The 72,089-nt window shown below is 37.1% G+C and overlaps 2 protein-coding genes across 2 annotated transcripts; both read left to right on the top strand.

The window, feature by feature from the left end:
- Positions 1 to 15,226: 15,226 nt before the first annotated feature.
- On the top strand, positions 15,227 to 47,595 carry LOC145778688 (VWFA and cache domain-containing protein 1-like). Its single transcript, XM_082590243.1, has 15 exons — positions 15,227 to 15,282; positions 15,428 to 15,639; positions 16,388 to 16,627; positions 17,256 to 17,447; positions 17,935 to 18,182; positions 18,599 to 18,826; positions 20,660 to 20,991; positions 23,104 to 23,267; positions 28,122 to 28,274; positions 28,830 to 29,133; positions 29,626 to 29,896; positions 34,126 to 34,297; positions 36,395 to 36,522; positions 37,060 to 37,310; positions 43,475 to 47,595. Exons 2-15 carry the CDS (start codon positions 15,443 to 15,445, stop codon positions 43,673 to 43,675), a joined length of 3,081 nt encoding a protein of 1,026 aa, XP_082446369.1. The 5' UTR covers positions 15,227 to 15,282; positions 15,428 to 15,442; the 3' UTR covers positions 43,676 to 47,595.
- A 1,249-nt stretch (positions 47,596 to 48,844) lies between these two features.
- On the top strand, positions 48,845 to 70,915 carry LOC145774025 (fibulin-7-like). The gene is made up of 9 exons (XM_082585161.1): positions 48,845 to 48,977; positions 49,110 to 49,365; positions 49,537 to 49,627; positions 55,695 to 55,777; positions 58,595 to 58,717; positions 59,984 to 60,106; positions 60,261 to 60,399; positions 69,040 to 69,216; positions 70,189 to 70,915. Exons 1-9 carry the CDS (start codon positions 48,852 to 48,854, stop codon positions 70,367 to 70,369), a joined length of 1,299 nt encoding a protein of 432 aa, XP_082441287.1. The 5' UTR covers positions 48,845 to 48,851; the 3' UTR covers positions 70,370 to 70,915.
- Positions 70,916 to 72,089: the final 1,174 nt, after the last annotated feature.

Genomic DNA, 72,089 nt, shown 5'->3' with positions numbered 1-72,089 from the left:
TGAATTGCTAAAAATTGGTACAAAATAGTAAAGTTTAAGTTAGCGCTACATAAATGTAGTGCCTACTTTAGACTGGCAATTAATCCATTCGGGTAGATGAGGCATCATGCTTTCCAACGATAGAAAAATTGTTAAAATCCGAGCAGAAATGAGAAAGCTACAGCATATTTGGTGGAGGCACTATTCACCGATCACAGCAAACGGGTGGCGGCTTATGATGAACAATGATCGAATCGCCTTGGCAATTAACTCATTCGGGTAGATGAAGCATCGTGCTTTCCAACGATCTAAGCAGAAATGAGACAGCTGGAGGCACTATAAGCAGAAATGAGAAAGCTGGAGGCACTATTCCCTACAAATATTTAAAAATCAATAGCCATTCCGCTTTTTCTTCTGTTCCGCGTTTTTGCACCCTTCTTAAAAGTAGTTGCGTTTTTTTGCCAGACGTCATACATTTTCATGACGTCACTGACCAAGGCGGCCGATGCTTAACCAGCACCAAATAGCCTACCCTAAAGCCAGTCGACCTGATTGTCTGCAAAAAATAATGAAAGCTTTGCCTTTAAATGGAATAATGTTCCTGAAAACTGAAACCTTTCACCCAACAGCAAAAACATAAAAAAAATTGAACACTTGCAACCCTTGCAAGCAGGGGTGCATTCCTAAACATTTTTTTGGGGGGGCTCTAACACTTAGCTGTGTTGTTATAGACAAAGTATGTATAAGTAATCGGTGTAGGTTAGCCAGCAATGTTTACCTTTTTTAAAAGGAAACACTGTTCAGTTTGTTTTTACTTCTGAACATCATGTCGAAAAACAACCCATGCTAAAACATAGCTTAAAGTACAGAAAAAGGTAGAAGCAACAAACCGTGAAAACGTGGTTGAATCCGATATAAAATTATAAGTTTGAAATTTGGCTTGGTTGCTACACTGCAATCTCCTTTGCTTTTTTTTACTGCGTTGGCCTACACTTGAAACTCGATTTGCATGAGCTAATTCCAATCTCTTAACTCAATTGTAAACTTATGAGTATGAGCCAATCCTAAGCACACTTGCAAAAACATTGACTGCAATAGGAAAGTAAGGAAATGCCATTCTTGAAATGAGCGCTTGTGGTTGCAGATTTGCTATATAAGAACCAATAAGCTGCCAATGTGACAGTTACACTAAAATCTCATTTAGTTATTAACGAACAGTTTAAAAAACTTCAATTACCGTACAGCAAAAGCATATTCCAAGTTGGTGCAAACGAGATTACACAAAACAAATAGCCGGTCTGCCAGGTCTTTGGTTTTATGGGCTAAATTATAAGCACCACGACAGTCCTTGATTTTAGCCAGCAAACAGTTTTTGCAGAGATCTGAGTTCATTCAATGTGGCCAGCTTAGAATGCTTAACTTGAATATCCACAGCCGACCGATGAGTCTGCAACACTTCTGAGTTGCCGCAGTGCCATTCCATAAATGAGGAGGTGATCCATTGATGCTGATGAACAACAATGCTGAAACAAGTGACATGGTCAGCCGTGATCGTAGCGGTGTGATGACCAAGTTCATTTGTGAAAATCCACGTTCGGCTTCAGCACTTATAGCAATCATGTTTAGTAGGCTACTACGTTCTTGAGCAACTTTATCGTATCTGGTTAATAACAAGGATTGTCAACATACAGTCGAAAATCAGAAATAGGAGTGATGACATGAAATCTCTCCTCTATTTTTCGTAATCTCTGCTCCCCTTCTTGCCATGGAACTTCGACTGCAGCAGGCTATAACTCTGGTACAATAATTTCCAAGCTCTTCACAGAATTTTCATTGTTGGTGTCCATCATCCTGCTTCCAATGTTGTCAACCAAAGCTTGAATAATTCGATTACGATCAAAAGAAGGGTAGTCTCTACGTGAGGTTTGAACTGGTCCAATGTTGTGCCTTTAAAGGAGTAGTTTTTTGTACTTCCGGGACTCAAGTTAACAACTTCATCAAACGAATACTTTCCTTCTTGAATAGCTTTTTTTATTTGAAGTAGAGAATTAACAGTTCATTTGACATGACGATTAGCTACTACGAAGTTGATATTCCCAGTCTGGAGAGTTTCTGACAAAAGTGATAATTGGCGATTGCTATCAACTTATGTTCGTGTTTTTTTGCAGTTCTGTTGTGAGAAAGCTGTTAAAGTGTTACTTGTTCAGTCGAGAAGTTGTTGTTCAGCCAGAAAAGCTGAAAAATGGAAGCTTGAACGAGCCCCCCCTACATCAAGCCTTTTCGTTTTTCGGGGGGCTCAGCCCCCCCGAGCCCCCCCAGGAATGCAACCCTGCTTGCAAGTTGCAAACTTTGCAATTCAAAATTAAATTCAACAGAATGGTAGAAATAGCAGCCTTGTCAAATAAGACAACAAATCTTAACAATGGTGCTGCCAGATGGGCACGAGTGATTTTTAAAAGTTTTGTTTATGTTCCCATTTTTTTTCTGTGCTTTACTCGCGCGGCGCGGTAGGCAGCACTGGAGGAAATTAATATTCGTATCCGCTTCGACTAACGGACGAAAATTCAGGTTTCGGCTCCGCTCCGGTTGAAAACAGCCGGAGTGCGGCTGTTGCGGCTGTGGACTCATAAAAAAAAATTAAGGCCTGGAGAAAAGCTAATTATAAAAGAAACAAGAAGAAAATTTGATTGTAGTCATATCAGCACCAAAATAATCAAAATCAACCAGGAAGTTGCAGAGATAATTAAACTTGAAAACACCTTCAGTTAGGCTAACTAACAAGTCAGCAGTCATTGTTTGTTTTGCATTTACGAAGATAAATCACTGCTGCCAGTGAAATCACCAAGTTTAGAAGACAAAGCATTAAAGCAAAGTAAGTTAAAAGGACTCAGTTTGACATTCTTTACATTTTCTCAATCGAGCCATTATTTTTCACCCAACCGTAAGTAGGCCTAACATTCAACCCAACCAAGACCAATTTCAGCACAAGCTCAACCATCAACACCAAAGAAGTTCATTTATTGGAAACAAATCAAATTTCAGAAGAAAAGAAAAAATATCAAATCTGGACAGTTAATTATTGTACGTTACCACTCCATTTTTTGTTTAATTTTAGTTTGTTATTCTATTAATTTGTAGTTCTGCACAATTTTGAAGTAACCAGCTAGGTCAAGACTGCCGAATATTTTTTTTTCTAAGTTTCATACTTTGTGACGTAATAATAATATTTTTGAAATCTTTACCTATTCCGACATTGATCGATATCATAAACCGACTAAATTAGGCTACGTCTACGTAATCCTCGCCAGGCTTAATTCTGTTTTTGAGCTGCATATTTTTAATCAGGTATCATTTTAACTCAATTCATTCGATTTTATATCACTGCTTGACGCAATTTTGCCTTGAGTTACCTTTCATCAACTAAAATAAGTATCGTAATTTAATTTAGTTCCTAGTTTCAAATTTAAATTATTACTTGCAGTGCCTAGTCAATTTCCAAAATCCTTGCTAAATTAAATATTTCATAACTCAATAATAGTGTTTTGTTTATTTTCCAAAGTATTTCTCGCATGCTCACACCACTTAAACCAGACCTGTTTTTTGTTCTTTTTCGACGCTTATTGGCCGCCGTCCTATTTCGTTACACAAAAGTGGATTCTTTGATTATCTTGACTACAAGTTATAAATGCAGGTGTTGGTGATTTTTCTTTTTATCTGTTTTGTTGCAAAGTCATTTTGTAACCTTTCGTGTCCTGCGTTATTGGTTGTGTATTCATCTGTTGGTCATACTTTGTTTGTTGCAATGTCTGCGGATTGTAAAAACTTGTATTCAAAAAACTCCTTCTCTTTAACTAACAATATTAATAGGAACCAGCTATCGATTTTACATGTAAACATGAGAAGCCTAGTTGGCAACTTTGAAAAATTAGAATCACTACTTGTCGAAATGCAAGAAGCACCGGACCTTATTGCTGTGTCAGAAACCTGGCTGAATGAAAATCGATTGCAATTTGTTAGTTTGCAAGGCTATAATTTTGCCCACTTTAATAACAAACGAACTGATGCTAAAATACAAGCAGGCGGTGTCGGGCTATACGTAAGCAGTTCAATAAAGTATAATCAAATTAATAATTTAAGTTTAAACTTACAGGAATGTGAAGATCTCTGGGTGGATATTACTTTATCAAACAGTAGACAATGCACAGTTGGTGTAGTATACAGGCATCCCCAAAATAAGCTAATTGAGTTTCAAAACAAATTCTGTGAGTGCATTGATTCGTTAAACAATTTCAAAAAGGAATATTACATATGTGGTGATTTCAATATTGATATTCTAGCCAAGACAAAAAATTCTGCTGTAAGAAATTACTGTGATGCATTTCTCTCTTTAGGCTGCAATCAATTAGTACAATCCCCAACCCGTGTAACTTCCACAAGTTCAACTTTAATCGATCATGTATACAGCAATGACCAAACTAATAAAATTCAATGCCATGTTCTGATACATGATGTTTCTGATCACTTTCCGATTGTAGTTGTGATAAACTCTATAAAACCAAAACAAGAAAAGTACACACAAAAAATAAGGAATATGAAAAACTTTGTTGCTGATGAATTCGTTTGTGACCTGGAAAATAGCTTGACCAACCAATACACAGAAAGGAATGATTCAGTTCATAACAAATTCAATCATTTCATCGACACTTTTAATGAAACTTTAAACAAGCATGCACCTTTACGATTGTTGTCTCGAAGAGAAAGAAAACTCATGACCAAACCATGGCTAACAAAAGGAATTTTGAACTCCATCAAAACTAAAAACAGACTATATCACTTAAAAATTAAAGACCCAGCAAACACTTCTGCACAAGCAACATACAAAAAGTACAGAAATGTACTTACTCATACCAAAGAGCAAGCAAAAAAAATGCATTACAGTTTTCTTATTACGCAAAGCAAGCACAACACTGGAAAAATATGGAAAACCATAAATGACATCATCAGGTACAAACATAAGCACACAGCTCACATACCAGAAAAAATAATTAGCACTGACAATGAAAAAATATCTGACCCTGCACAAATAAGTAACTGTTTTAATGATTATTTCACAGACATTGGACCTTCCATGGCATCTAAAATCCCTCTGCCGTCTCCTGGCTCATTACTGAAATTGCAAAGTGTTCCATTCTCCTTTTTCCTAAAACCTGTCACTCAAGAAGAAGTATTAAAACATCTTAATAATCTTTCTGTCTCTAAAAGTACAGGACACGATGGAATACCTATAAAATTTGTCAAACTATCCTCACCAATAATCGCCCCTTTCCTCACCAACTTATTCAATGAGTGTATCGATAAAGGTGTATATCCTGATGTACTAAAGGTAGCTCAAGTTACCCCAATCTTCAAAAGTGGTTCCAGGAAAAATTGTTCCAACTACAGGCCCATATCACTATTGTCCCCTTTCACCAAAATATTCGAAAAATGCCTGTATGAACAAATGTACAATTATCTAACAAAAAAAGACCTGATCACACCACATCAGTATGGATTTAGACCACAATATTCCACTTCGTTAGCTGTGTCAAACGTTTGTGATAACATCTTAACTAACCTAGATAATAAAAATACAACTTGCTCTGTGTTTCTTGATTTAGCTAAAGCCTTCGACACAGTTGATCACACTATTCTCATACAGAAACTGCAAACATATGGTTTTCGAGGCCTTCCATTACAATTGTTAAAAAGCTATATCAGCAATCGTCTACAGCACACGGTCGTCAATGGAATCTCTTCAAACTCAAGACAGGTTACCTGCGGTGTGCCCCAAGGATCGACATTGGGACCCCTTCTTTTCTTACTTTATATAAATGACTTACCAAATTCAACAAACATGAATGTTAAACTATTTGCTGACGACACCAATCTTACCATGAGCGACAAATGTGAAATAAATTTGCAGAACAATGTGAATGCCGAAATGCAAAAAGTTTACAACTGGTTGAAGCTTAATAGATTATCGTTAAATTTCTCAAAAACTGAATACATGCTAATAACAAATAAAAAACACATAAAAAATTTTAACATTAACATTGGTAACACAAGCATTCAACAAAAAGACCAAATAAAATACCTTGGCGTTTACATAGATAACAAATTAACATGGAAATATCACATAGATAAAATTTGTGGAAAAGTAGCAAAAGGTTCATGGGCGTTGCTTAAACTCAGAAATTATGTCAACACAGACACTTTAAAAGATGTGTATCACGCTTTGATTTACTGTCATTTGCAATATTGTATTTCAAGTTGGGGAAAGGCCTGTGACAGTGCACTGGATCCATTAATAAAATTACAAAAAAAGGTTATAAGAATAATTACGAAACAAAATTACTATGCTCACACTAATTTTTTATTTTTCAAAATGAACATCTTGAAACTAAAAGACATACATAATATTGAAATAAAAAAACATATGTACAAAGTTCATATGAATCAGTATCCGTCTACGTATTGTGATTTATTTACAAATGCTTCATCTATTCATCAGCATAACACAAGATATCAAACAAGCAACAACTATTTTATAAATAGATCTAACACAGAATATGGCAAAAAGTCCATGCAGGTATTGGGACCAATGCTCTGGTCAGAGGTTCCAAGTAGGCTAAAAAACTTATCATTTCATTGTTTCAAAAAAGAGATCAAAACGTTAATTTTACAAAGCTACAGTGCATCGTAAGTGATATGTTATGGAAACCAACTTGTCAGTTTCTTCGGAAACTTGATTATTCTCTGCTTGCTTCATGGAATTTTGTGTTTAGGCCTACGTTATCATCAATATGTTTTTTTTTTCTACGTATGTTGTTTTTGAAGCGCGGGAACGTTTCAACGTTTTATTTTTTCTCTTGTAAGCTTACTTTAAATGGCAAAATCGTAATTTCCGTAGGGTGGCAATTGACAAGTAGACCGTATGGTCGTCTCGTTGTCTCCCTGTCGGTATGGGAACTTGTGTAACTTTTGTATTGTGTATATTGCATATTTCAAACATGTACCTATGTTCCTGTTACTGACAAATAAAACATTGATTGATTGATTGATTGATTGCTCATCTCTATCGTCTTGAATCTTGATCGTCTGCAACTGTCAGAGTTGCCAGTTTTGCGGTGGAATTGGGCTAGTTTTGTACTGGAGTCGTGGAAAAAGTTTTAGCAGTCGTGGGAAAATTTGGTAGCGGCGTTTTTGGTATAGTTTTGCTCTATTTTGATTATATTTTGCACAGATTTGTCATGGTTTGGGCTACTTTTGGGCTTATTTTATCACTTGTGAAATATACTTATAAAAAAGTTTTGCATACACGTTTTTTTTTTCTTATGCTACTTTTGTAGGGCATGACATTTATTGATATCATATTTGAATAAAACCACTGGATTTCACTTGACTATCGCAGCAATAAAAAACTTTTTGTTTTCATTATTACTGAACATAAGCCCTATCTTGTTTCAACGTAATGCCGATACTTTATTGTCACATTAAAAACACGGAAAGCAGCTGACTCGATGACTAATATAGCCTAGTCTTTCGCTGCTTCCTAAATTGTTATGGTGTTAATTTATTTGCATTGTTTGAATAGTATATAATTGCACCATATAGGCACCATATTCTCGCAACACAAGAAATAAAAAACTTCTCTCTTACCTGTGACAATTGCGCTACATTTCAGTAGCAATTGAACCGGAAATATTAAAAACATCTGGCAACTTTTGTCAGAAACTATCTGAGAAATTGCGAAAATGTCTCATACTATATAATACTCCTAATACTCAAGTCGGACAAGTTTCAATTTGTTGCAGAGAAAAACTGCTACTTGGGAAATCTTGAGGTTCCGAAAAGAAAGATGTTGACACCTAGATTGGAGAACTTAAAAGGTAGGCTACGTGACATAGAAGTACTTGAGATATCTCATAACTTTGTATGCAACAAAGTTAGCTGGAGAGTAGCAGGTTCACCATACAATGTTATAAGAACTACATTTTATAAAAAATGCCTTTTTAGCCGGCAAAACCCGAAAAGAAACGTAAGAGTGCAAATTAAAATTAAACAGATGGTATTGTTTGATTTGTTAAAATTAGAATGACTGATGATTTACTCTTGAAGGACACGTCAATTGACGCATTCTCTGCTGTTGTGCTTTTGAACTGTAAGCAGAATGGCCATGATATTTCTCTAGTTTTCTGAATTATTATTTTAGGCTATATGTACGGTACATACTCTGTGAATTTCAACTGTTTAGTTCAGGGGTCACCAACTGGCGGCCTGCCATGCTGTTATGTGCGGCCCGCGGAAGGTATCAGCGTACAAGTATAACCAAAAATACTTTTGTTGAGGAGTTAAAAAGCATGAAGGCAAAAAATACTTTCTGGGAAGCATATTTTCGCTTTGCATACGATTCCACTGACCTACCAATCAGATTGTAGTTCTAGGTGGGGGTGGCTTAAAGTTATTCCAATGCGATGTCCAACCACACTGTCCCAGTGGTTGATTGAAATGTTTGTTTTCGAACTTCGAAATTGTCTGTGAGCATAGGGTTGCTTATATTAAGTTTGTAAATGTCATGTAAACACTAGTGTGCGTTTCACTGTTATTGTGTTTCACAAGCAGTGTTCCCTTTATGCAAGTTTTTGTTGGCAAAATAGGTCTGTGTGCCACTGTGCCAACTCAATTTATAATAAATTGGCAAAATATTATGTATAAATTTAAAGACTTTTCTGGTTGTATGAAAATATTTAGCTTAGTACTGAAAAATGTTGTTAATCAACAATTCTTGCCATGCTGATAAGCACCGCAAGTGACAGTTGTCTAATAATCAAAGAAAGACAGTTTTATAGACTCTCACAAAAAAGATGAAAAACCAACTCATTGCTTTTTTAGAGGGAAGACTGTTCATGATTTACGATAGAAACGTTTTTTCGTTGATTTCTACAAGCATTGGTTTCATGGTGCCTGGTTTCTTTTTCCCTGTTATTGGAGCTTGTTTTTTGCTGATATGTTTGCAGGCCACTATTTTTTCCTGTATTGCGATGTGTCAAACATTTCCTTGTTTACTGAAACTGTTAATTGCAAGATATCTTTTGCGAAGCAAAGTGACAACACCACTCTTGCTTGGCGATGAATATTTTTTGCTATCAATTACGGTTTATTAAATTATATCAGAATAGGCCTGGTGCATTAGTATCACAAAAGAAACAGCTGTAAAATGTTACCGTATGTGTAATAAAAATGTGAGCTAATCTCAGTTGAAATGAACTCCAGCTGAATAATTTTGAAGGATTGTAATTTGGAAAAAAATTAGACGTTATCATTCATTTAACAAATTAGATCAGATTATCGCATTGGTCACATCACAAAAGGAACAGCTGTAAACATGTTATGTGTGATAGGATATGTAGGGATTGTAGACAATTACAAAAATACAAATGAGTCAAGTGAGATTTGAAAAAAGTTTCATCTTTGAATATTACCAACACAACTACCTCAAAGTTGAAATTTTAGCCAACTACCACTGAAAAGCATTGCCGGATAAAGCAGCTTCACTCACAGAAGCCATGACTAACAACAAATAAATGCATTCGTATTCAGTGATGGGCATTATCGGCGATAATTTACCGGCGATAATTATCGGCGATAAATTTTTATCGCTTATTGTTATCGCTCAATTATTTTTCGATTATCGTTATCGCCAAAGGCAATATTTCATTATCGCCGATAAATTTTATTTCGGATCAACACACAAGTAGAAAGACCATGAAAAGTAATATTTTTACTAGCCACCTAGTTAAAGAAACTAAAATTGAAACCAATTCTTCTTCAGTGCCTGAAGTGTGTGTGCACAGTGCCTGAAGTGTGTGTGCACAGGGGCACGCCCCCCCTGCAGCGACGGCCCTGACAACACAATAATTTTTAGAGTTGCAAATTGCAATGCAATGAAATGCATGCAACAATTCAAAGTAATACAACATCACTGAAACAAGTCATTGCGGAATATGATAGTGCTTGAAGCATTTGACATGCAGACCGACATCACATTTTTTGCATCTTGTACAGTAGTAGTTTTTGCATGACATTAGGCGCATCGAGTTGCGTGGTAAAATTATGCTAAATACAGTACAGTATAACCTTTCTCATTTACCTATGTGACATAGCCTACCTCAATCAAATATTTTTATTCCCACTAATACAGTGCCTATATTGTAATTCTTATCTCAACAACTCAGCGTTCTGCCATTGCTTTAATGATAGTGTTCACAAAGAACACAAAAAAAATATCTGAAATTATCAGTAAATTACGATAATTAAAACAAACACGACTAATTTGACAAGCTTGATGGATTTCACAGTATGCACATTTTTACTACCAATAACGCTTAAGATTACTGATAAATTTTCAAGCATTTTGTATTTTTTGGAATTTTTTCAATTGTTGCTGACTTTGCTGTAAACAGCCCTTTAAGCAGAAAGCAAAATACAAAGTTTTGAATTTTTTATGGTATTTTCATTTGATTTAATTATTTTGCCTACTGCACGTAAGCAGCAGTGTAACTCAATTGATAAAAGCATCCAACTGGTATCTGAAGGTATAATTATAAGCAGGGCCGTTGACAGGATTTCTCGGGCTCGGTACCAATTTATTTTCCCCCTTCATCCACAATGTTATCAATATATTAAAGGTTGTGTACAAACTTTTATTGATGTGAAGATGATATATGCAGTTCAAAGTAGAAAATTAAGAGGAATATTATTTATATATATATTATTATATTCTCAAAGATTTGTTGTATCCATGAATTTCCCCAACTGCGCAATTACGGATTAGAGATTTTTCTGTAAACCGCGAAATCCTTGCTCTCAATCACGATCTTTGTCGGTATGTTTAAAATTGTTGGAGTTTGGTTTTGGTTTGAATGTTTATCCTCGGACTGACAAAGCCTTGATAAGTTATTCCTGGTAGTTTCGCATACTTGTAGAGGCTCTAGAGCAGTGGTTCCCAACCTTTTTGTTGTCACGGACCCCTTTAGACAAATTATTAATTCTGCGGACCCCTACCTAAATTTTGCTACCTAACTATAGATCCAACTTTACTGTACTGACAGGTATCAAAATACATTCCAATATGTTTTCTTTTAGATGGTTTAAATGGCTAGTGGAAGCTACTCCGCTATGGTTAGCGAATCAAAATTGCTCGCTGTACTAGTGAGTGCTCACTACTCAGCCTTGTGCTGATAGTCAGCAAGATCGCTCCCTTCTTCACTATGCTTTCTTTTCTTGTCGAATATCGCTGTCAAAATTTTTTTCCCATTGGGCATTTAATGTGTTCAAAAGAAAAAAGCTGCTACAGATCTCAGTGCTCAAAAAATTTAATTTATAATAAATTAAAATTTGTCTCAGTACCGTAGATATCTTATTTAACTTGTGTCTTCTTTATCACTACAAAAAGCTGCCTCAGTCAAGACAATAGTTCCTGTAGTAAAATGCTAATGTTAATACAGACGAAATCGGTTAAACCGCTTAAACGTATCAATCGATTATTTGAATCAAAACCTGAAATCCCAAACCAAATCCAATCTAATGTTAAGTAAAAACATTGGTTAAACGCATACCGCTTAAAAGAATAAGTCGGATAAAAGCATCATGATTTGCTTCTAGTTTGCCTACTTCATTCATTTAATTGTATTTGTACCCGTAAGCGAAAAGAGAATGTCTCTTTTTTGCTTCGCATAATTGTCTGCAATGTTCAAAGGTGAGACCAACGAGACAGACGCATGCGATCAAAACAAAGACAAGTGTCTGTAATCCCAGGCCATAATCTTATGTGCTAGACAGCGCACTACAAACAACCAATTTTTGCACAGCTGGGCTTTATTAAAACAAAAGAGCAGACTAAAGGAATAATCACACTTCCCAATAAAGAAGTTTAAATGCTTTTGATGTCATCCGTCGGCGACTGACCTTCCAAGGAATGGACGCGGACAAATTACTTTGGCTTGAGAGGGAAGTGTTGAAAAGCATGTCCAAAAGTTTAAACCAGAAAACTTTGGAGAATTTTTTTAAAATTGCTGAAAAAAAAGTAGCTTACTGTTGTGAAACGCAGTGCGTAATTTCATTTGTGCAGTTTCGCTCAGTTGAAGAACATTGTAAATTAATTATTTTACCAGACAGCGCAAAAGACATGAAAAACAATCTTTGCGATTTCAAAACAAACAATGAGTGTGAGACATGTTTTTCTACCATACCACTATTTTCGTAGGCCACGTTCCATACTCAAAACTACACAGCTGGTACGAGCTAAAAATAGCACGCTTCAATCAAAAACATCAACCGTCAAAGTTCGCGTTGTGACGTCACAGAGATCGGTGAGATTAAAAGAGGTCCGATTGCCGCAGTTTGCAGAAAAATGCTTTGATCGTACAATATACTCTCCCAGTCAGCAAAGCTGGTCTTTTTTCACATGTTTCATCACATGTTTGCTTTATCCTTTCGGCTTGACTGTTAACGCATCTTCAAATGTCTGGTGCAATACCAGCAAGCAGGTAAAGTTTGTTGGTATTTGTAGGCTTCAGACATCCATTCATAAGGCGACAAAAATGGTTGAATGCAGAGTTGAGTTTTGTTGAATGACAGGACCTGTTTCAAACACTCAGGGTATGCATATTCTGCCGTGGAGTAGCACAGAGCCAATACGGCAGGGGTTCTTAAACTTTCTTTAACGCGGACCTCGTAAACAAAATTTTGGTTTGCGTGGACCCCCTTTGTGGCCTAGTCTGAGAAACTTTTTTGATCGGCATGAATTGGACATAACGCAATAAAATTATAATGAATTAATTGATAACAAAATTTATTATATGTTTTATTAAATTTAGGACATAGCGAATTCAGATTGTTTTTCAATATCTTTGATTTAATTTCATAATGTGCTGTTTGTGTTTGTCTTCATAGAGAACATAAATTGTGGCTTCGTGTTTGATAGGGCTGATAGGATAGTTGTTTGAACTTAATCTTTTTTCTTTTGAAAAATTTATTCCATTTTTGAAATTATACACTAAGATTTCCATTGGGCCTTCATGGACCCCGTAAAACTAGTCCGCGTACCCCTTGGGGGTCCACGGACCCCAGTTTAAGAACCCCTGCAATACGGTCATTCTGAGGTTTGTGGGCCCACCCAGAGTTGGTACGCTTCCTCAAGATATTGTTTCTGGTGTTAACCTTAGCCTTTGTGTTTTCAACGTACTTTTTACTGAGAGTACGGTCCAGTGTCATTCCAAGGCAAACGGGGTTAAGGCAGAGGTGTGCAACGTGCGGCCCGCGGGCCAAATGTGGCCCGCGAAGATGTGCCAATTTTGAATTGTGTGCGGCCCGCGAAACGTGTTTATAATTTATTTTTGTCTGGTACGTGTGAATAATTCATTGTGGAGTGGATTATTGTAGACTTCACACCTTCTGTTAACCATTTTAGAAATCTCCCACTGACCACCGCTAATCCATTGTATTTAATTATTTGGAACGTAAAATTGTATGGTCACATAAAAGGCATTATGAACAGATTACGACATTTGAAAGCTCCCGTACAGACAGGAAATCTTTTCACTTTCCAACTTTGAGAGACTATGGAATGCATCCTGAGTAGAAAACTGAATTTGCAGACCAACTTGAAAAATTGTTGTATGAATTTTTGGCTCGTTTCAAGGACTTCAAATCTCATGAACATTTGTGTGGTATATTCGCTTCGCCATTCCACACAGACATTGACAAAGCACCAGCTGAAATAATTGGAACTGATTGATCTTCAAGAGAAAACGGATTTGAAAGCAAAGTATTTGAAAATGAATCTTGGGGATTATTTCCGAAAACATCTCAACCAAGATGACTTTCCACATTTGAAAAAATCCATGGCTTCAAAAATGGCTCTTTTTGACTCAGCGCATTTGTGCAAACATTTTTTTTCTAAAAGGGCGTCATGAAATCTCACTATGGATTGGTTCTTACAAACGAACACTTGGAAAATGGACTTCGAATTGCGAGCACTTCCATTAAAGTAAATTCGGAAAAAGTCGTTGGGAATAGAAGCCAGCTGCAGACCTCTCACTGAACTTCTTTAAAGTCGTTGTGACAATAAATTTGAATAGCAGTTTTCTTCAGAAATTTATGCGTCTTAACTTATTATTTCTGCAAGGAGATAGCCCCAAATAATGCCATAAGAATAACATAAATAACAAAAAAAATACATTTTTGTACCTGCAACTACTAGAAATCATATGTTAAATAAACGTGCGGCCCGCGGTTTCACGCAGTTATTTCTATCTGGCCCTCCTGTAATAAAGGTTGCACACCCCTGGGTTAAGGGAATGCTCCACCTCTGTTCCTGATCAGGAGATTTTGAGGGTCCTTGCAGCTTCTCTATTTTTGAAGTGGAAATAACATACTTGTGTCTTTGAAGGTCTGGCTTTGAGATGATTGTTTGTGTAATATTGTGTTAGCTCCTTGAGCTTGAATCTGTTAGATATAAAGTTTATTTTTAAAATTTCAATTATTTTCAATTCTTGCATACTAGTAGCCTACGGAATTATTAAAAACATATTGAAGAGCTTCTTGCATAATTGTTTATATTTTGTATAATTATGCTATAACGTTTTATTCGTTGTAGACGATGAGATTTCGACATAGCCCTGGTGTAAACGTGTTCGCTGCTCACAGCTTACATCTTGGCCTAGGAAATACAATTTTTTGTTGTTAATATTATGTGAATGTGATTGTTAATCTTCTCTATCAGCGATTTAAATTTATATACATTATTTTTACAGATTTTTACTTGATACAAAATATGTTTTGGAATATTTGTTGTTTGGCACGTACACAATGAATATAGCACAAGCTTTCATAATACATTTTTGTTTACTGCCTTTATGTATGTTTCCTTCATCCTTCAGCATTCAAATCAATGGAGGGGAAATCTTGAACTTACGTGCAGCTTTATTAAAACTCCGAGACAATGTATTGGGCGTATCAAAATTTCAAGACCATGTTAATAATGCTGTAAAGCTGGATTCTCTGCACTTAAATACTCATAATATTGTCCAAGACGTATCACGAGCTTTGAGTCTAAAATTCAAGGAAAGAATTGATGCGGTAAATCGTTTACATAAGGCTGCCATGGATACTTATGCAGAACAAGTTAAATCTGAGGCATGGAAAACTTGTTGCGATATTCGAACAGAAACATTAAAATTTGACAGAAAATATGGATCAAAGGTGACTGCGGTTTGAGTACATAAACAAATTTATTTGGTTTTTGATCATACAAGTTTGAGTTTTTTTACTTTTTTTGTAGCCTATAGCACTGACAATTTGTTTACTATAAAGATTAGGTAAATCTTACCAGTATATATAAATTCAGGTAAATCTTACCAGTATGTGCAACATAGAAGCTCCAACAGCAACAGAAACTCTTAACATGCCTGATGAAGCATTCTTAGATGCAGCAACGGAAAATTTACGCTTACATCCTGGAATGAAATGGCAATACTTTGGAAGTGATACTGGAATTCTTACTCAATTTCCGGCTACCCATTCTTGTCCAACTGCATATGATAACAGATTTCGCCCATGGTTAGTTGGTTTGTTCATAGTATGTACATATAATATAAATAAAATTGCTTTTCACAAAATATCAGAATTAACAATGAAAATTAATACAACTTTTGTGACAGAAGTAAATTTGCGGTACCGTACCAAAAAAAAACCTGTAATAAAATATTTTGCTTGAGCAGTAGTGTTCAAATTAGATGCTGAAAAGTTTAAATGTGTATTGAGATGGCATGCTTGCCCAGCATCAGCTGCAGTGTTCACTGTTCATCAACAAAAAAAGATATTAAAAGTAGAAACGTACAAATTATTTTTATCAATTTGATGTTTCACTCACCATAACAATACATATAACTTTTTGTGTTCAATAAAGCACTATGTCATTATCAGGAAAGTAGTCCATAACATTTGAAGTAAAAACAAGTGGATATCATCAGAATGAGTATAATATGCTGTTGCGTGAATTCACACCTTAACCAAACACATCAACGAAACTACTCATGCATGCGCCTAAGGTCCTTCTAAGTAAGCTGTCACAATAGCTTTGTTTGCCAAAATGTCGTTGCAAAGTAGGCAGAGGTGGGCATCGCTACTTTAAAAGTAGTACACTGCCACTACTTCTCCCGCTACTTTTGTCTTAAACTGACATATCACTTCATTGTGAAGTCAAAATGACCTTAAAAACGAATGATATCATTCGTTTACCATTTCAACGTCGTTATAGTATATTATTTTTCAACGGCTTGATAGTAATATTTTTTGACGTTATTAGGTATGTTCAGGCGAGCGCTCCGAAACCTAAAGATGTTGTACTTGTGATTGATCGTTCAAAATCGATGGAGAAATTTGGTCGAATTGAAGCAGCGAGGGAATCAGCCATTACTGTTCTTGAAACTTTAACACCTGATGACAGAGTAGGTGTGGTTGCATTTTCAACAGATGCTTATGCTCTTGGCACAAAAAAGTCACAAGAGTACACTTCAGTGTCGAAATACCAAGGAAACTCAATTGTGTAAGTCAGGAGTTTTGCTTGAGTTGTGTGAATAAATGTAGAACTAGTATGCTATGACTTGATTGCACGTTAATGATTTTAAAATCATAAAAAACAAAATTCCGTTTAAACATCCATTTTAAAATGTGTATGCATAGACTCCTTAAGTAAAGGAGTCTATATGTGGTGCACGGTCGATTGGTCGACAGACATTTGGTCGACAGGACAATTGATCGACAAGACAGTTGGTCGACAGGACGTTAGGTCGACAGGTTAGGGTTAAGTGCGTAGGGTTAGGGTTAGAGTTAAGGTTAGTTAACTAACCCTAACCCTAAAATGAATCGTTCTGTCGACCTAACGTCCTGTCGACCAACTGTCTTGTCGACCAATTGTCTGTCGACCAATTGTCCTGTCGACCAACTGACCGGGTACCCTATATGTGTACTATGTCTATGTGGAGTCTATGTCTATGTTGTCTATGAGGAGTCTATGTGTGTACAGTGTATGTCATAACGAAACTGATTTTATTTTAGATTGAACTGAAATTGCTTAGTCATTTTGTAACTATTTGCTAGTTTTATTGTTTTCAAGTAGTAAGTGACCTTCCACGATGAAATCAAAATTTTGTATGGGAATGTGTATTTTGCAGTGAGACTCCTGCTTCAGCATGTTACAACCATACTATGGCGAACGCTAACCCTGCAAACGTTGAACATTTGGCGAGTGTTATCCGGATGATGGTACCAAGCGGTGAAACCTACTATGGGAAAGCTCTTAAAATCGCTTTTGATTTCTTACAGGAAGCGTATGATAGGGACATGAGACAAAGACGATCAAACGAGTGAGGGCTGTTTTGTGGGTTCCGTAAAATTTTGATGGACCAAAGTTTTTTTTTCTAAAAAATGTCAACCATTACTGATTTCTAAAAGCTGTCTAGCAACTAAACAGCATTGCTCGCACTTCATCTGGCGGTAGACTTGGCATGCCAAAATGTGCTGATTTATTCATGTTTTTCATACATGTAGGCTTAATTTTTCCAGACGAAAATTTGTTCTTCATTTGTCTCGCTTGAACCAGACATCGACGACCTTATTCGAGTAGGTGTTTCATGTTTTTGTCTTGATAAAAAATATACTGCAACGTGTCAGTTGAGAGCGTATGAATGCAAGTCGGAATATTTTTTCATCAAATACTGGTAAAAGGTCACTTTTTGCATTGTGTTACACTTACAAGTGTTAAAAAATGTTGTGACACATATACTTGTGCAATTTATAAATATCTTGATGAGGAACGAAGCTATTTTCTTGTAATTTTTGGTTGTATTTCAGTACCGATGATGTGACAGACTCCCGTGACAGAGTGATTCTTTTTCTGTCAGATGGTGTGCCATCTGATCGACCGTTTGACATCTTTAAGCTTATTCAAAACCGAAACAAGTTGCTGAGAAACAGTGTTGTATTTCTTTGTTTTGCTCTTGGAAACTCATCGTTTGGAAAAGCATTAGAAGATATGGAAACACAAAGGTTTCGTTTTCACGATCGATCAATGGACGAAATGGTGCAATGTCAGATTGATGGTGATTCAATTTAATTTCTTCTTATGGAAATACAAAATGTCACACGTTATTAAATGTTTTTACCAATTTTATTTTGCTATTTTGTTTGAGATTACGTTTAATCCCTTTCACGATCACTTGTGAAAAAACGTTAAAGTAATGGCAGTTTCATTGTGTTGTGTGTATGATCGCTCATTTGAATAAAATGTCATTAAATTCGGCCAATTCACTTTAAGCAATTGGTGATGTTGGAGATTTCTCATTTTAAGTCAATGCATTTAGTTTTTTCTGCTGGATAGTGGATTGAAAGGTTGCCAAATATAAAAGTTTATCATGTTACTGGTGAACGTTGTTTGTGGTTAACTTTCTAAAACAAATATACGTCTGCTGATCGAACTAACGTGTTGTGTACTTTTAAGTTAAATTTTTGATTTTAGTGGACTGCGGTGTTCCCTTACCTACACCAGGGCGGTTGTTTCATGTTCGAGACATCAGAAACCTTCGCTCCCGGATGGGTTTGTATTATAGCTATCTTTCACGCTATCATAGTGAGAGGAAGGACCGGCCTAAAGATTGGGATGCGCGAGTTGTGTGGAGTGTTCCTTACTTCGACGCATGGGGTTTGGGAATGGTAATCACCGCAGCTGCTCCGATTGTTATAACTGGTACGTCACGCACGATACCAATAAGACAACGTTTCTTTGAAGTTTTCTAACACGCAAATCCTTTGTTTCAATCTCCAATCTGTTACGTAGGCTAAAGCAGTGCTTCTTAAACAGGTGAATGGTTCACCCCAGGATGAATAAAATTTTTGCAGGGGTGAACCAACCAAAATGGGTGAATAAGGGTGAACCGTCAGAAAAGGATGATAGCTTGCCAGCAGGGGCGCAGGGCGGATATTCCGGGTGTTCAACCTGTTTAGTGAACAGGTGAGAATTTTCAAAAACAAAATCAATTCTAAGTTTTTCATTTTTTAATCAAAACTAATTGTTTTTTATAAATTTCAATATTTTTTTTTTTTATAAATATCAAATAAAAATATTTTGTTATAATATAGACGAGATAGTTTTATCATATCATGAGACAAGGGTGAATGAAATCTGGAGATAGATGCTAGGGGTGAACAAAACTAAAAAAGTTTAAGAAGCACTGGGCTAGAGTCTAAATGTGAAGTTGACATTAATCTATCCAAGATATCCCTATTTCGAAATGGGGTCCTGGATAGATTCGACAAACGAATATTTAATTGGCGATTGGGCAAGTTTTTCCAACGCTAGTCAGTCATCAGGGTTGTAGTGGGTACCCGGGCAGCTACCCAGGTGGGCTGTGTTTTTTTTAACTTGTTTTTTTTTAAAGGATGTGGGGCTAGATCTACAAAATTAGTGTTGTAAGATGAAGAATTCTGCTACAATTTGAGAAAAATTCAAAGCTGTTCAAAATTTGTGATCACACCTGTGACGAAACAAAGCTTTTTCTCAAAACTTTCAAAACTTCAATTTTCAACAACTAATCATATAAGTCCAGAAGCACATAATCAAATAAATACTGCAAAGTTTAAGTGTTCATCGGGATTGTTAAATTTTTTCAAAACTCAAAACATCATCTTCATCCCTTCTCAAAACATGGCCATACCACCTCACTCCATTCGCTTTCGCCAACTTATCAACATTCTTATTTAACCCAAGCAAGTTCATAAGTTCTTTGACATTCCTTTTGTCAATCAGCTTCACACCACACATCGTTCTCTCAGTTCTTCTTAATATCGCCAATTCGTTTTCCCGTAAGCACCATGTCTCACTTCCGTACAGCATTGCAGATTTCACACAACTAGTATAACTTCTTCCTCTCATTTTCAACGGAAATCTCTACCACATAACAACTCTCGACACTCTCTGAACTTTACCCAACCAAACTTTACTTAATCTTGCAGTCACTGCCGCTTCACAACCACCACTGGCATTCAATCTATCTCCTAGATAGCAAAAGGCATTCACTGAATCAACTTCGTCATTCATCTTTTCAACAGGACCAACCATTCCTTCAATCTTCTTGCATCTATCACATTCAAAACCATCTCCGGATCTGCATGTCACTCTCTTCATCTTTGCACATCTTTCATGCACCGTCTTCCTGCATTTTGTACACATAACAGAATTTGTCATCACTCTTCTTCCACGTAGGCCACATGGGTCAATTTTGCTCATTGTGATTTTCCCTTCCTTTCCACTTATTACAACCTATGTCTTTTTGATGTTAGCACGCATACCTTTGCATTGAAGCCACTCCAATGTAAAGTGAACTTAGATTATCTAACGAAAAGATATTATGTACTTTTTCTTTCCAAAGATTGACGTAGAAGCAGTTCAGGTGAATTTTTAGATCTTCTCAAAAAATGGATAAGTTTATGACATAAATGTTTATTTCCTATTTGTTTTTATAACTTGCTTTGAAATGTGTTTCATTTTATAACCAAGTGTCCAATTAGAAATTGTTTTCAGATGATTTAATCGGCGTAGTTGGAGTGGACTTGGCAATGCACGAGCTCATGGCTGACGTGACGTACTTCCATGAAGCTGGCTATCTGACTTATGCTTTTGTTGTGGATTTTATTGGCAGAGTGTTGATCCATCCATTGTTGCCTGAACCTCTAGCCATCAATGATGCTCCTGTGATTGCAGACATCACTGCGTTTGAACGTAATGCAGAGATTCGAGCGTTTATTAAAGATAGTTTGTACTACGCATCAACAAAGATCGGCCCATCTGGAGAACCTATTACGGTTGATCATGTATTTTCTGATGTATTCAGCACCACCAAAGTTTATCCAACGGTAAGTTACATTACCTTTCTTTCTTAGCTGTAAGTTCTTGCAGCCAACAAATTGTTATGCTGTAAAGTGTAAATGAACGAATAATTATATCTACGTACGCGTATTTGTAAAACTTATTTCAGCTCGGCACCACAAATCCGAATAGACTAATCACAAAGCAGGAATTGCTCCACACTACTTGTACGAGGAAATTTCTCCCGAGGAAAACAATCCGACAAAGAATGCTGGAAATAGAGTTGCGAGTTTCATGATTTATGAGAGAAGTTGGGCGAGGTTTTTCAGTAGAATTGCAACTGATGTTATGCAATTGGATGATGTGGAAGTAGCATAAGTTTATAATAATTATTATTTTGATGGGAACCTTTTTTTTGCCTTCCATTGGCTCTCATTCAACCGTAAAAGTTTAACAACTTTCGTTTAAGTTTTAAATTTCAAAATGTTACTTTATGCTAACATTTGTAATATTTTAATAACTTCATTTAAAGCAGTGGTTCTTATCCCTTTTTTATGACACTCCTCCCTTTGGCAATGATTACATGCTTTGTTCCCCCCCCTCCGAATTTTGCGCAAGTATGACACCACGGTGACACCAAAAGCAATTTGGTTTTGTGCACTGTATTTATAGATCACGTAGGCCTACAGTTTAGTGAGATAGCGTACTTTGCCTCTCAGCAACTACATTTTTAATGAAAGGTTTAACTTTAAAAATTGCGCAACGTTGCTTAAGATGTTAACTTTCAGCCTGTCCTTGGTCTTAACAACTCCAGTAGAAAATTGAGCTTCACAGAAATATGTGGATCTGAGCAATATTGGTTTACTGAAGGCAAAGTTTTGGACGCTAAAGCTTCGCGATAAATAATGCAATGACTACTAGCACTAAATCGATTTTATCCTTTTTACATAAGCTATACTTTGAAGAAGCCAGATTGTAGAGCAAGGGCCGCAATAACTTCGTCTGCCTACAAATCTACCAGTGATTCCCAGTTGCCAAATACAATTATGTGAACTGCAAAACATAGTAGAAGACATTGAAATCATTGCGCATTCTAAAAAGCCTGAGAAGTTGTTGACGCTCCCCTCGCCAGTTAAGAATCACTGATTTAAATTGTTGTCTGCTGTTGAAACGTACAAGCATTTTGGGTTACAAGGTTTTAAAACAAGCCTATAGCCTAGTGGTAGATGCAATGTAGCCAACAGCCTAGTTTAGAATTTCATATTTGCATAAGGTTTGAAAGTACAGTCAACTGTAGTGCTTACCGATCAAAAGTCATTTCAAACTGCAGCTTACAGCTGGAATATAGGCTTAATCTATCACATTCTACCAAGAAGGTTTTACTAACGAAATGTTTAGGCTTACACAGGTGATAGCCGGTGGTGAGTTTTGGTAGAGGCGAACGACGCAGTTGCCTCCGACCCCCCTTTGTAGTCAGTTTACGCACCTTGAATTTTACAATCTGATCAGAATCAGATGCAATTCAGATGAGAATCAGATGCATTCAGGTTATTTGTAATGTTGGAACAACTTCCGGTTCCGGCTCCGGCCAAACTCCGACCATTTTTTTCAACTCCGGCCTAGAGAAGGAGGTGTGTGTGTGCAAGCTCACCACCAAGAGAATTTTGCTTGCATTGAATTTGGATAATACTTCATCGTTAGTGATCTTTTGTTTCCATGAAATTTTTAACTTTGATTGATTAAAACAATTTTCGTTTTTCCAAATATAGTTCTTGCAATTTCTATCCGTCTTAGAATTTCATGTTCACACCTCCCATCTTCAGTTATTAAATGTCCAAGATAAGAAAAAGATTTTATTTTTGTATATTTTCATTGTCAATTACAATTTGGAGTACTGGAGTGTCTGGTGATTTTGAGATTATTGATTTGGTCTTTTTAGCGTTAATTTTCATATTAAATTCATTACCTCATCCTTGTTGAACTAATTGAATTTCTCACTAGAGGGTAATTTATGTTGCAGTATAGTTTTTCTGTAGTTGACACAATAATAATACGTTTTTCTTGACACAATAATAATATAATATTGAACCCATTGTGTTTTTGACGGAAGCTTTGATACCACCACTTGCATTGTGTATTGGTAAATTCATTCATTTTAGGTGCATGAAGGTGTTTTAGTTCACGATACAAGGTCTCGTTACTCCTGTGCTGCTATACAATGGACTGATTTTATGCTTTGCGTCGTCGTGGAAGCAGATGTTGATTCTGCGTCTGTGCTTGGATCTCAGCAGAATCCCCCTGATTTTAAATTCCTGTATCACAGGTGCGGTTGTGTTCACAAAATATCAAGTAATACAAATTATGCCAAAACGTTTCGATGTTATCAAACCACGTGATTCTTTTCTTTGAAACGTCATAGTACTGTGCAAGTATTTTGCTCAAAGTAAACTACTGTAAGGTGGCAAAAGAGTAGATTCTTGGCTGGCTCCAGAGCAGGGATTCATAGAATTACGGGATGACCAACTCGGCTGCGATATCTGACAAGTAGATGTAAAAGTGTTGCCAGATATTTGTTAAATTTTTAAAAGATATATTTTAGCATTTTTAAAGTAGTGGTCGCCCAAAACTTGTCTGTTTATTACACAAGATTAAGTTTAAGCAATTTGTAGTTGTGTTACTTTGCAATAAGAATGTGACTTGTTGTGCAAAACTTAAATTGAATAAAGCTTACAGGTTTTAAAAAAAAATATTACTAAGTATATAAGAACAAATAAAAAACTTGAAAACTTAGAATACACCTCAGGAATATAAAGCTTCATGTTTTAAATGTTTAAGCCGGTAATTAATTTTTAGATATTATATTTTATGCGTAAAGTAAAGGCCCCATTCTCAGGTACTGAGCTTTGGGGAATTAGAAGATAAGGTTCTTATTATACTAAGCTTTCGGCATTAAGGAGAGTAGGGTGGCCAGTTCCTTTCTCTCGGCCGCCTTTACTTCAGCAACTACGCCCACCCAATTTATTACACCCTGGGTAGAGGTGAGCGGTGTTTTTCAACAACCAGCTGAAGCCGGGAGTCGAACCAGGTTTGCATAATTGGAAAGCCAACGCCTTATCCGTTGCGCCATCCCACCACCATTTTATGCGTAGGAGAGGTTAAATTTGCAAACATTGTGATGGTCTGATCAGTAAATAGTAAAATTGCTTTAGATTAGCTTTACAATAGTACTTTACGGGCAAGTTTTGGGCGACGACTACTTTAAAAATGACAAAAGAATTTTTTTTTAAATATAAAAAATATCTGGCACACTTTTGGCTCTACTTGTCAGATATCGCCACCGCGTTGGCGATCCCCTACTTCTATGAATCCCTGCTTCAGAGGCTCAAACGAAGTCGAGACGATGACGATATGAAGTAGGCTATTGATTTATTTTTTCTTTATTTTTCGACGTAACGTATCCTTAATAACAAGTGAATGAATGCATACTTATTGTTGTTTTTAACCATACAATTAACGTGATAAGCCAAACATGTGCAGCCCATCACCGGCCACGTATTTTCATATGCCTGCTTGATACTCAGCTTATAATAAAAGTCTCTGTCATAATTAGAGCTATAATCTGCCAGGGAAGCAAACAATACCTTGCAAAGACGTTTAGATAACTGATGTAGTAATACATCCATTTTTCATGTACATATTAAAGCGAATATACATTTTTTAATATTATTTTCATTTATTTGTTGCGCTTAAGTCTGACATAGCACCTTGAACTGAAGCCAACCAGTTGTCAATTATAACAGGTCATGGTGTCATAATAACGCAAGTCAAAAGCATAATCTAAGGATGTAGGTATAATATAAGATGTCTTGTTACTCACGCAACAACAGTTTACCGTCTTCATTTTTTATCTTCAGAAATCGATTCTGTCATACTGTTATAGCATCGTCAGTCTAACAATCTGACTTGCCTGAGCCTCACAGTCGTGATTTTCACCTTTCAGAAACGAAGCGAACTCCTCGGAAAGAATCTTGATTTTAAACTTTTTAATGAGTCCAAAGACTTCAACACTTTCTTCATCCTTTTTATGTGACTGTCAGTGTCAGTCCTTTTCCGTGTGACTTTCCAAAAGAGAATTTGTTGAGAATACCATTTTTTGTCTTCCGAGTTTTGTATCTAAATTGGTAAGCCTATTAATCAAGGTAACTGGGAAACTTTGAATATTTGAATGATTGAATCAGTTCCACATTTCTCCTTTCTTGCAAAAGTATCTCCAATTTCCCTGGCAGATCCCGACTGATCTTTTTTCACAAGTCTTTCAGCTTATTTAGGGTGAGCCTTACTACTTTTTCAGCCAGATGAAGGTCAGCATTATCTTTGCAAAGTGTATTCGACTGTCATTTAAATATCACTAAGTGCTCCGCAAAGCTCTTTAATCGTTTTATATTTATCGTTGGAAAACTCAAATCTTCGAACAAGCCTCCTCTTCGAACTGCCGTCTGCCACCATTACTTCTTTATGTAGCTCGTAGACACGGCTTTATTCTTGCAGGCATGCTACCTGCTAAGCTTCGCTGAGAGTCATTATACACCTGGCTCACTGAACTCAGCGTCCCACCTCAGGAATCTTCCTGATGATTAAAGTCAGGACCAAAGGCGGAGCAAGCGCCCCTAAAATGTTTGGGCAGCGCCGAATGATCCTAACCGCTGTGCTGCGACTATGCGAATATATTCATTAAATTAAACAACTTTTAAAAGACCTCAACCAACAAGCTAAACCAAGCCAATTCTGCTGTCGGCGCCACTCTACAAAGCTTTTTTAATCGTGATCTGCCTTCTACTCGCTGTGATAAGAGCTACCAACAACACGGTGAAAGATGGAGTAGTAATTTCGCTTTACTCATTAAAGAATCAAAACAAAATAAAATCTGTCATTACTGGAGTTATTGCGTAACAATTCACCTTTCATTGCTCTTCGCTTCTACTGTACTTTAGGCGGTGTACACAGACGAGTTGGTGAGCAGCAGCTAGCAAGTAATTTAGTTGTTTAATTTTTTTATCGTTTCCAACGCTGAAGCGTGCTTTGTGATGTCCAAAAGAAGGTAAAAGAGCGGAGCTAGTAAATGAAAGGCAGCAAAAGATGCCGAGAAGGAACTTGAGAAAAATCCAAAGTTGTCAATGTATTTTGCGCTGCAATCCAAAGTACAGGCACATGAAACGAACAGTGCTCGGAGCAGGCGCGAAAGAAGCGCTTTGCGTAATTATGGAATACATGTACATTGTACAGTACTACACACTGTCACTGTAGACCTATGCATACACAGTGGTGGGCGTAACTAACGTAAAAGTTAGCTTTCAACAAAGAAATCAGCGGATTTCCAATAAATTTTCTTGCGCTAACGAGTCCGCTAAAATTTCTAAATATTAGCGAAAATGCTAATCCGCTAACCAAAGCGTTAGCTTCGCTAATTAGCAGTTAGCGGAATTGTGCCCTCTACTGTGTATACATAATATGAATCCTGCATGTTAAAATAAATACCGCATTCTAGTTTCTGCGTTGTAAGAAGCGCCGGACTTATGTTCGGAGGGGGCAACGTTATTTGTTGCTACCGCCCTGGTCAGGACACCCCTTTGTACCAGCTTCCCTTGAATTATTACAACCATTCAGTGATCATACCACCAGTGCAGCACCTTACATAGTAAGACTCTTGGAACACGGCATGGTGTACCACCGATACTAAACTCCATGGTTTTATACCTCAATCGGTGAAGCGCCCACTTGGTATGGACCTGCCTCGGCCGACTTGGGTCAAACTCAATAGAATCTGAACAGGAGTAGGTCGCTTCCATGCCAACATGCACAAGTAGGATTCCCCTCTCTCATCGGCCTGCAAATGCGGCTCGGTGGAAGAAGCTCCTGACTGTATCGATCTTGAAAGTCTCACTTACAAGGCGCCAAATGGAATGTATAGCATAGCAGAATTGGACGAAGCTACACTCACCTGGCTTTCCATCAGCTGGCCTGAAATCTGAACAATCCTGTTTCACACGAAAAAAGAAGTAGAAACTTCAAAGCATCTTGAAGAAGCTATTTCTCTTAGTCTTGCAATTAAGGAAGAGAGTTTTTTTTTTTCGTAGGAGACAATATTCTGAGGATGTAAATTGTCATCATTGAGCACTGCAGATGTTCTAAATAGCTTCATTGCCTTGCGGACTTTGGCAACGATTGTCTTAATTTCAGGAGCTAATTAATAAAGTATAACCCTAACAACTGCGTGACCTACTATATATTTTAAACTCTCTACAGTCGTATCGTAAAATTGGTCCAACGTGATTCTGCTTTGCGGGGGCAGCAGGAGACAATGCTGTATGTTGCAATATAACAAAATGCGATAAATGAGTACAAAACAGGATGAACACTGAACAGTATAAATAGCGTATGGTACTTGATCGAATCATGTAACTTTTTTAGACAAAAATCTTTCAGATTATGTCTGAAAACCAGGGTTCCCTGATTTCAAAACCTAATTTTTTTGTAGCAAAAAAATAGCCAATAAAACTCCCGGGTTTTTGGTTTGGGTAAACCCGGGTTGGAAGCACTAACAATAGGCTTTGATTAACAAGCTTGACTAGTTTTACTTTTCTTAGCTTTTTTCCATGAATTTAGTTTAAATAAGTTGTCTTAGTCTACATATGTGTGACTTGGACTGCGGACTGCATTGAATATGTTTCTGACTATAAAAATCAATTATCTTCACATGATAATGATTTTGCATTAGTCCTGAAAAATTAATTCGGACCACTTCCAAATTTAATATTTTGTGCTTCGCGTACAGTACAAAAGGTTGCACATTCCTGTTATAGGCATATGACTCATCTTTACTAAGAACTAAAATATAGCCCACAGGTGATGGTTGTGATTGATGAAGTGTGATTGTTGATGAGCTCGCCGTTTCATCAAAATGTCAAGGTCATAATTTGAAACGGAATTTTCTGTAAGCAAAGAAATAACTGCAGCAGTGACATTTCCCGTTGATTCTCCTCCATATCAATTCACTAAAAATCTTGCTTCGGTAATTTTTTTGGGAAATCCAATTTTGATGAACCGTCGAACCGTTTGTTCAATAAGCTTTTGCTCGGTATAGTTTGGGATACGAATATTGATTTTTTACTTTTGTTAGGTTTGATCTTTACCCTCCACCAGGACAGTTGATATGCAGAAATCAGGACCACGCTATTGCACCAAATACATCTGCTATAGCTTTTTCGCCTTCAGCATTTGTGGACAGTGGCAAGTATTCAGAAACGGAAGAAACGGGAAGCATGGTTAGCAAGTATGCAACTTTTCGAGCCAAAATGATAAAAAATTGCAACGAGATAATAGTGGTTGCACTTTGCTAATTTATAAGTTGCATTAAGAATATTGTTTGCTGAGCTGTTGTGCAAACTGTGTGCTTAATGTGACTTACACTAAACGTTTGTACAGTGAATTACATGGCATTGTTTTTAGTTTACGTACCGAAGCGGTTCAGTTGGGCAAAGGTAAGTTTTTTTATTGAAGTTATACAAACAACTTTCACTGTCGTGCCAGAGAAGCATTTGCATTAAGATTACGAAGTTCAATGCATCATTACATTATTAGTAGTCTAGTGTAGTCAATAGGCCTACGTGTTGGTTAATTCGGAACCCAGAAATATGTGAAAATACAAGTATGCGAAACTGCCAGGAATAATCTATCAGAGGCTTTCTCAGTCCGAGGATAAAAATTCAAACCAACCAACCAACAGTTGATCAGTTATCAGTTGATCTTAATAGCCAGTTTACCAATTACCCTTATGTTTTTTACTGCTTCATTTTCGACCAATACTTGAGTCAGCCATTTTGTGCAGGTACATTCGTTACATGACAACTGGAAGTTATGACAGAAACACTTCTACGATTTTTAAAAGCAGGATTCGCAACTCAGTGTTAGCTTCTTGGAAGCTAGAGCAGATTTGGTCCTCATCAAGTATGTCCATGTCCGATAAGAAAATGTTAGAGCACGTTGTTTGGCGATACTTCGGCTCAGAAGATGGCATGTTTCGTATCTTCCCTGGCGTCACCATGCCAAAACTGTACAATCCAGTTCGTAGACCATGGTATGAAATGGCCCATGCCTTGATGCTTGAGTACTTTACTCATCATATACCTGAGGTTAGTATCATGGTTATCTCCTGAGAGGTTTGAAAAGCATTCCAAGTGTGATATAGTAAGTGCACAACGTCTAACTTTTAATGTTTGAATAAAGTGGGGTTTTTGTAGTTTTGAAAAAGAATTCTTTAGGGAATAGCTTTCTCTCATTGCAAATATTATTCTATATATGGGTGCTTAGCCTAAACGCAACGTAAATTTTATAACTTGAATCGGTAAAAAATATCAATTAAAAAAAAAGTTTTCAAATCTTAAAAACGTAATGTGATGAGCAAAAACTAACACCAGATTCGGATTCAGCGCCTCCAAATTACCCTAAATCTATTGAAAAACTCCATGCAAAAGTTGTGTTGATCATTCCCTATTTTTGCTATTGATAAGTAGCTTACATTCTATCTTAACAGTAAACTAAATGCGAAATACGTTTATTTTTGTTAGATTGAAAAAAATGGTTAGTTTTACAATTTCCATTTGCCTCCATTTTTGGTTTTGCAGCAAGGCAACATCCCATTACGTAGGAAAGAAATCGTTTCTGTATCTCCTCCATATTTGGACGCAAATGGTGCTGGACTGGTGATCACTCTAAGCGCTGCTATAGTCGAGCCAGAAACCGAAGCTGCTGTTGATCACGAGCATGAAAGACCGCCTCATGTGTTGGGAGTTTTGGGAGCCGATATTCATCTTCAGTATTTTGAAACGTTACTAAAAGAACAAGTTTTGGAATGTAATAACACATTCACCAAGTGTATAATAATAGACACGTCAGGTAAGAAAAGTGCAGCACTCTGTAAAATTTCTTTTGATAAGGTCTCTTGAATTTATTGCAGAGAAGTCGTTTAATTTTATCTCCAACTAAAGTAATTCTTGATGTCAAAGAAGTGTGAAGTTTTCATTTTCTTTTCTTCTGTTCCTTACCCAAGCAGCGTTGACCCAACTAGCCTACATTGAAAAGTATCCAAAGCTAAACACACCCCTTTTGATCTCATCATCATTGACAGGCCATGATATTGCTGTTGCTGTTGTTGTGGTTTAGGCTGCTTCCCAGGACTAGCGCTGAGAACACCTTTGAATTGCAACCAACTTCCGGGTTCCGGAGGAGCCCTGCTTAATGCTTATTAGACAAACGCATTTCTTTTAACCTGTAGGGGAGCGGGTTTACCCCCGAGAGCACAGTGCTGAGCGATTGCGAACGAAAGAGAAGTTGTCACCCACCCGAGGCTGCAGAATCAGTTTTACGAGAGGAACGCATGGATTGGGAGTTTAACTGGCAGATGTGATATGTTGCACATGCCAGCCTTTTGCCACACCTGATGTTGTACTAACACGGTGCTTGTGGACAGTGGAGCTGCCGTTCTCTGAAAAGATTGGTTTCTGCGTTGAACTCTCCACTACGGTTCGTTTTCGACAGTTCAGTTCGGTGTCGAGGTTTGTTTTCGACAGTTCTTCTGTCAATCTTCCGTCGTTTTTCTGTCAAGACGACGGCGACGACGAGTTCTGTTGTAGAGCAAACTACTTGACTACGAATAATGTTGCAGCTAATATAAATGCTTTCCGTAGAGACGGTGTAATTTGGAAGCCTGTAGAGTCGGAGTCGATAAAGAACTTGCTTCTTACTCAGGCTTGGTATAAAATGTGGTAGAGCAAAAATAATTTTGTTTGTTTTTCATTTGTTTTTGTTAAATTATATTTACCGTTGGAAATTTAAACCCATGACCATGAGTGTAAGCAGAGGAAGAACGGTTTTTGGAGGTTCGAAAGAATTTTAATCCCATAAGAATAGGTCATAACTGCAAAATTTTGCTACAAATTGTACAGTATAAATCCACTAAAGCTTTGTAAGTAGTCCCTGTTTATTAAGCCCACGGTTAATAGGCCAACCCGCCTATTAAGTTCAATGTGGTCCGCTCCGGAATTTACTCCCATTTCTGGAATTATTCCACTACAAAACACGGCTCGTTACTGACACAACTTGCAAAAGACGAAATATTCAGGAAGACGCGATGGTTGTGTACAATTGTTAACAGACTTAACAACTTTTAGGAATGGTACAATGAGCCATTAGTGAAGTATGCATATAGGAGTAGCAAAAATTTGTCCCCCTCTTTATAGCCCCGCACCCGCTCAATGAACCCAAAATCATTCGGTCCCGAAGTGCGCTTTATAAGTGGGGACTACTGTAATACTAAATGGGTGTTTTCTTTTGAAAGCCAACTTCAACATTAAAATATAGGAAGTGAAAGAGTACTTGAATTTGCTGTTGTATACGAACTGGTTGTAAGGAACTCCGTATTCAAGAAGGACCACAGAAATCTGGTCACTTACCAATCTGGAGAAATTTTGATACAAATCGACTAGCCTACATCTTATATAGGCACAGGTTAAGAAAGTAGTAGTCCAGTTTTAATGTGGTCCCCGTTACAAAGGGTGGCCAGATCCACCCCCACGTACCGCAATCGTCTTTACACCCTGCCTCCACATCGATCTGTCTGAAGCGTTCTCTCTTGTCAAGCCGACCTTGCTGCTTTCCTCTTCAACACGCCTTTTCTACGTTTTCTTGGGTCTTCCTTATTTCCTGCGACCCTCCACTTGCAACTCCAGCGCTCTTCTCAAACCAACCAACACATCACGAATGTAAAAGTCATCTTAAGTGAAGAATGCGCTTCCCAGCACAAACTCATTTTGTCTGACATGACGGTACAAGCTCCACGCAAGCACATGCGACAATTAAAGCCCGCATCAAACTCTTGGAACTTCTTTTGTATGATACAGAATTGTTCAAATTACAGGGCAGGTTCAGGTGGTAGAAAGCCAGGTGAGTGCAGCTTTGTCTAGTACTGCTATACCATGCATTCCATTTGGTGCCTTGTAAATGGCGCATTCAAGAATGACATGGTTAGCAGTTTGTTCCTCCGCGGCGCATTTGCTGACCGATGGAGCCAAACCTCACTTGTACATGTTGGAATGGAAGCGGCCGACTTCTGTTAAGCTTAACCCAAGTCGGTTGGGGCAGGTTTATACCAGGGGGGCACTAGATCCAGACACAAAAAGTTTGTTAAACTTTTTGCCTCCAAGATTGAAGGAGTTTAGGCAAACACTCTAGAGAAGTAATGGAAAATTCTGAAGGAAGGAGTTACCGAAGCTGCCCAAGAAATCGGTGATTTTTCATCTAGGCACCAATGGAGAAAACAAATATGGTGGTAGAATGACACAGTAGAGCAGGGGTCATCAACCTTTTTCTAAAGCCAAACTTCACATGGTCTTGGCGAGCCGTCGCCTACGAATACCAGTTTTGATAGATTCAGACTCACGACTTCAAGGCGTTGACGCAATGCCTTCAGAATATCGGTTCCTGTAGTGTAGTAATACCCTTGACAGGAAAGACCTTGAACAAATTTTCAATATCAAAATTTTCGTTTACTCCACACACAAACACTGCCAGCTCAGGTATAGGTCTATCTGTCGTGTCTGTACTCTCATCTATCGCCATTGAGAAGAACTACAGTATAGATCTATAATAACTTTTTCCTAGATTTTACGTTTTCAGATATCTCTTTTTTTCGATCAGGTCAGGTCTGAAGACAAAATCCAGTTAAAAACTTTTCTTTTATCTAGGATCAAAATAAGAGACAATGTTGAAGTCCTCCAATTGGGCAGACTGACATGGTTTAGACATGTTGAGCGCAATTCCGCCTGGATCTCACAGGTCGGATTCGTTAACATTGCCGCACATCGGGGTCAAGGCAGATCAAAGCTTTCTTGGGAGAAACTCGTAAAGCGTGACCTTGTATAGGGACAGCACATTACGGACGACATTGTACCACAACATTGCAACTCCGCTGTTCCAGCAACATAAGAAGGGCCAGTTGCCAATTTGACACATTCTTTACGCCTTGTTACTAGCTTGTTTTCAACTAAAAACCTTAAGTTACTTCAAACTAACTTCACTTCTCTTATATAATCCACAAAAAGTACATTATTTTGTAAAGCAGAAGAAAACGTGGCCCTTCTAGTGTTGCGGATAAGCCAAAAGCGGATGTTGTTTCGCGTCTCCATGACCTACAATCCCTACCTTGTAGCCCTAAACATGGACTCCGCCAATCCAATGCACCACGAGGTGTGGAGAGGAAGACTTCGCTCTCGACAAACAGACAGGCTACGCTTTCGACATGAGGATTAATTCATGGCCTGTATAATCAAAATTGTTTTGATGACGTTGAGCTTCAACACCAGAATGGGACCTCAGATGTATCATGCTAAATTGAGTTACAGGACTAGGCGGTGATTTAAATCGTTAACTACTAAAACAAAAATGCATCACATTTTAATGTTCTAATTAAACTCCGGACACATGTTAAAAAGAAAAGCAAACTTAACTAACTTAGCCTGGCCGGCTTCAAAATTAGATTAAACAAATTGGCATTTGTATTGCTATGTTGTCTCACCTCTTCTTCTTTACGACAAGTTGCAAGTTCTGCTAACTTTGTTGCTACCATTGTTTTAAGTACTTGAAGCTGTACAAAGATATTTTTTGAATAACAGTGTTCTCTGAATAGCTTATCAGATTTTTGTTGCAACAACAGCACTGATGAGGCCCAGCCTCATATCAAGTTTAGATCCACACTGATCCGATGGTGCCCAGCGTATATGAGCTCATTGAAATATTAAACTTTGTTTGCAAACTTCTTCTTTCGTATGAGAGGTTGGTTTTTTAGACTACATTTCATTGGGGTCAAATGTCGGGGCATTCTTCGAGCAGCCACTTGATTGTAGACTCCTCCAGCGTCGGGCTGGGGTAGAGGATGTGATCTGCTGTCTGTTCCTCTGCACCACAGTTGCATGCCGCAGATGTTGATAGGCCCGTTTGTGCATCAAGGAAGCGAAGCGCCCAAGACCCGTGCGGAGGTGATTCTGCCAGTCGACGAATAAGGGCAACGCGTGATGTTACTTTCTTGCGAAGTGATTTGCAAACTGATATTGTTTTATGACATGTTACAGGATACGTTATATATGACGAATTCTTGATGAACAACGACAGAAGAGCTGTTCATCTGGCAAGCTTATCGAACTATCACATCATCCACTCTCATCCTGATGTAGCTCATACGCTCATCAACAACAAAGTACTGGTTCGAAACAAATGCATAGATGTTGGATCAGTATCTTTTAAGTAGGTGCTGGGTATTTTACTTAATTTGCTTTTTACAACTCTTCCTGCATAAATCGTTATCTTAAAAAAAACTGTGTTAACTCTGACCTATAGAACAGGAATGTTGAAAATATAATAATTTGTGTGGAAAAAATGGACAAAACTTTAGTGCAAAGCTCACTTTGTTGTACCACAACATACAAAACAAAAATGTAGTTTAATAGTTTTAACATACGTTATTTTTATTACACAAATATTAGCTATTCAAATTTGCGTGCTTTAAAACCATTTTTTGTCTCAATTACGTTGTGTAAGTGTTTTTCTATTCATAGAAAACATAATGCTGGTCAATATTTCATTTGCGGGCACTGTATTTTTTCGCTATGACAGTCAGAAATAAAAACAACTGATCTGAACGTGCTGACGATGTAAATGCTTGTTATTCTCGCATTAAACATTACTTTAAAACTAGCTGAAGGGAACAACTGACTACTTTTGTAGTAACTGTATTACTGTATACTTTTAGAGTACTGTTTTTCAGGGCTTCGTCTGTTGCTTAAAAATATATATATTTGAGATAATAGTTTTAGCTTGTCAATATTTTAATCAGGTTGTTTAATTGAGTAAAAGTATATTTTTGAGTACAAAATGTGTGGTGCTTGGAACGAGAAAAAGCGATACTTTGGTTTGGGTGTGTACAACCCCTTGAGAAATCCCCCAAAAAAATTTAGTTGTACTTTTTAGTATCCTATAAGTTTCATTCTGTCGTAAAACTATGTACCATATACTTATATCAGAATAACTCACATATATTTTGGTCCATTTTCGATCTAGATTAGTCGCAAATAAAAGTCAAGACGACAAGTTGTGGCTATGTCATTACAGACATACGTTTTTGCACATAATATAAGAAGGATTTCTCGTATGTGTAAATGGCAGTTATTACGCGCCTGAATTCAAACGTTTTACTTTTTCATTTAAAGCAGGGTCTAAATCAAGGGTCTCAAACACGCGGCCCTCGAGGACTTTTCGTGCGACCCGCGATGCAGTTTTAAACTTTGAAATAATTAATAATTGCAGTACGGTACATATTTTTTCTATGCATTTAGAAAGATAAAATGCACTCTAAAATTGTTCAAAAATTCTAAAAATGTCCACCAAACTTCAAACGACTTTTTAGCACTACTGTCGCACCATTTTATTGCTTGCGAGAAACCCACATTGTTACATCACAATCGTATGGCCCATCCACTTATTGTGTGGTTATCGCAATTTTATAAAGTAAGTTTTTCAAAAGGTTTAGTTTTTTATGCGTTTTTGAAAGTTGATTGCAAGATTTTCGCTCTCCAGGTCCGTCATTTTGTTTGCGTTCTTTTTCGTCAATGTTTTTTTTACGTTCATACATACAGTGTTTTCCATCTCTTTGTTTTCATTGCTTTTTCTTGCGATCTAACGTTTTTGGTGTGTTCTTACTAACTTTTTTATTGCGCGTTTTAACTGTGTTATTTTGTTTATTGACTTCTTATTGTGTAGGCTTATTGCGGCCCTCGGATTAATTTACAAGTGTTCATTTGGTCGTTAAAACAATTTGAGTTTGAGATCCTTGGTTTAAATAGAGGTCAACAAAGTAAAAACTGTATTTCACATGACAGCACTTTGAGAAGGCTTGGTCTGTTAGTTGACTATTATGTGAAACAAATTGGGTTAATATCCTACAATAATGATTAACTTACAAGTGAATACTCCAATCGTCGAACACTTTATTATGTGACCCATTCATCGCTTTCCCTCTTGAATAAGAAGAGTCTGTTAAATTTTGCATAGCCGATCACATTATATTGTATTCATGTCGTTGTATGCATTGTACACTACAGGCTGCAGACCATCATGTTTCAAACAATCAAACGTAGGAAAAAATAGTTTTAACGTTCTTTTTTCTACTCTTCGCTAACTAAATTGCTATTTTTCGGTCCTGCAGAGGCTTGAAGCAAAGGACCAGTTTGTAAGCGTGATGTTAAAAACAGGATAAAAAGATGGATCTATAATTCTTGTTATGGAATAATAGATTATAAACAATGAAATACGCTTGATATAATATAACTGTGGTATTTTTCCCAGAACTACGTATCATGTGGACCTCAAGGAGTTGAATAAAGACTTTGCTATATCTGACTTTGCTATATCCTATGTTCCTGGCACCAATATCATTCTTCTCTCTATCCCTGTCGAATTCAAATCTTTTGAAGGTAAGTTGCGAATTGCTGTCCAAGATTGTGCTGTTCTGACTATGAATTAATGTGATTGCTAACAATATTCGGCTATTTCTTTCATTTTCTATTCATTCATACAACGCTTGCATGACTAATAGCATTTTACTTCGGAATGGCCCGATTCGGTGAGTCCGATTCGGTGAGTCCGATCCCTTAACGGGGGATTTTTTCAATTTTTTTTTTAATTATCGGGTACCGTGGCCTAATTATCATTGCCGTTTTAGGGTTAGGGGTTAGGAGTTAGGGTTAGGGGTTAGAGGTTAGGAACTCACCGAATCAGACTCACCGAATCGGACTCACCGAATAGTAGCAGACCCATTTTACTTATTGTCCTTTTTTATGGATTTGTTATTCGCATATAGTGTGATTTTTCAAAATGAAATTTTATGAACACTGCAATTATATTGTATTGTCGACAAAAAGTCTTTTTTACAGTGCAAAGGTCAGTAAAGATCGATTTTATTTAAATTCCATCATTTTGTTTTGCCAACCCACAACTTTCTTTATGTTCAGTTTGCACCACCCACACCCTTCCTACAGAATCCTGTAAACCTCAGGTTGTTGGTATTCAACAAGGTGAATCTACACGAATTGGGTTCGATACGCGCTGTGAATCTTCCTGTGTTGACAAACATGGAGCTTTTGAACACTACTCAAGGTGTAAAAATCTATATGACTACTCATGGAAGATTGACCCTCCACCGTGTGCACCTGTGAAATATCAAAAGAGAAGGAGCAAGTCGAGTGCATCCAGCGTATTTCAGGTTAGTATCCATGTTGAAACAACTAGTGTTTCAAACGGTCGTTTTAGTGACGCTTTGCGGATAATGATACGTAAGACTGGCGGTTTTCAGCAAGATATTCTTGGTCTTAGAGGTTCAAAAACGAAGATCTGACACTATCGAGCAGTTGGTGTTTCATCGAAAATTACTCGTGCTCCATAGTTTATCAAAAGGAGATTATGTCCCACTACTGTATATATCTTCATGTAATAGATCGAGTTGCGCCTTTAGCAGTATGGTCGTACAGTCGTACAACTTATTCCACAAATGTAGATAAAACGATCTGTATCACCCTAATGCTGCGGGTTCGCTATGGTAACAGCGGTCATTCACAAGCTTTCGAAACTCAGTTTTCTGGTCGTGTGCAATGACGAGTGGTGATGGAGTAGGGGTACGTTGTTTTATAAGGGGCCCTGTCTTCGTCTTGAAGCAACTGTCATGACATGTACACTTGTAGAATATCTACCCTTCAGTTTATTTCAACTAGGGGTAGATGATTTTCTCAAGCAACAGCAACGCCAATTTTCTCTATTTTGTTTTATCCATCGCATTTTTATCCTTCAGTCTGATGTCTGCCTCATTTTTTTGCCTGTTGTTTCCACGTTCTATTTGGGCCACCTACCTTTATATCCAGCAACTTTTCCGCGGCCATTTCCTCCCTCTTTAGCGCACTCGTCCTTGCAAATCGACTTGCAAAGCGACTTTCCAGGAACAATAAGCTTGGGTTATATTCTGAATGGATTTTCAAGGCTGAATTCAAAAATGACATTATTTTTCATTATGACGTCATTTCGAGGTGCCACCTAGCGTTTTTTTTTGCAATTTTAGTCGTATCTCAAGAATGGTAAAAGATATAGAGCTGAAACTATTACCAAACCGACAAAAATGGCCAGTTTCCTATCTGCTTTCAATACATTGCTAAGCGCCAACTGCAATAGAAAACACGTTATTTAGAAAAACATGTTTTTTGTTCATTTCCGTCTAAAAAACAGCATTAAACCAAAACATAGTCTTGCGTATCTGATTTATAACTATATATGGCAATCATTTTGCGACGCAAAATGTGGCGAAATTTCTACTGTTTATGACGTAATAAGTCGCTTATTTCAGCCATAAGGTTGTTGGTGTGAGTATTCTACATAATAATTATCATATCAAATATAGTTATTACTATCTGAAGCCTTTACAAATTGTTTCACCTAACGGATCATCAGAAGGTCTTATTCAAATAGAATTTGATTAATAGAATTTAATTCTATTTGAATAAGACCTTCTAATGATCCGTTAGGTGAAACAATTTGTAAAGGCTTCAGATAGTAATAACTATATTTGATTTAATTCGCTCTGCTTTGCCTTTTTGCTTGGCATTGAGCACTTTTTGTAGTATTAATAGTTTTCATTGTTTTAATAATTATCATAAATATGCCCACTGTTGACTTTAACTTATAATGTTACATGTGTAGATTAGATTGATGAGGTGCTCAAGCACTACTATTTCAAGAGTAATCTTCTTCAGGAAAATAATGTCAAGTTTCTTTCAAGCAGTCCACATTTTCATGAATGAAGTACTGTAGTAGCAGATATGACAAATATAATGGATTAAGACCAGTTACCTATACTTTCAACCTGCCGATTTCAAGCCAGGCTACCTGATGTTGTTGTGAAACTAAGGACAGCTAGGAGGCCACCACAAAGGAAGAAAAGGAAGGTTGTAACAGAGAATCGGTTTGTTCGGACTTTTCGATATATCTGCATGCATGTGCAAGAGAATCTCATATCCTTCAATGTAATTCTGGAATGGAAAAGTTGCGTGTAAATGTCCTTTTGAACGTTGCATTCCAGCCAAAGAATTTAAATTCTTGGATATCAATCAGCAAAGCGCTAGAAAAATAATAATAAAATCAATGCTAAACGTAGCTCACCAGAAGAAACAGCAGGCGATCGCTTTGAAAAAGAGTTGATTGAAGAGCAGCCGGACGTGTTGGGGGAAGACCAAGGCAAGATGTAAATAGGACAGCACAAGAGATTAGGCATGAGAATAAGGAGATAAAAAAGCGACAGAAGACAGGGAAGAATATGTATATGGCAGAGAGTGGTAATACCGTGCAGATTTGGAGCAAAGAGCATGTGACCAAGACTACATGTACACTAGCGGATCGACGTGTCACTTCTCTGCGACAGCAAGCCGACCAACTGACTCCCGAAAATTCTGAAAGAGCTGGAACATCAAAATCATCTGTGCATCGTAAAAGGAAAAGACTTCGTTTTGAATGTTTATAAAAAGCTAATGTGGAATTAAGTTATGTTGATGCTTAGCAGCTATGCTATGACGGAAAAATTATAGATAGTATTGAAAGATATGTGTTTAAATGCCAGTATTTCAACAATGATTACGAAACAAAAATGATGAAGCCCGTGCATGTCAAGTCATTTCCGATGAAAACTTCTATCACTGCGGAATTACTGTTCCGAGCTATAATAATCGAAGACATTAATCAAGAATTACTTCCTCGCGTATATTCGGTTATGGCTGATACGGCTGCACTTATTACTGGAAAAAAAGTCTGGTGTCAACAAGCGATTAGAACAATATTTTGTGTGTAAAGTTGGTCACGGGGTTCACACTCTGGAATGTCTCTTCTAGGGATGGGCAATTCAGAATACCGAATCCAGAAGGATTCGGATCCTAAACTATCCGAATCCAAAACGGCAATAAAACCGGGTAATAAGATTCGGTTTTAAAGATATGCATAAGTCTTGTGCCAGCTGTCAGCTGGAGACAGTGAACTGAAAAAAGTGTGGTTTACGCACGCAAACGTTCAAAAACATTATGCACGCGTTGTGCGCGCACGGCGCATGCAACTCTACGTCACTCGCTCGCATGAGCAATCAAAGAATCTAAGCGCGCAATTTTCTTCATGCTTTGTACACATGCACAATCGTGCAATGCTTTTTTTCAATCCACGTGCGTATGCGACTCTGCGATAGTTTGACTGGTGGGCGTAACAACATTGAGCAGATGCCCCCTGCTAAAGGAGTTGGCTCTGAAACACCTCAGCATACCTGCCACATCAGCATCTTCCGAGCGATTCTTTTCGACCGCGGCTTGACGGAAACTAAGCTGCGCTCCCGTTCAGCGTTGCCAGATGGGGAAATAGAATATCAAATTAAAAAATTCTGGTAAAATTTAGAGGTCTTTATTGCCAAGCTTTTTGACATTGGAACCAGATAACTTTTTGGTGAAATCTGGTGAAATTTTCCCCACTCAATGTTTTCCAAGAAAATTTTTTCAATTTTTTTAAACTTTTTAGCAATAGGCTATAATCCCTGCTCGTATAGAAAACGTTTTGCAAGAGGTTTGCATATGGATGATGGCAGTGTCTTATGTCTTAAAAACTATTTGTATTTAAGCGAAATTGCTTTATTTAGGGTCAGGGCCGTAGCCAGACCGCAGAGCAAGGGGGGGCAATTTTTTTTAGGGGGGGCCAAAAAAAATTTTTGGGCAAAATTATTATAATTGTAGCTGTTGCTCGAGAATGTTGAGATTTTGCCAGGGGGGGCAAATTTTTTCAGGGGCGGGGGGCAATGCCCCCCCTGGCTGGTTACGGGCCTGTTTAGGGTGTTTTAAATATCTGGTGAAATTTTAGTTACTTTTTGTTGCCAAGCGGCTTCCATCATCTGGCAACACTGCTCCCATTTGGCTGGAAGTCATTTAGAATGCCTTAATGTGTTGCATTGCAACAAACATTTACTTTGATTGTGTAGCTTTTGTGTCTAAAACTTTTTACTTTTTGTGTTGCTGGAGCCTGGAAGTTAATAGGATTCGGTATTCTGGATTCGATTCTGGATTCGGTTTAGTATTCCGGAATAATTCTGGAATAGTGAATTATTCTGAATTGCCCATCCCTAGTCTCTTCCACGTGAATGAAATTTATTTTAGTCACGCAAAAACTTTCTGGAAAAGAAAAAGCCCCTAACGCTTACGAAGATGGTGCTTTGATGAACAGAATTAAAAAGGTACCAAAGCCCAAACCTAAAGATCTAAAAATCCGCCATGACCTGAGAGTTTCTGTGACAACAATGACTGCCAATCATTTAAAAGACAAAGCTTTGTGGTTTTGTGAGCACAAAAATGCAAAAAATACTTCCTTGCGAAGCGAACACATGTGTCTTCTTTCCCTTGCAAGTCGTAATGGATGTTCCTGAAAATTTGAAGTCGCTCCTTTTTTACCGTCAAGAAAGTGTATTCCACGCGTGATGGATTACTACAGCAATTGGATATTTAAAAATGCTGGTATTTGGATGCAGTGTTGAACCTCAATAATTCGAAAAGCTTCAGTGTATGTATAGTTTTGTAAATCGTTTGCATTTATTAACTAACATTTTTAGCCACTCACCTTAAACCTTTCGCAGCTGATGGTCCCTTAATTGTACTGTTCACAAGAGATTTTCTGCTTGCGTACAAATAAATTGATCAACCCGTATTCAACGCTGTCTTGAAACATTTCATACAACATGCATCCCAATGGTTGAATCATAAAAATGTCGCTTTGAGCACCCATAACGAAGTGTAGCCTACCACTTCTTACTTTGGATGCAGTTAAACAAAACATCGCGGAAAATCTTTTAAAGCGGGAGAACTTACGTAATTTTTTACTGACGAAAGCAAGATGGTTCCCTGTATTGAATGTTTTTCATCTTCTTCAGTGTTTTGTTAAATGTTTTGTGAATGAATTGATTCGAGATGATGAGAATGACTTGGTCAAAACAGACTTACGCATTCGTGCAACTTTGCACGCAGTATATCTGAATAGCATTCCCACAATTGCCTGAGTTTAACAAATTTACGATTTGTAGCAGGCTGCTGATTGTTATCAATGATAAGTTGAGTTCGTATGTGAATAACGACTTTTGTTAAATGTATCAAACTTGTGATATGAATTGATCAAGATTATTTTGATTAGTTTGTTTGATGTGTTTGTCGCGTGCGTCTGCAAGTCGGTGTTGAAACGTCAAGTTGATCAGGAAAGCGCTAGAAAAATGATAACATCCATGCTAGACGTAGCTCATCCGAAGAAACAGCAGGCGATCGCTTTGAAAAAGAGTTGATTGAAGAGCAGCCACGAAGAGAAGGACGTGTTGGGGGAAAACCAAGGCAAGATGTAAATAGGACAGCACAAGAGATTAGGCATGAGAATTAGGAGATAAAAAAGCGACAGAAGACAAGGAAGAATATGTATATGGCAGAGAAATTATCTACAATCGAATTCGGGTTTGTTTGTTTGTTTATCTTTATCCTGCATTGCGGGAAAGCGGACTTCAGCGCTATGCATCGGTGTACGCCTTCCGACGTACACCTGACCCACGCTGCAGCCGACGGCAATGTCAGTTTCCGGTTGTCTACTCTACTTATGACTTAAATTTGGTACTACCCATTACTCGAAATCGATCACTGGGTAGAGGCAATTATCGTAAAGTTTCTTGCCCAGAGAAACAACAGCAAGTGCGGGTGGCTGGAGTTGAACATGCAGGCTCTCGACTGCGAGCCCAACGCGCTAACCACTCGGCCACGGCTGCCGGGTAATACTACGATATTTTTTAAATTTAAAGTTTGGACGAAAATGGAAAAACAACAACATTTTTTTAGATAACTCGTTTTCTGTTGCAGTTAGCACTTGACAATGTATTGAAAGCAGGTAGGAAGAAGATTGGTATAAGTTTTAACTCTCTATCTCTTACCATTCTCCAATTACGGCCAAAATTGCAAAAACTTGTTGAGTAGCACCTCAAGATGACGTCAAAATGAAAAAATAATGTTTTTGAATTTAGCGTTGAAAACCTATTCAGAAAACGACCCAAGCTTATTTTTTCCGAAAAGTCGCTCAAAAATGGGACACCCTACTAATCCTACTTTGCATATACCAGATCGAATCAACTGTAGTCTATTAGCACTAACACGTTACAAAAATAGCATTTATTGTCTGTGTTCGTAAAATGTTGCGTATATGTAACTAGCCTCAAGTTGAGAACTACTACTATGAAATAACCAGTTGTTTTACATAAAAAAAATTAAAACGATGTTAGAATGTAATTTTATAAGCACTGAATATATTTTATTGACAACTTTCTTTGTTTGAAAACAACAGAAAAAGTTTGTAAAGAACCTTCCCGAATGCCATGGCATGCCATCCTTAAGCGACACCTACCACTTGTTATCAGGACACCAGAACAAATCATCGACAATTTTTTGGGGATATATTTTACTGTGTTGTTGCATCCTTGTTTGCGTGTGGATCGGGTTAAACAAGACAAGAGTAAGATTTTACTTTAGAAGAGTGCACAGTTAAACAACTAGGCGAATTTGTATGTAGGCTTACACTTCACGATAAAAATAAATGTTTTTACCTTTGCGACCTCCTGTACTGTTTTTACTTTCGCTTAAAGAAGTCAGTCTCCAGCCGCACGGAGCTCACCAATTTTCATATCGCAAATTCGAAAGTTGTGGGTTCGATTGCTTGATTACCGCAAAGTAATGTAATTTGTGTAAGCATGTTGTTGAGGATCCATCTCTTACAGTGGCCCTTTTTAAGGATCTCTGGTCGCTGATGGTTTGCCTTTTTATGGCACTTATATTTTTCTGAAGTGAGGTCTATTTGGTCTTTAGATTTTTTCTGAAATATTGTGTCAGTTAAGGTACTGTGCACTGTGCAGGTCATTATGTCGGTGGTTAAGGTGTTTTGAAAGTAATGCTTGATTTTAACTTAAAAAGTTTGTCAAAAATAAGTTTCAACTTTTTACCGAAACCACAATTTGCAGAAATTTTACAGGATCTGGTTCTTACTTTTTTAATGTAAACCGTGATGTAAAAGGACCGGGCCTGGGTAAGTGCTTTGAAGCCTCTACAACTTTGCAAAACTGCCAGGATTAAGCCCTCAAAGAAGCTTTCTCAGTTCGAGGATAAGGATTCAATCACTCAATCAATATCTAATTCTACGACAAAGAAACGTAACACAAAAGTTTTGCATCGAATTGAAATGTTTTGAATTTTCCAAATATTTTTGTTTCAAACTGCTCTAGTACCATATGCTATTCAGAATTTACTACTTAGAAACACTCTTTATAGAAGTGAAGTCCTTGCTGTTGAACTTTCACCTGACGTTCGCATCACTTTGTATGTTGCCTAAGATTGTTGACTTGTTATTTACTGCATCATCTCTTGATTTTTGAGCATTGTCGTGTGTTTAATAAGTTGAAGGTTCAAAAGTGGATTTTTTTACAAAAAAAAAGTGATGAATTTTTTTTATTTGGCAAGTATTCTATTTTACAGTAAAACCCCTTTTTATTATAAAACTTCTCCTTTTTACTACAACAACCCGGTTTGGTTGCTTTTTATTTAAAAAAAGAATGTATAACAATCCTGGTTAGAGTGACGTAATCGCTGTCAACGACGCTATTGGCTTTGCCATGGCAATGCCGAGTGCTAGTGTTGAGTGTCGAAAGTAGGGTAAGATTTTCTTGTATAAGCTGATCTATGACAACAGTTATGGTACATGCAAGGCGATCTCTATAACAGGCCTGGACACCAGGCGCCCCCAGTCAAAAACTGGAGGCGGATGGTATATATACACATTTCCTCAATAAGACTACATATTTTTGGAGTCAAGATATTTTCTGCTAAGCATGGGTCAATAGCAACTATTTGGGGGTGATGCAGGTTGTTTATGACATCATAGAAGATTATTATAATATTTTGCTTAATTGATATATAATATAGCCGATACCTTGTAAATGAATGTGCCTTGCTTGTTGGCAGCACAAGAAAAACAGAGAATAACACAAAACCTTGAAACTACTGTAATTCAGCTTATTGCATTCCACATAGAACAGGAACAACTAAATTTTTCAGTACACAAGCACCTATTAATTAATGCAACAAACTTCGTACCTCAAACACCTAAGATATATAACAATGCTTAATGCTTATTAACACATACTTGATGTGCAGCTTCTGCCTTTTTAGGCCAAACTTGTACATTTGACATACAATTCTCAAGGGAATCACTCAAATACAGTAGGTTGTGACAATATTGTTTAATGTTTATACATGTTGGCCTTCTTGGGTGGGATTGAGCAACGATTTATGATATGCATTCAATTGGGTCCACACATATTAGGGGGTTGCTGTGTTACCAAATATGAGGCCAACATTGGCAGTTATGTGTTTTTAGAATCACAAGTTTGCAGAACAACCGTTTGTTAGTAGCGTACTGTATATTATAATTACTGCAACTTTAACAGTTTCTGAGATGGTTCTTTGCATGACAATGGAGTCATTGCTTTGCATAACTTATTGAGCAAAACATTGGACAAAGTAGTACAATGTAATGAAGTCATATTCATAAAAATCACTTACATAAACTGAAAAATTGTGCTAAGTGACTTTTGGCAAACATTTAATTTTACAACCAAAAATAAGCTATTCGTTTAGTACATTTAATCCTCCCCGATTCAAGTACTGGGTATAAGAGCCAAATTTTTCATAGTAAAAGAAAGTGTCCTCACTACAAATTTCCTCTTTCATTGTAACATATCCATTATCCAACTAAGTAAACAATGGCTTGCAATTCATCAAATGATAAATTCTTTTCTATATCATATTATACTTGGTAGTCCTTCAAACACTTCCACTCTGATAAAACCATTCTGTATGAGCATAGATTACAAACATGCCTTGCTGGTGCACATAAAGAAATGTCAATTCCCTGTTGGAAAGCAAGCTTGGTCTTGCTTATTGACAGTTTTTCGGAGACCTGCTGAACATTTATAAAATATGTTCCCCCATAACCTTGCCAAATAATTTCTCAAGAGGATCTGTTGAAAACTCACTGAACATAACAAACTCATGATCTGATGATAAAAAGCTTCGAGCAAGATCAACTAGACATTTGAAGCAGGTATGATGAAAAGCTGAGCTTGTTAAACTGGACGACAACTGTAGTACTTGTTTTCTTTAAACTCTACCCATACATTCAACTGAATTAGCCAACGGTGATTGACAATCTTCCAAAACTGAAGAAACATTTTTATGAAATTATTTTTGTGTTTTGTCAAGCAAGGTTTGTTTGAAATTGTTTCAAAATGTTTGAAAAAATACCTATTGGCTTGGTTTCCATCACAGATCGTATCACCAATATGTGAACAGCACTGCTCAAGTTTATCGATAATAATGATGATTTGATCATATTGAAAGTCTGCTGTTAAATGATGAACTGGTATCATTAAGAATTCGGGACCGCCAAAAAATACTTAACCATAACTGCTAGAACAGTGGTTGTTAATTGTTTAGAAGTATATTGAGCTTTCCAAAAAATCTTTCTTCCGTGGTAAAACATACTAGGCTTGACATATAGGCTTGACATAGGCCCATATTTTGTTTATCAAAAGAAATACCGTATATACTTGTTTCGAGCGACTCTGCAATGTATCAAAAACAGTTTTTAAGTTAAAACCTTGCATATTATTAACTTTTGATGCAATTCTAGTAAGAGCGCTCTCTTCACTATCCTTGGGTAAGTGATACATTATATTATCTGTTTATTTCCATTGTAACCAGATCTGCATCCAGTAACACAACACTTTCTGCCCATTATCACATTAGGGCTAGGGTGTTTCTAAACTAGTCAACATATATGTTACTTTCAAAAGCACACAATTTAGACTAATTAGCTTAGATTCAATTTTAACTCATGTACTAAACATATCTAACACACTAGCCTGCTGGCTGGTGGCCTCTGCAGCTTTACTGCCAGGTTAATCTAGTTTCACACATAAAAACCTCAATTTCTCTGAAAAAACTGCAGTGCCTAGTTTAAATTTATTGTTATTAAGCATATTTAGCTCCCTGAATAACAATGCACTCGCAATAATCAAAAGCACTTTGTGTGATAGCTAAAAACCTCGCTTGAACCATCCGCTTCCAGTTTTCGACTGGAGGCGCGCGGTGTCCAGGCCTGTTATAGAGATCGTCTTGGGTACATGCCTAATTTGCATTTACTTTCTTTTTCAATGTGCCTATTTATTTTAGAAAATACTGCTTTTTAGCTTGCAGTAAATGTATACTGTTTTACATTCAACGTTATCATACAATTGTTAAAATTTCATCGCCTACTTGTAGTTTTCTGTTGTTTTATACGTATAGGTGATCTTTCATTTATTTTGTTTGTTTTTTCTTTCAGTTGAACAGTATTTTTCGCCACAAATAAAGGCAAAATTCATTAAATGAGTTGATTGTCTTTTTTAGTCCTTAATAGATTGAAGGAATAGTTTGAACCAGTACAGTACTTGAGCCGATATTGTTTTATTGAAAATCGAAATCATGAACTATTGAGGGTAGCAAACATGATGACGCAAGTTTCGAATAATCCACTGTGGGTTGAATTGCATTGCGCTGCATGGCTTGACCTACAATACGAAGATTTGTTCGCCGATAAGTTTAGTGTTTATGACAACCACACAATTATTAAAACCAAGTACTTCCTGAAGTACATTGGAAAGGAAACATTGCTGAAGTTGGATCAGTTAGAAGGGTTGTTTATCATGGTCGTATGAAACAAAAGGAAGTTGTTGATAAAACTAGAAGGTCACCATTTAACATAGTTCTGCTGTATTGGTACCTAAAAAGAATTTGTGGATACAACGCGGCTGCTTCAATAAGCCGTGAGTAAGTTTTGCGGCAAGCTGTAATGAAGCCTTTTCATTGCAATCAAGTACTTGAAAGCATGATAGAATTTTCATATTATAGCTTAAAGGTGTTTAGCCTACTAAAAGGCAATATTTTTGAAGTTTTAGGCAACGTTTAGTAATAGACTAAAATCACGAATAGTATGCTTATACAATAAAAAAATTGAGGAAAGTGCAACTAACTTGCAATAATTGTGATGCGATAATTTTGCTTCAAACAACTATGGAAAGATCTCGGTTAACTTATTATAATGCACCAACAGTCATTTTGCTGAGCCCAGCTGTCTTATGGCAAGCGTTATTTATCACTTTGATGGTTAGAAGCAAAAAGAAACTGAAGTGTAGCAAAGGTACTGCAGAAAACATAAATGAACGGTTTTGTGATAGCTTTTGAGAACAAACAAAGTGCTCAATGCAGCAAGCAGAGCTAACAATTACAGAAATACTATTAAAGCGCTACCTAAGGTTATATTTTATAACAATCATCAGGTGCAATATTCATTCAAATAAAATACATACATAGTGCTCAAACTGCAAGCAGCATACATGCATACAATATTTGGCGTCTATTTGAATAAGACCATTCTGATGATCCCAATAAGTTTGAAACAGCCTGTTAAGGTTTTTAGTGATCCTATCTGTATTTGATGTGATGTGCTAATTTTTGTATGAAATGGTTCATCAATTCGTTTTTGTTTGAATAAATAATAGCATCTATTTAATTCATCGTTTTTCATCGTTTGCATCTATTCATTGTTTATGTTACCTTGAAGCGGCCTAATTATGAGTCGTTTTTTGATACTTTGTTTTGTGTTATCCATTGTAACGGTGTGCGTTCTGTCATGCCCTTATCATGACAGGTTGAAGGCTTTGCAAGCCGCACAAAGGGAAAAAACAGCAAGACTAAGGGTAAGTGACTTGGAAAGCAAGTTATTAAAAATTATTTAGTGTGAATTAGAATTTATAAGCTTTGTACTTTTTGATGTGTTAAAAACTATAAACTTTTAGTACCGCTGTTGAACAGTTCATGTTACTTCTCAGCGATTGAATCTCCGACGTGACAAATCCCAATATCTCAATCTCGGTCAATCGGTAGGCCACCACAGTCTTGCCTCAGCGCCAACAAAAAGCCATTCCACTTTGTCCTCGGTGTCTGTGGACAACTCATTTCCTCATCATAGCAACAACAGACCTAGTCAAACACGTTACACTGGGTATAATAGCAACAGAGGATACTTTGTGCAGGAGAACACCAACCCCCAGCGCCATGTTTACATTGGAAGTGCGAATACTTTGTGTAAGTACAATAATGCAATACACGAAAGTAAAACAATAATAGTGCTGTTACAGTAATATCTAATAGGCTAAAAGCAACATGCAATTTAATATCGTACAATGAATAACAATAAAAAATATGACTTTGGTGATTAAAGGTAAAAAATAAAGCTATCTAATGTGATTGTCTCAGACCGACCAGAACAATACGTCAAGTGCCCAAACTCAAGATACCATGTGTGTCCTTTGAATTCAGTGTGTGTGTACGAGTTTGGAACATACAGGTTAGTAACAATGTTTTTTATTACCATATTGGAAACAGACCACATTTTGTACAAGTTCTGTGATCCAAAATGTAAAAAATAAATATCGACCGATTAGTCGCAGTGTAACTGTAGCACTTAGGCCTACTGGTGTTTAAATATATTGTTGCAGTTTGTTTAAGACGATTTTTCTCAAGGTGTGGCTCGTTGCTGCAAGTAGGTCACGGCTAAAATGTTCACCTTGATTGTGTCGTGAAATGAAAGAACTTGGTGATTTTTTTGCTTCTGTATTGTTCCACATTGACTTCACCGTTTTTAAAGCATGGGTTTCTCCAATAGGATGAAGTATTTTTACTTAGCAATTTGTGATGCCGCATTGGGAAAATATTTACGCTTACACTAGCCTCCTGGTAAATATCCACAAAGTTTTGTTCCAAAGACAATTTTATTTATGGAAAAATAAGTCTTTTTTTACACCATCTGGATAGTTTGTTCATATAAAAATAATTTAGATTTAATGGCTTCATTTCCGGGGACATTATCGTAAAAAGCGCATCGTGGTGTTTATAACTATCTTTTAAAGCAGAGATGAAGCCATTTTTGAGGATTTGTTTCGAATTCAGCCGCAATGGATCTGAAAATCATTATCGTGTCTCTTGGGACTCGTGGTGATTCCGTATGGGAGCCTGATGCAGAAGTTGGTTACTCGCCCTTCAGGCAGAACCATCCGCAGCAAGTGTCTTATCTTTCTTTATAATGATGTTGATGACCTAGAGATATTTAGTCATTTTACCTATGGACCAGGATTACGAATTGCCTCGCCGCGTTTTTATCCTGTTCTTTGGATATCAAGAATGGCAAATGTTAGGTGTATGGCGGAAAGCAGAGTGATTGAGCCATTGGACATATTTTCGAACGGTGATGCAGGACTCCAAGGTTATTGTGAAGCGTTAATGAAGTTTAAGTGAACAAAATTATTTTACCTATCCCTGTCGCACAGTTTAATCCGGTTTAAAGTAGAGACAAATTAAACCTGACAACCAGACTGCATTTAACATAATAATATGAAAATAAACTCAAAATTACGAACGTTTTCGGCCATACTCATGTTAGCCCTTTTCAAGTAACCTACTGACTGATGTTCTTCATAAATTGACATAACAGATCTAATCTATGTACACAATAAATCGAAAAAAGACACGCATAAGAATGAAATGCTCTTCATGAGGCTTTGCTCATAAAATCTTGCAATCCTCGCCTCAATAGGCAACTGTTTGTCGCAGGCGCTTCCTATCTGCTAAATGTTTTGACGTAATTTTGCGTCATTGGTTTGTGTTTTTCTTATGCAATTCAGCGTCACGTGATTTTGCCTCTCCTCTGCCTTGCCGTTTCATTGTTATGCGTTTCTTTTTTTCGATTTTTGTGTATGTAGTGTAGATCAGATCCGTTATTTTAATTTATGAAGAACATCAGTCAGTTAGTTACTTGAAAAAGACAAACATGAGCATGGCCGAAAACGTTCGTAATTTTTAGTTTATTTTCATATTATTATGTTAAATGCCGTCTGGTTGTTAGGTTTTATTTGTCTATGGTTAAAAAAATCACCTCTCTACCAAAATTGTAAAATAATAGAGGTCTTTCAAATAGTAGCCTAATAAATTATTATTTGTATAAATCGTAATTTATCGATTACTTTTCTTGTTTTAAAAATCTGAACTATAATCCCCCTTAAATGATTTGTGGACCCTTAAGGGTTTGCTGAACCCCAGTTGAAAATCACTGCTTTAGGCCAAAGTATGGTCTTCAAATTTAATAAAGTATGAAAAAAGGTCACAACATAACTTTGTCAAAGAATCTTACTCTTTATGTTTTTACCTGGAAATTGCAAGTAAACAAGGCGAGTCCCATACGTGAATCCAATCATCGAGAGATGAAAAGATACGGTTCTCATTATTCTAAGCCAGTGGTTCCCACTCGGTTTGCCATTTACAATACTCTGGGGTACCGCAAGCTATTTCTCTTATTCATTTTTATCTGTGTTCAAATATAGTTAGCTGGGCTCATTATTGCTGGTAACACTTTACATGCACGATTGTTTTTTGCATCATTGAGTGAATGCTCTGCATAGGTGAATGCTCTGCATAAAAAGGTTTTTGTCCATTTTGTCTGCTGAGAAAGGAGTAATATATTAAGTTTTACACTGACTTTGAAAAAAAACTTTATTTTATTTTTTATCAAAATGTTGCTTCAAAATGGTATTCAAGTTTCACGTAAAATTGAAGTGTTACTATTACCGAATTGATTTCTAAAAGTGTTATTACTAATTGCTTTTACCAAGGGCACATCAAGAAGCTACGGATACTATTTTTTAAAGGCGTTTGGTGTGAAACTATACAGGTTTATTCCAACAACCTGCTGCATTCGAGATGAAAGATTGTTGTGTGCCATGGGGTGCCACAAAACATTTTTATTTTCTGAAGTAAAGGGTACTGTAAGCCTAAAAAGGTTGGGAACTACTGTTCTGAAACGTGATTTCTGGGGAAATCCCCAATTTGGGGGTGATCACGTGACCCAAAAAGTTGCGGCACCCACTAAAATCAAAGTTGGGTTGACCAACTGCAAAAATATGCAAAAAAAAACAACGTGTAACACGTTTAGCCTAAAGATTCCCCTAAGGGCCTGCACTAAAGGGTACTGTAAGCCTAAAAAGGTTGGGAACTACTGTACTAAGCCTTCGGTACTAACTCGTGTGTGGTGACCAGTTACTTTCTCTCGGCCGCTTTTTTTTCAGCAACTCAGCCCACGCAATTTATTGCACACTGCGGAGAAGTGAGCGGTGTTTTTCAACAAGCAGCTTAAGCCGGGAGTCAAACCAGAATTGCATAATTGGAAAGCGAGGGCCTTATCCACTACGCCACTCCATAATTTTACCCTAGTAAACAAAGACGATTGCTTGTTTATTTTTTAACCTTGTTACCTTTATAACTAACGTCACTTTTTGTAAGCGCCTGTAAAGCATGAACCAAACAGAAGCTGCATTGTCTGCGACATCATTACGTAGATGGAAGTTAGACGTAGAACAGAGAAAAAACGCAAATAGTTGTGATAAAAAGTACATTTAGTGAACTTTCCGCCGTAGCTAGCGTGTCCTAGAGGGTTAGGTAGGACTAGGAAATACATCTGGACGACGTAGGTTCGATTCCCACCCCTCTCATAACTCTTTTTTTGTCTGTGATTACCAAACAACGTTCAAAGCACTGACCTACTCTCTGCCGGAGTGCTAGAAGAGGCACAATTGGACGGTTGCCACTTAACCCTTATTAGCACAGGGATTTTAGGTAACTTAATCAGCACAGATGTTGACAAATTGTCAACATGGCATTTCCTAGTATTTTTCGATACAAATGCGCTGGTCTCAAAGTGAAGTTGTTATTTTAAATGATTTGACTACCATTAATGCTAGTTGGGAGGTCTGTTTCCTACCCAGGACATAGTTTTAACTTACTAGCTCTCAGATAAAATGCAAAGAAATCTTAACAAGCGAAGTTTTACCACGTGTATTTCAAACACAAAAACGAAGAAACGTGGAGCACTACAACAAATTTGTTCAGCATTCCAAGCAATATTGGTTCTTCTGAAGTTTTTTGTGTCGCGGGCAAACCCGGCGGCTACAAGTGACACATGCAGATCGAGTATGCTTTGCACATCTGTAGCATCTTCTCCGTTTGATACTTTGAACTGTGCGATTGAAAGTGCTTGAAGTAGCAGCATCGATGAACCCCAACTTTTCGGCAAGTAGTTTAGTTTCTCTCGCTAATTTTATTTTTTGACATACAGTTGAGCAAAGCTAAGTTGTTTGAGAAAATCTGGGTTTTTTTGTTACTTTTCCCATTGTCTCTCATTATGATAAATGCGTTGTTACTGGCAACATTTATCAAATTGTAATTTATAACCATTGGCCAACGATTTTTTTTCCTCAAGCAATTGAATTCTTCGCAGTTTTCATCAAGAGTGTCAACTCCACCTTTATGCTTGTTATGATCCATGATAGCCTAACTGTAGGTTTTCTCTGAGAGTGGAAACAGATGGAAACAGAAGAGTGTGAAGAAGACATCATGAGGACATTCCTGTTTCGTTTAGGTACATATGACAATAGCAGAAACTTGTTCAAATGGTCATACAACGCTTCAGTACTTTCCACCTCCTTCTCCTTGCTGATTTGAGCTGCGATGGAACTTCACGGCGATCAGCCATTACTGTTCCTACCAATGCAAGATTTTAAAGCAAAAGATTGCAAACCAGTCCATGAGATATAAAAATCTGTAAACGTGTATATCCCGACCACTACCAAAGGAAACAGAACACAGGTTCATCACTATATCATCTGCAAGATTTCTGTGAGGAGACGAGTCGGGTTCTCTTCCGGAATAAAGAATGCCACTTAGAGCAAAACCTGATGTGGCTTCACACAGCCAAAAGAATTTTAGACCATATTTCCTTGGTTTCGATGGCGTGTAGCCTATGTTCTTTCAAGAAATTTGCCTCGATATCCGACCAGTTGTTCATCCACAGTCAATGCTTCCTTAGGAATGTAAACGTTGCGCAGGCTACTGTTGAATGCTTCCCATACCCCTCGAAAAGCAGCTAACCTGTCGTTCCGTTGTCTGTCTGGTCGATTGCGATAGTTATCAAAACGCATGCATCGTAGCAGAAATTTGAATCGATTTAGTGCCATAGCCACTCTATAAAATGGCCTGCTATCAAGAGGATCCCACAATCGACGTAAATCGGTGAAGTTATCTCTGTCCAAGCCAGCACGTATCAAATTGCAAGACCTGTCTCAACTTCTTCAATTGTGAAGTTTTTGTGTACAGAACTAGGCAACATCTTACCTTCGTGTCTCACGTCCCTTGCTTTTCTATTCATCTCACGTACTATCTGAAGTATAATTTCTGGCCGATAAAATAATTTGAAGGCATCCACTTCAAGTTTAGGAGCAGCATCAATCCGAGGCTGTTGCGTCAATATATTTCTTCTTCCGAGCCCGCCTGGAAAAGGATTTGCATAATAGGTTGCATTGCCACCTGTTATTGGTACTTTATCTTCTGTTATCTGTTACTTGATCTTTTTTAGCTGTTATCTTCATCTTCTGAGGAACCATCATTAGATTCTTGATCTGCATCACTACCAGTCTCGTCATCTTCACTTTCTTCCTCAAAGACATCTATATCGAACAGTTCCTCTTCTTCCAAAGGCAGTTCATCAACATCTGGTATGGACACACATTCACTACCACATGTAACCTCGGCACTAGAGTCGCTATCAACATCATCAGAAGTTATTTGCAGTTCTTATTTGCCTCTTGAAATGAAAATCTTTTCTGTCTGTCCATCAGTAAATTTCCACCTTACTGTAATTAACCGAAACAACTTTTGAATTTGAAATAGGTAGTATTTCATGCCAAGTATCTTGTAAGAGCTAAGGTAAACGTCTCCGACACAACTACTTAGACAGTATTTTTCTTCTGAGTTATATCAACTGGCAGTCTAACTCCTCCTAGTGACTAGGTCACTAGGTGACTAGGACCTAGTCAGACAGCGATTCACTAAATACATGTGCAACTTTCCTGTAAGTCGCCGCCTATCACTTTGTGGTAATACCTAGCTACTGCATAGTGGCTTGAAATCCCAAACTCCTATTGTTTCTGATTGTTGACATTTTGTCAACAGATGTACCGATTAAGTTAAAACGCAAATAACTCATTGTGGAAGCAATTTAACGTTTTGAAATCTCTACAATAGTAAGCCACTCAGAAGTTCTCCTTCGTCACTGGATGTTGCTGAGCTAGTGCATAAGGTGCGAGAGCAATCTCACACAAAAAAGTCTATGTTGACAAAATGTCAACGCATGTGCTGATAAGGGTTAAGCCGTGTTCTGACTGGTTCATGCCTTACCAGCTCTGACAAAAGTTGTTACTTGTAGGTTAAAATGACTACCAACGTCAAACCTGTCAATTTATGCCGACCTATTTTCTGTCTAAATTATCATTTCTCGATCAAGATTGCAAAAAACCATGACTATTGTTTAGGTGTCGTCGACCCCCCACTTCAACCAGTTGTCGCGAAGGTTTGGAGAGAGTAAACATTTCATCTACTCAATATCAATGTAGAGGTGAGTTCTTTCAGGTTCATCAAATATGCTTTTTGCTTTGTGTGTTTCAAGTAAAATGCATTTATGTATTATGTTCCAAGTTTTATTTGTTGGTTGTAAGTTATGTTCCAACCAACCAAACTGTGTCAGTTAAGCTTGGTGCGAAGATATTTCTAATCGCCTGCAAAACTTTCAAAACTTTATTATTCAAGCAAATTATGCAATCTAGTAGCAATATATCAAGTTTCACTTTTTACGATTTTGCTGTGATTGTTTTTTTAAAGTTGGTTTTACAGAAGGTAAACTTTATTTCAACAATCAATCAGTCAAATATGTGTATTTTGTTAGACGAGCATACGAAATAACATACTCGTCTAACTCAAAACCTACGCTAGATAGATGAATCAAATTTTGCATAGTGCAGATGATTTATCTGACAACACAAAATCGACGATGTTTTGCAATTTGTTAAAAAACACAACCAGGAAAAGCAAATTATTTGATGGTTGGTTATATGTTTGAGTTGAAAAATCAGGGTCTGCTACTATTCGGTGAGTCTGATTCGGTGAGTTCCTAACCTCTAACCCCTAACCCTAACCCCAAACCCCTAACCCTAAAACGGCAATGATAATAGGCTACGGTACCCAATAATTAAAAAAAAAATTGAAAAAATCCCCTGTTAAGGGATCGGACTCACCGAATCGGACTCACCGAAACGGGCCATTCCGGAAAAATCAAATATCTAAGTGTGACCGATCAGTTCTTTTGTTTTCGATTGTAGTCCTTTTGCGCAAATGAACGCGGAGTTGGCCTTTTACCTGTGTTGTGTTTGCTCGTTGTTTTGCTCAAATTTCAAGATTATGGAAACGAAAAAAGCGAGTTTTCTATTATTCAAACATATCCTGCACACATAAAACGTAGTTGAATCCGTATGGTAATGGTAATACTGGCAGTCTGACATGTGGAGTAAAGAAAGCTATCACATTATGTTTACATCATTCAGGTAAAGATACCATTTAGGTAATGTGTTTTTTTTAATAAATTGTAGGAGTTCTGTGGGAAAATCAATGTCATAAGATCATAAAAATACAAAAAATAAACAGGTTGATAAAAAATAGCTTATATAATTTCATATCAAAAACCATTCATAGCTTTATCCAGTGGTGAAAATGTGATTTAACAATGATAAAAAGTAAATGATCATCGAGTGTGGTATCTGCCTATCAGGATCACCTAAAAAAACACGGTGCAAAGTATCAATCTTGAATTTCTAAAAACCTATAGCCTACTACGTACCGTTAATTAGGCTTCACTGATTGCAGTTCCACGATAGATTCTCTTATGTTCTAAATGTTTTTTTACGCAAGCGTGAACACCTGAAAGTTGGTCTTCACCCATTTCTTTGTTCGAAAGAAGACTACATTTTATGTTTTGCAAATACTGCTGATATGAGAATGTAATTTGAAATAAAATGATATGATACAAGGATTTCTGTAACGACAGCACGAGAAAACTCTATCAAAGACAACAATTTGCGTAATAGATTTACCAATACATGAGTAAAGAACACGTTTGTGGAAGTTTTTATACCTACATAAAGCCTTCAAATCTAATCAAGCACATTTGCAGCAATTTTTGCTCATTTCATAGAATTTTGATTTATATTGGTTTTACATGTCTTTCGTACAGTAACATATTGTATGTACAGCAATGGATATTCGTTGGATCGAACTTCTATTGTTTTCAATAATTTGTATATGATCATTTGGTGATGGATAACTATTTCTTGAGTCGTTAAAAAGAAAAGATAGAACGTATTCTTTTTTATGAACAACTGCGTTGCTCCTGGTATATTATAGCACAAGAAATGTTTAGGCATTGTGCGATTTTTCAATGCAATGCCGTGAAAAAGGAATAACATGTTCTATTGTCCACCCAATAAGAAAATCTTTTCTGTTTTATATTGGCTTCACGTCTTGAGACGTTGAATCAATATAAAAAGAAGTGATTTTCTGACTGGACTGCTCTAGCCATCAGCTTGGACAAATTTAGGTCGAACAAAACAATTGGAAAATTCTGCGATTGTCTCTCTCCTTGCGCATGTTGATTCACGGAGCAATTATGAGCTTATCGCTTGCAAGCGAAAAGAAATCGATTTCATGCTTTGCCAAACGTAGGCCAAAAACAGCAAAAATTCACCAAAATCTTGAATTTACAAACAAACTACACAACTTTTGCTATCAAACTTTACATCATCAGATCGGCCTTGCAATTTTAGGAAAAGTCAAGAAAACCCAAGTGCATGACATTACTGTGCTTCAAGTAATTAAAGGAAATGTGAGGGAGCCTGATCTGGCCTCCCTTTGAGGATCAAAGTGTGAATATTGTGTTTGTTGCTTCTGTTAAGTTATTTCATCTAAACCTTGTATCGTTTACCTATTTTACTGACACTACACATTTTGCGGCTCGCTAGTGGTTGTAATTTTTGGCAAGTGACTCTTTCATTAAACAAGTTCCACCCTTGTTCTAAAGTAACTTTCGGGGTAAGGAAGTTTTTAGATAAAGATTTCAAAAAAATCATATCAGAAGTCTTAGAATATCTTGGTGCATTTTACAATCAGGACTGTTGAAATTAAAATTAACCCTCCTCCTAATTGAACATTGAACAAATACGAGTTCAAATACTTGAAGTTAAGTTCATCTACTCTTATGTTAATGAAAAAGCAGTCGCCTGCCTCTGCGTTATCTTGTGGACTATCTCGTGATTCAAATAGTTTTTTTTTTTCGGTCAAGTTCATGCTGTGATGTTGTTTCGTTATTTTTTCCCTCTCTTATTAGACATTAACGAATGCGACGATCCGAGTGTGAATAATTGTGATCAAGTATGCAGAAACACACACGGAAGTTTCCGCTGTGACTGCGAACGAGGATACATCATTCAGAGCGACGGAAGCTGTCAAGGTAGGTGCTCAATATTTCTGACAATACAAACATGGCACAAAGAATAACTACAGGGTTGGTTGAGCTTCTCATGGCTAAGTTTCCCATGGTTGACCAATTTTAGTACGATATACCAGGTGAAGATCTTCCTGCTACCGTGAAGTCAGCAAATCATTTTACAGTTTAGGTTCTACTTTTTTGAAGCATACAAAATAAATTACAAGCTTATTGTAGAGAAATTGTTCGATGCTTGAGATCTGACGCAAAATAGCTTTCATGAACCATGAAGTAGATTTTATATCTTCTTGTACATAGTATCTTGGTAGCAATCAGTGAGGTGCGCCGACAATCTGGATTGATAAATAGCTTTTGCAATTAGCTATTTAGCAATCATTTTGTCAATGCATGGATGGAGTTAAATATCAAAATACACTACTCAAAAGTAGGGCAGTTTTATGCGATAGACGCTGCAATTGCCCATGCGTAGGCTAATAAAACTACAAATCTTGCAGAAATTACAGAAAGGAAGAAGTTTCTTCGGTACAGCTTCAACAAACATTTTATAAAAAAACGCAGCTAAAACAAAAACGCAAAATTATTTGTATGCCATGTTCGGTTAATTTGCAAATAGTCTACGTGATAATGCTGAACCTGGAGACACCAGAAAAACATATTGAAGAGATGCCCTACGCATCAATATCAGTATGTCAAACCTTGCGAGAACGTAAAAATATAACAAAGAGTTTCGACTTAAAGTGTGCACTCAGTTGTAGCCCGGGTAAGGAAAAACAACTGTCCGATTGAAAATTACTTAGTGTTGGATAACTGGATTTTCGTGTCCCACAGCGTACAATCGTAGGCTACATGTCTCTCACCATGGAAGCATAACCGGGTATCAAGAAAAATCTTTGTGATGGTACATTTTTCTTAGTTTGTTTATATTCGAGATGTTGAGATGACTTCTATTGATGCTGGTGTCATCATTTGCTTAACAAACCAACACTAGTGATTTCATAATTCTTGTAGCCTTAATAAAGGGCTTCGTGATTCGCAAAACTCAAGGATATATCCACCCCTGATTAAACAGTAAATGCTTTCAATACTACAAAAAGTGCTCATGGCAAGCAAAAAGCTAAGCAGAGTGAATTACATCAGAATTAGTTACCAGTTCACTAAAAACCTTAACAGCTTGTTAAAAACCTTGTTTCACCTCAATAGGATTATCAGAAGGAACTTATTACACCCCTAAATAAATATCCCTGTTAAAAAGCGACATTTTCTGTTAAGACATCGATGAGTGTACAAGAAGACTTCATCGATGCCAACATGAATGTGTCAATTCTATTGGAAGTTACGAATGCCTTTGCCCCGATGGATACACTCTACTGTCTAACATTTCACGCTGCAAAGGTCAGTAATATGTCAAAGATAGTTTAAACTTTCGAAAGCTAAATGTTTAACTTCACAACTTTCCATGATGCAAATCTTTTTGTCTTCTCGTTTTTGCTGATCACCTTGCTTATGTCGTTTGTTAGCATAGTTTCGATATTTTAATTTTCATTAGATATTGATGAATGCCTTCAAGATAATCTTTGTTTGGAAGACGAGGCTTGCCTAAATACGTATGGAGGATACGAATGCAATGTGCCACAGCCATGTGTATCTGGATATCATCATGCCAACCTCACAGGAACAGAGAACGGGTTCGTGATACCATTTTAGATTTGGTCTGTGACGTCGCAGCAAAAATCGTGTACTCCGACGTCTCAATTTTTGACGGAAGGTTGCCATTTTTTTTTCATTCCAAACAAAAATAGCTCCTTTGTCAAATTTTATGCAAAAAATTTCAAAGTATCTGAAATTGTGCTGACTAATATTATAAAAGCATTCATATTTTTTGTTTTATGTTGATTCTTTCAATCTTAAAATGTCTTCCAAAGATGGAGTATTTTGGATATTGATAGACCTATCATTTGTTTTAACTCACATCTGAAACACCCGGTGCAATATTGCATTAATTGTAGTAGTAATTCTATTTCCATCAACAAGCAAAACATGACAGTCATATCATTGAATAGGCTACTGAAACGTTTGGGTGTTAATCAAGATATTTATCGTTTTTAGCACTGATTGCAATGCTCATCTGATAAAAATAAAAGTAAAAACAAACTCTTTCATCAGATAAACGTTGCAACTAGGAAAGTCGTATCATTTTGTATTAATTCACTCGGTTGTTATAAAATGCTATACAATCGCATAAACAATATGCCTTCTGAAAAAACAAAGCCTCAGGTGTAAGGCATGTATATTTGTAAGTACTTTTTGCTGTACTGTTTGTATTTTTATACGGCTGATTGGCAGAACAGACCAAATCTTATATTTTTGAACTTTCACTATTTATCGTATTGATGAAGGTTATGTCTGTGCCTGCAATGTATCCTTGCGTTAGCCATGGCTGCGATTAGCGGTTCAAACATAGGGGAGGGGAGGGTAAGTTGAGCACCTTTTTTGCTTAAACTGCTTTTGTAAAAAAAAAACGGATTGCTTTTGAAAATTTTAAAAGGGTTTACATGAAGCACCAGTAAATTAACTACATTTTAGCTTGATTTTGATCATCGTGTGATATATATATTTTTATATATAGTATAGATGTGGACCAGATAAAGTGGCTGTCTGAGCATTTTTTATTGTCAAATAAAGCTTAAAACACAACTTCAACAGTTCACAAATTAAGTACCGGTAGCTTACAAGGCTATTTCTTTTCGGGTAAGTTGGGCAATCGCTCCAACGTAGCCTACCTACTTCAATTACACACTTTGCCCCATCTTACATTTTCTTACAAAAATGAAAATATTTTAAAAACTACCAAGCTAACTAATCTAAACTTTTTATTGAATATCCTTACCTATTACACCTACCAAAAGAAAAAAAAAAGATTTATATATGTAGGCCTATATAGTGTAGCAATAAAAATATTCAATTTTTGCAACCGAAAAAAAGTTGGATTTTTTGACGTACACAAAATAATATGTACTAAAACACATTGAGTTTACTTTAACCTTTGTAAGGCTTTAATTAACTGGTTGTAAACTTAACTCTATGGAACATAAAATAACGATAATAAAGATGAGATCAAACTAAACAGCATGCAAGCTTCCTAGCCACTGCACTACAATGTGAGTGGCAACTCATCGAATAAGCGGAGTCACGCAGCAATTAATCAGCCAGAAGCAAGTAAAGGAAACACAGTAGCAATAATAGTAACGCAATAATAACGCAATTTTACGACATTCTTCCCTACAACAAATGAGAGCATACACAGAATTACAGAAGTATAACTAGGCATTTACATATAAGGTACAACTCCATATCGATCTACTCCTTTTCGAACCCTAGTAGATCGACGCGGTTCTTGAATGAATCCTTCGGAGCATGTCGGCTGAGGATTATTGGAGAGTTGATCTGCCGGTTCGTCTAAAGCATTTGGGTGCTCTTCGGTAGGGCCGTTGTCAACACTCGTACTTTGACCAACACTCATACCGCTGGGGAAAGTTGTTTCATTCAGAGCAGGTTCTTCTTCCATTCTCGGAGCGATGTCACGTAAAGAAACAGTTGTTTCCCGCCCACTTGGCAACCGGACCACGGCATAATTCGGTGTAGTGTGCACCACATCAACCTCGTCTACTAACGGATCGTATTTGCTGTTGCGGACATGACGTTTCAGATAAGCAGATCCTGGACTACTCAACCATGTAGGCACAGACGTTCCAAATGAAGATTTACGTTTGTAGTTGAATAAACGTTCGTGGGGGTTTGATTGGTCGCAGTACAAAGAAGTGATCGGATTGAATGAAGAGCATCAGGAAGCACTAACTCCCACTGACGAGTATCCAATTTTCGAGACTTTAAAGCTAACTTGATTGCAGACCAAACAATTCCATTGTAACGCTCGCACTGACCATTACCGGGTGCGTTATACACAGACGTGCGGCTACATGCAATACCACGCCGCTGAAGATAAGAGGACAGTTCACAAGACATAAATGCAGTACCTCTATCAGTATGAATATAACTTGGCATACCAAATAACGAAAACAATTCATTCAAACAAGTTATCACAGTTTTTGAGTCAATATTCGAACAGGGAAACGCAAAGGGAAAACGTGAAAATTCGTCTACTATCATTAGTATATAATGATTTTTACTGGATGACGGCAATGGACCTTTGAAGTCCAAACTAAGCCTTTCAAATGGCTGGGTCGCTTTTACCAGTTCCGCATTAAGCGGCTTGTAAAATTTCGGTTTGATTTCACAACATATCTTACAACGGTTAACAACTTGTCGCACATCTTCAATGGAATAAGGCAAATTTTTCATCCGAATAAAATGATGAAGACGGGTGATACCGGGATGGCACAACGATTCGTGAATTTCAATCAACGTATTATCAAACATGCTTGCACAAAAGGCTCGCGACAAGGCATCTGGCACATTATTGAACTTGCCTGCCCGATCGTAAAATGCCCTCTGAGATTTGATTGCCCAACAGTTTGATGGAATTCGTCGCAAAAATACTCTTATCCTTGTTCAAGGTGAGATTACATTCTTTCACAGCTTTTAAAAATGTGTTCAAATTAGCATCGTGCTCTTCGCGTGTGCGACCACAGACCGTAATGTCATCCAAATAAGCAAACGTACCCTTGCAGTTAAATTTTGCAATGACTTGATTTACCACACGCTGGAAACAAGGAACTGCGTTTTTCAGGCCAAAAGGTACTCGCTTAAATAAGTTGCCCATCCGCTTCGAATGCAGTATACTTTTTTTCTTCAGGGAGCAACATCACTTGGTGATAAGCACTTCGCAGGTCTAGTGTGGAAAACCACTTGTACCTAGATACCTCACTAATGATGCTTTGGATTTTTGGTAACGGATATGCGTCTAGATAAGTGAATTTATTAATTGTTTGACTATAGTCCACGCACATGCGTTTTTTATGATTCTCGTTTTTTACAACTACCACTTGCGCACGCCATGGCGATGAGCTGGGCTCAATGATGTCGTCCTCCAACAGTTGAGAAATGTGATCAGAAATAAATAACTGGTCCGCTTTAGAGTAGTTACGTCTTTTAGCTGCAATAGGTCGGCAGTCGGAGGTCAGATGTTCAAATAACCGTACTGGTTTAAGACCTCGAATTGGCTTTAAGACACCGAGTTGCAAAGGTAACTCAGGACCTCCAAAATTAAAACTCACGGTTTCATGTTGTCGTAAGAATTCTCGTCCCAAGATTACATCCCATAACAAATCATCCATGACTGAAAAATCAACATCGCAGTATTTGCGGCCTTGTAGTTCCACCGATGCAGTACAGCAGCCTTGAGTTTCTACAGTAGCACCTTTAACAGCCAAATCAATTTTAATGTTGGTGCTGGGACTGGCAATGTCGATTTTTGCCTTATGACAAAATTTGCTGTCCATGTGGTTGAGCTTAGCTCCAGTATCGAGGAGACAATTGGCTAATGAACCATTCACGAGGACATACAAATTAACATTTTCTCCATTTTTAACTGACGTCGATAGCGTAGATAGTTCAAAGTTTGGTTTCTTTTTCTCAAAGTCAGACGCAGCAGCTTTTATCCATGGGTTTGTTCGCTATGTAGATCGGCATTTTCTAGCATAATGCCCCATGCGTCCACATTTGTAGCATATGGATTGTTTTGCCGGGCAGTTAGTTCGTTTGTGTAGAGCTCCTCCGCAAAACGTACAAGTTGCTTGATTAACGGTGGCACATTCAGTTTGAGGTGATGCGACATCTTGCTGGCTGTTGCAAGGAGCGATCGAATTTTCGGGAGTCATGCTACTGCTTACCAAATCGTAGCAATCAGCACTCTTGCGAGCTTCTTCAAGCCTTCTTGCTTTATCAAATACGGCAGTAAGCTGAAGAACGTTGTCTTCGAGTATTCGCTGTCGGGTGTACCCAGATTGAAGACCAGCGATAAAGGCATCCCTGATTGCCGCTTCTTTGATTTGCACGGAGGTAGAATCAATGAAATTGCAATTGCCACTTAGTGATTTCAATCGTTGTAAAAAATCTTCTAACGATTCTCCAGAGTTTTGATGGCAAGTGTTGAGCTGGTGTCTGGCGAATACTTCATTTACGGGCTTCACATATGCACTTTCTAAGCGCGCAACTGCCTCATCAAAAGTAGCGCACTCACTGATGTAGGAATACACCGATGCATCAACCAAACTGACCAGAATATCGAGCTTATCTTCGGCTGTAGCATTTTCGATCCGACGTAAATAATTTTGAAATGTTTTCCTCCAATGCTTCCATTTCTTAGTGCTATCTGAGGCATTTACATCTATGTCGAAGGTTGGAGGTCTTAAGCACTTGCTGTCCATTAGTAATCAGTTTACAGTTAATTAAATTGTACTAAAACACATTGAGTTTACTTTAACCTTTGTAAGGCTTTAATTAACTGGTTGTAAACTTAACTCTATGGAACATAAAATAACGATAATAAAGATGAGCTCAAACCATGACGTACTCAACAGAGGCCATGTCATCGTGCGTGCTGGAGTCTAAACTGGAGGCGAACATGCTTTCATGACTTTGACATACCATATTGAAAAGATATGTATAAAAAGTTGAAGTGAACGTTTTTCACCTTAAATATTTGTCTTATATGAAAAAGTTTGCTAGAAAATCAATTTTTAATTGTATATTCATTCGCCATTTGCGCAAGCATACTAAAACGATGCAGAGTTGCCAGGTGTGAAAACCCCAACAGATATCTGTGTGCTTTAATCGGTACTGTCCCGTTGTTCTGTTATTGAATTTGCAGAATTGTTTTAACATACCCTTCTTTGAACAGGAAAAATCTACAAGAACTATCTTTACTTTTCAAAAGCGCAGAAAAGTCTTAGTTTTTAAAATACTTTTTTTTTCTTTCAATTTTAATGTAATTCCTATGTGATGAAACTTTACTAAACGTTTCATTTAGCAGCTTTATCTGCGGTTTTTATAATTTATATATTGAACAATTTTTTTAATTTTACTCAGCTTTGTTTTGAAAATTGCACTCCTTTTCATGGCATTCCTTTAAAAAGTTAATTGTTTTAAACTTCTGGCAACACTGATATTGTGTTCAATAATTGAATTAGGTTTTGCGGTGGTTTTTAAGGTGCTTGCTGTTGAAATGTTGTTTAGGGTAGGATATTTGGATAAATGAAATGTTGATTTATTGAAATACTGGCCATGCAAACAAATATTGAGTACCGAGGCTGAAGGCTAGCTAGCGAATGCCGGTAGCCGCGTCGGTTTTGGTAAAATAATGTTAGGCTACTTGAGGGCACACCCAGAAGTGTTATGAAATTGTGTGAAAAGTAACTTACTGTACGGTACCTTTGAGAATGATGGGAATTGTTGAGGCTAGCTTTGTTTTTTTTTTCCAAATTGGTGTAGCTGTTTTTATTTTTAGTAGAGGTGTAGTATATTAAACGCATGATTGCAGGGTCAGCCTTCAGCTCTTGAGCCTAAAATTGCTTGCATGGTCAGTATTTCAAGGTCGCCATGGCTCAGACAAATCTAGAAATCCTATGCAGCATTTTGAAATTCTACTTTAAAAAAATAATTGCTTAGTCTGGCTAGACTTGTGCAGGCTAATACTTTGCTACACTGTAGAACAGTACAGCAAAAATGTGGCATGAAGGCACCCAGGAATTAAGAGACACTCTTATTTTCGAACCTGGTTTTAAAATTTTGTTGCCGTCTAAAATACCCGATTGTTCTATACTGTGCATGTAGTATAAATAGGAATGGTCTAATGTGGTATAAGAAGGAATAGTCTAACAAACGCTTTTAAGTTTGTGTGCATTAATAAAAATTTAGTCTCCAATTTTGAGACCAGCAAAGTTTTTAAAAAAAAAGCAAAACGTTACCATGTTTAGATTGTTCTTATAAAAACTATGCATTTAAATTGTGCTGCTTAAAGTTTGATAAGTTGAATTTGGTCAGTTCATGCGGTCTCAAAGCATCATTTGTGACCTTAATTTTGTCAAACTTGTGCCATTGCAAAGTGTAGCCTATAGTTAGGGGTCTGCTACTATTCGGTGAGTCTGATTCGGTGAGTCCGATTCGGTTAGTCTGATTCGGTGAGTTCCTAACTTCTAACCCCTAACCTTAAGCCCTAAACCCTAACCCTAAAACGGCAATGATAATTAGGCTACGGTACCCGATAATTTAAAAAAAAAATTGAAAAAATCCCCCGTTAAGGGATCGGACTCACCGAATCGGACTAACCGAATCGGACTCACCGAATCGGACTCACTGAAACGGGCCATTCCGATAGTTAGTGCAGGCATAGTTTTCATTACATCTTCATGTATATTTCACAGTAAAGAGGTTATTTGATATTTAATTAAGATGGGTAGAAAATGTTGTGTGACTAATTGCCATGGAAATTATGATGAGGCAAACAAAGAAACAACTTTTCGTTTACCTCGAAATCCTGAAGAGAAATATACCATATATATGTGTGACTAATTGCCATGGAAATTATGATGAGGCAAACAAAGAAACAACTTTTCGTTTACCTCGAAATCCTGAAGAGAAATATACCATATATATGCATATACCAGGTGACACAGTTTGCCAATGGGTACTTTATGGTTATATCATGTTTCATGAAGTTGTTAACCACTGTTGCAGAACCTCGTTATGTCGTGTTTTTCACTTTATATCAGATCAATACCAGTTATCTGTGAACAAAAAGTATGCAGCTACATTGGCCAATATTATGTTTAAAAATTATTGTTGTCTATTTTCACCTGTATCAGAAAAGGAAGTAAAACAAAAGATTTTAAAACTTATGCATTAAAAACTTGTTTTTGTTTGTTTTTCTTTGTTGTTGAGACTTCTGTAAGGACTGTTATAGAACTTCTTTAAATGTCCATTTTCATTCCTGAGAAGTCCTTGCACTGATATTATTTAAAGTTGTCGTAACAGATAATTTTTTCGTTCATTATCTGAGCTAAAGTAGCACCACATTAGTTGCGCAACCAGGGGGGCTTGGTTTAGCCCCCCCCACTTTACTAGAATTCTGGTTGCGCTACTGGCCACAGTCCTTTCATGTAGTAGTTTTGACCATGTAGGTACATTGTATTTTTGTGAATCAGCTCTATACAAAATAATAACTTCAAAGTTAAAACCTTACACATCTATTGTCATTGTTTTTATTATTGTAACACACACGGGAACAACTATTCATTGGAATAGACTATGTCAAGCATATGAAATGCCATGGATGAAAATGTATTTTACATTTTGAAATTTGAAAGCAAAATTTTCATTATAATCGTTTTAGGTTTAAATATACTGTGTTTGCAATGCAATATGGCAATGAAAATGTTCGCCTCCAGTTTAGACTCCAGCACGCACGTTGGTTTGGCCTCTGTTAAGTACGCCATGGCTCAAACTAAACAGCATGCAAGCTTCCTAGCCACTGCACTACAATGTGAGTGGCAACTCATCGAATAAGCGGAGTCACGCAGCAATTAATCAGCCAGAAGCAAGTAAAGGAAACGCAGTAGCAATAATAGTAACGCAATAATAACGCAATTTTACGACATAATAATTATGTTATATTTGCGTATGTAATACATCATGTTAAACCCGCTGAAGTTACTTTGTTTTATTTCTCTATGGTTCAACAAAATAATTGCATGTCATTGTAAAATGCGATTGTTACTGGACATAACAAATTTATTGACTGAAACAGTATTATGGGTAATATGATCACTGATCAGGACAAAGAAAAAAATTGTGTCGACTAGTTTTTCCAAAAACAGGGGTTGCTCATCTTGCCCCATTGCACACTTTACCCCAGTCTCCACTAGCGGGTAATGTTTAAATGTCAAGAATCTTTGCAAATTGTGCAGAGAGAACCATAGTTTTTTTTTGGAAATAAAAAAAGTAAAGGTGTTTTCATAGGCTACTTGATATAAAACAATGCAGCATCGCGGATGAAATAACCAGGTTAGTCTATTATTACACTTAACCCTCGGAGTTGGCAAGGTTAGGGTGGACAATATTTTTCCCTCATCCTCTTTCCTTCAGCAACTACTGTTTCCCAATTTTGCACCAACGAGTAGAGGTGTGCGTCTGTGCGATGTTTTATCAACAACCAGCTTATAAGGGTGGGGTTGAAATAGGATTGCATGATTGGAAAACGAGCGCTTTATCGACTTCCTTATTTACCTGGTCCTAGTAATAAGTGAAAGGATTGTGGTTTGAAAACAAGCTATGGAATTGCATTGAATATGTTTTAATATTTGTTTCAGACCTTGTGTCATAGATAATTACACACCACAATCGAATCTACCAAGCAGCATCTCATACAGTAGGTTTGCTCTCCATTCCAACTATCCCCCATACTCCAATGTTGGTAAACTGCATTTCACAAGAAAACCGGGACACACTTATATCTTCAAGATCGTGAAAGGATCGAACGATTTTAGGTAAAGTTATTTATGTTTTTTAAAACAAAAATAGAGAAGGTTATTCTATTCTACTCTTCATATAGTAAAATAATCAAATTCTGTCTCATTAGACGTTAATATGGCTCATGCTGTGTATCGAAGTTATATGTGGTCACGACTCACGTGACCGTTAATATGAGTTAAAACAAATTTAGGAATAAATAAGTAACAATCAAACAACTAACTAAAGTGTCATGAATTGTAACCGAAAAATTTGGAATGGTGTAATCAGTTGTTTGACTATGGTAAAAGTGTTACAAGCATTAAATGAAATCAATTCAGTCGCCTAACCACTTACGTTTCCTGTTGTTTCGCATGACACAACCATCAGCCATTATAAAACCTTGCCTGTATTTTGATGCTTATATTTTGCATGATCGCACAGCCCCGACAGTGTAGATTTTTTATGAATCTAAAGCTTCAGAGAGTGCCAAAGATATAACTGCAGCTAGATGCCAATGATGGAGCAAGTCGATTTTTATGCTCAGTTTGAATTCTGGCTTGGGGAGGACAAGAGTAGTAGAATAGTTGCAAAAATGCAAGTGGAAGCGTACGTAAATTCAGTAAATTTTAACAACTGATGAGCTTGATGTGTGTATAAAAGACCTTTAGGCCTACTGTATTTTATCTCGACTTGATTTACATAAAAGTTTATCAAAATAATTATCAAAAAAAGTCAGAAATTTTATCGAAATAATGCATTCACCTATTTTTTGTCAAAAGTTATAAGCTTTTTAGTTGCAGCATTGCTGACGTGGCTCTGTGTTCACTGCAGTTTCTAGCACTTTCAGTGCTTAATTACTAAAATTATTTTAGGGGTATTTTTTTGTTTGGAGTCACTGTTAAAGCACCCAGGAGCATGGTTTGCACTGTGCATGTGGTGTTATATGAATGTTGCTATTATTAACAGCCAAAAAAAGTAAAATAATTTATTAAATTTTCCTGTTGCAGTGTAATTCAAAGACCATATTGGAACTACATCGTTGTTCGCACCAGGCGAAGACTTCGCGGACCTTACGTTTTTGAAGCAAAGATATTGGTCTCCGAATATGATAACTACAGTAGATATGGACCTCGAAAAACCACCAGTAGGGTAGACTTGGCTTTTGTGGTCTCAGCATATGACTTTTAGTCAAACCATTTTTGTGTTGCAATTTTATGTTCCAGGTTTTTGCAACTAATATGAACTCCGTGATAGTTTTGGTTGGGTGGGTTTAAATTAATTCCTTTCAGTTTAGTGGTTATTAAACTTTTTTTCAGAACCTGGCATCAACTCGAAATTGTTTTTTGGGTTAGTTGCTACCGTAATCTCAATATGTGTGTAAAATATATTACTTTTGTGTTGTAAACCAATTGGCTCAATGAAAGCATTAAAAGTCGTGCCCAGGTGAATCTAGTGGCAACACTGATCATAACCATTTACTGGCTCAGTAATTTTATAGGCCTACCAAGACAAAAAAATTCATTACAGGAGTAAACTTATCAAAGACAAGAGTGTTAATGAATGAAGCATGAAACCGTCTTTATCAGTAGCCTATGCTCTCGCCCTGCGCTACGTTCAATTAAACTAATCTGGCTCATTTCTGTTTCTTGACTATTGATGTTAATCATTGGATTAGCCTACATTACTATGTATATTTCGTATCCTTTCACCATCGCTTGTGAATAAATTTAAGCAAAAAATAGTCTTATGAAGTACCGTAGCTTATTTACTAGTTTCACAACAATATCGCGGATTTTTGTAATGCATGAGCACAGAGCAAATATATGCTCAATTGCTCATAGTACAAAGTTGATAAAGATGTTGCAGCATCCACTTTTTCGGAAAAGTCAGTAGGCTACCAGAAAGACAGAATAAAACTTTGTGTTTTAAAAACTATTTAAATTGCAAAGCAAAATGAAAGGATGGGCTACAGCTGAACGTCGCTCAATGTATCTTTTGGTCGTGCACCAAGGCGATCCAAGATTATAACCAACTGGAGTCGCAGCAATTTTTTTAGCTAAAATCTTGAGCCAAACTTCGATAGATATCATTATAGATAGATATAAGCATCATAAGACTTTTGCGTCTTAAAATAAGTTATCTAGTTGGCTACGTTCTATTATCTAGGTTGTCCAGACATAAAAGGAAAAATCATTTTACGATATAGGTGGCCTATAGGCTAGTACAGGGTTTCCCAAACTGTGGTCCGCGGACCATTGGTGGTCTGCGACGACTGCACAGGTGGTCCGTGGCGATATGACAAGAAATTAAAAAGTTACACTTATACGATGTACAGTAGGCTACGTACCCTGTCAAATATAATTACCGCAGTTCTTCACAACTTAAATGATTTCGAAAGCTTTTGCTATCCAGTATTGTAAATCTTACTTGTTACACTTTATTCGTTGCAATTAAAAAGTTGTTTACAAAAAATTCTCGTAGGGGAGGATGAGGTAAGTTGAGCCACTTTTTACTTAAACGCTTCTACTAAGAAAACCGCTTGGTTTACAATAAAAGTGGCAGCATAATGGTTGATGCTTTGGCCTTAATTTAACAAAAAAAAAATTTTCATAACTCATAAGAATATTGAAAAAAAGCATGTTTTAAATATTACGTCATTTTGGCTCAACTTACCTACCCCACGTGGTAAGTTGAGCCGGGGTGTGATGTAAGTTGAGCCACTCGTTTAAGTTCAATAATAAAAGCTGTAGCGATGGTACTCCTACATGTAAAATGTTATGCAATAGGCCTACATGTGTTCACGAAATTATTGCCCAGCTATTTGTCCCGAATTGTAACATGGACTGTGACGCAGTGGTGACGTCATCATTGCGATGCACTGTCATGCTTGAGCGACAATCTCTCATTA

Source organism: Aplidium turbinatum, chromosome 1 (genome assembly GCF_918807975.1).
Source record: "Aplidium turbinatum chromosome 1, kaAplTurb1.1, whole genome shotgun sequence".
Taxonomy (NCBI): Eukaryota; Metazoa; Chordata; class Ascidiacea; order Aplousobranchia; family Polyclinidae; genus Aplidium; species Aplidium turbinatum.
Note: the sequence above shows the minus strand (reverse complement) of the source record. Positions and strands in the feature narration are given on the sequence as shown.

What these genes read in the sequence shown, in the direction of transcription:
- LOC145778688 (XM_082590243.1), top strand. Translation starts at nt 15,443, where the DNA reads ATGTGCAACATAGAAGCTCCAACAGCAACAGAAACTCTTAACATGCCT. An exon ending in TACCAAGGAAACTCAATTGT is followed by an intron (nt 16,628 to 17,255) that starts GTAAGTCAGGAG and finishes TGTATTTTGCAG; the next exon opens with TGAGACTCCTGCTTCAGCAT. An exon ending in GTGCATCCAGCGTATTTCAG is followed by an intron (nt 37,311 to 43,474) that starts GTTAGTATCCAT and finishes TGAAAACAACAG; the next exon opens with AAAAAGTTTGTAAAGAACCT.
- LOC145774025 (XM_082585161.1), top strand. Translation starts at nt 48,852, where the DNA reads ATGAGTCGTTTTTTGATACTTTGTTTTGTGTTATCCATTGTAACGGTG. An exon ending in AAAAAACAGCAAGACTAAGG is followed by an intron (nt 48,978 to 49,109) that starts GTAAGTGACTTG and finishes GTTACTTCTCAG; the next exon opens with CGATTGAATCTCCGACGTGA. An exon ending in TAACATTTCACGCTGCAAAG is followed by an intron (nt 60,107 to 60,260) that starts GTCAGTAATATG and finishes AATTTTCATTAG; the next exon opens with ATATTGATGAATGCCTTCAA.